Genomic DNA, 72,089 nt, shown 5'->3' on the forward strand with positions numbered 1-72,089 from the left:
CATTTTAAATGCAGCTTTGTGTCTTTTTCCACTTAGAGACAATTTTGAAATATTTTACTAAATTTTTATGCCAAGAGACAACACTTTTTAAAGGAACATTCAATTTTCCATTAAATCTCATCTCCTAAGATTGTATGCTACTAAGAACAAAGAAATAAGGAAATAGTAAGAAGCAAACATTTTAAAATAGAGTTCTAAATCAGATGTGTAGGTAGGAGACTGATATTTTGCATTTTCTGTATATTTTCAGAATTATAAAAATCGTAATTGTTAAAAAAATAACCTTTATCTGAAAAGATATCACATTTCCAGGAACAATTTCTCAGTGTTAAGTGACACTATTTGGTTTATGCCTTATTCTTGGGCATAGAGCTGACATCAGGCTGTACATCTGAGAACTACATTAATGGTATGCTTTCACCAATGGAATCAGAAATACAGATATGCTGGCTATTAAACCATTAATTTATCATGTTTTTCTCTTTTTAGGACTGTTCCATTTGTAATCAACAAACGAACAATTAACTCGGTATTCAAAGCATATCAGTACTTCTGGGCTTTGTCTTGTTTTCAATTCCTGTGTGAAAGGCAGTTGATAGAATTAAATCTGAAGCCTGACTCTGAGGTTTTAATTTGGGAGGTTACATTTTGTTGTTGTTTTTTGCTTGCTTGGTTTGGTTTTTGGTTTTGTTTCTGTTTTTGTTTTAATACACATAAACTTCCTTTTATATTCATTTTTAATAATATTTTTTCATAATCTCTTTGATTTCCTGTTCATTTTCATTAAATATGTCATTATAATGTACTTAATTTTGTTAAATGGTTTAAAGGAAGTTTATGAAGAACTGGTTAGACACATGCATATCTCTTTGCACAGCAAAATTGTCACATTAAAATAAAGTTCTTCCCGGTTTCACAGGCCATTTATGAACTCTCATTAAAGTAACCTGAAACTGTGTTGTTTAATGTGAAGAATTTATGATATTCCATGGATGTAAAGATGTAAACTGTAACTTTCTTGACCACCTAAAATCCTGTTGAATATTAGTTCAAACATTTTGTATATATATATATATATATATACATATATACATATGTACATATATATATATATATATGACAGTTGCCTACTAATCAAACTAATTATCACACTGAAAAGTCAAAACATGTATTTGGCTTCCACTGATTTAAGCTTATGAATATGTTTCAAATTTGGATTGTATTTTTGATGTTTCCACCCCACACATCAAGTTTTGAGGGGGGAGGGGAGGGGGAGAGGTGGAAGGGAATATGAAAAATTCTGAGAAAAAGCAGATTTTTTTAAAAAGCGATATTTTGAAGATGGAATAAATGATATAATTTCCTTAAGGTTCTCAAACATGTTTCCTGGTTCGCTAGGATCTCACAGTTAGCAAGAACTATTCTGTCTTCCCTTGTGAAACCTCTGGGCAGATCTTTACCAAGAAAGATAGTTTGGCACTCAGCACAGCAACCTGTGAAATATTGGTACAGCATCAGTTAATAAAAAATGTAACTCTGAGCCACCACCATTTGTCCTTTTCTATATGAAAAATTCCACTGGAAATGGTTCCCTGGAATTACAGTTATTGTTGGAAATGTTCTTTTATCCAAACAGGGGTAGTAAGAAGACCATACAGTTAGTCTGTCATTCTATTTCACCTTCAGAATTTGTCCTCATTTTGTTAAACAACAAAGCCAGAATTTTCTTCTGTAATGTGGTGAAAATAACCCCATTTTTTATGTGCAAAAGAGATATATTCACAAGATGGGGAAGTCACCTTTTTAAAAGGCATTCTTGATAACAATTTACACACATGCTTGTCTTACTTTTTATTCATCATCATTATTGTTTTCTCTCATATGACCATATATAAAAAGCAGCTAAAGGGTTTTTTTTTAATGTTTAGATATCAAAACTAAAATGCAAAAATCTCCTTTCATTTGAGTTTTAAAAGGGTCTGCTTTGTAAAACATAATTATTGCTAACCCCCTACCACAATGAGTACACAGGTAAAATTACTGAAGCCAAAATTAAATGGTTTGACCTCTGTCTGCTCACTAACACTCCTTACTAGTATTTCTTTCTGTCAGGGTGAATATGTAAAGCTTAAGGCTACCTCTTGCAAGCAAAAACAGGCCTGTCCCATCCATTTAGCACTGTTTTAAGGTAGGCTGCAATATAAGATGTTGGGAAACCAATTTGATTTGACTGAAATGTAAATGGAAAAAGAATTCATCTAAGCCACGTGGCTTGAACAAAGTTCTTCTTATCAATATTTTCTCGTCCAATCTACCATTTGTTAGGAATTGGACTCTCTTCATAGACAGGAAATAGGGCTTTAGTCTCTTGGTGTCCAGTTGGCTGCTCAGGTGTTTGCTTTGATTTCCATTCATCAGCTTTTCAGGTTTTTTAATTTGTACACAGAGATTAATGTCCAGGGACTCCGAAAACTCTTTCTATAGGTGGTCCAGAAGGAACTGAACTTCAGTTCTGTTTAATGTTTCTACACTGTAAGACAAGACAATTTAGGATAAGAAATTATATCATTTAATGTGTCCAGACAAGCTATGAAATTTATACACCTTTGGTGTGAAGAATTTCAGGTTAATATCCACTGTGCTTAGGTTAGGCAGTCATAAAACTGTGTCAAAACCATACCCTGGAGTGTTACAAAAATGGTGGAACATCAGAATTTCTTTCACTATGTAATTATCATAAGACTATTATCTGAAAAGACATTGTGGGCAAGTATTAAAATAAAATCCAGGTTTGTTAATGGGTACACTTAGTAGTATATTAGTTAACTCAAAACTGAAAAGTCTGACTTCATATTTCACCAAAGCAACTGAACAGTCAAATTTTTTACTAATACAGCTTAATTCTTCTGAAAGCTAAAATTAAGTAATGGCTCAAGAATTGTCAAGTGGTACAAGTAGGAAGAATTTAGGCAGTATTTGTTAAGAGTGATGCAGTTTTCCAGTAAGAAAGAACATAAAGCTGTCAATACATGAAGTAAGAGATTCAGCAGAACAGTGTTATTTGGAAAAAGTTAACACTTGATATTTTAAAATAGAGAATTTTCAGGAATAAATACATTTTAGGGTTGTTTTCATATGACGGAGATCTACAGAATTAAATTTAAAATGGTAATAATGCTAATAACTAAAAATACTATTAGATATTAACTCGTATAATTATGGACAAAACAAGAGTTAGGTATGTATAAACATATTTGAGTCTTTGACAGTGTATCCTATATTTGTAGTGATTAAAGTGATTGAATGCACACTTAAAACTGGCATTCCAGAGGATGTAGTGCACAGTTGTTAAAGTATGAAATTTGAAAGTAATTTGAGTAATTTGCAGGAAAATGTGAAAGTAGTGTACTGCAGGTAGAAGTGCCTTTCAAGATGGGTCTTGGAGTGATATTGTATCATAGGGAATCACAGGAGTTATAACTGGTGTATTAGCAGATGGGATTCAGAGGCCTAATATCTAATTAAACTAGATACTGATTAACTGGAAGGAAAGGACAAGTCATGGGTAAAAATTAGGCTAAAAGTATTTAAAAGTATATGTTTGAATATTTAACTGTTCACCAATTTGCAAACAGTGGTCAACAAAATCTACAAAAAGTGTTTAGAGACTGTGAACACTTGAAAAGGGAAATAATCTCTTCTCCCCTTTTTCTGGATTCTTATTGAAAAAAAGGAGAGATTTAATTTTAATTTAATGTAAATATATTGTTTCACCATAGAAGAGATAGTTGTTACATGTGTATATATATATATATATCTGTGTGTAATAAATTGTAATATATTTTCCCCTCCCCCTGTACCAAGTTGTGTATGTGTGTGTCTGAAAACTTTTTCTCTTTCACATTAGGACAAATTGTAGCAAAACTTTTAAATTGGCCTTTTTGAAATTCCTGTTTTTTTCCAAACCACCACACTGCTTAACAAGTGTGAGATGTGTAAATAAGAGTATTTTGTCTGCGGGCAGTGGTTTTCAGTTGCTGATGCACTGAAGGATAATTATCTGTAAGAAAGGGCAGGAATCATCATATTGGTCATGTATCTCCTGTATGACCTATCCTGTCTCACACAGCGTGATTTCACATGACAAATATCAGATGCAATGACCTGAAAAGGTTGCTTTCTGTCTACCAGTGCCAGTAACTTTTCCCTGCAAGATGTTTTAATTGTCCTAATAATCAAAATGACAAGGATACGTGGTTATATGTACAGTATATTAACATAATTTGATGTCATCTCTTATGAATTGCCAGTAATTTCCAGGCCTCTGCCAGATCATGTGCACAACTCCCAAGGATGCCACATCCTTCATCCTTCAGCTACTTCTTTCCTAGGCTGGAAGTTTCGAGCAGGAAGAGTAGTCTAGGAACCATTACCAGAAGAAGTTTAGACAATACCCTGCCAAGTTTGATTTTCTTCCCCTTGAGTTCTATGCAGTCATTCAACAGTATCCCAGTCTGGACATAAACAGTATTTGACTGAGTTATTTAAATTACACTTACTTCTATGTAAAAATAAAAAAAAAATTATTAAAATATAGTTATTTACAATACTTAACATTGTGTTGTATATTATATATTATAAAATATTATGCTCTAAGCTAATAATTATATCATCGATTAAAATTAATATATTATCTAGAATTTTGTTTACACTACTATATTTGTTATATTTAAATTATATATTGGTGAAAGGGAGAAATACAGGGTGGAGAGATTTACCCAACAGGATGAAAGAAGAGTCATCTTCATACTGCTGAAAAAAAAAACTAACTGCAGAGTAGAGTTGAATTTCTGAAGGAAACTGTGCTTGTCAGATTTTTCAGAGAAAAGGTGTAGAAAAGGAGAAGAGGCAGAAACATGGAGGACTGTATTTTACTCCCAGTTGTTATAGAGCAACATTCAGACAATATGCAAAGAATTGCCCAGAAATTTAGTTCTTCTCCTCCCTCATCTACTTTATTCTAGTTTGTCACGTGAAAGAATGATCCAGCCTCTGAGGTGTAGAATCACAGAATCATAGAATCACAGAATTGCAGAATGGTTTGTGTTGGGAGTGACCTTAAAGATCGTCTTGTTCCAGCCCTCCCACCATGGGCAGGGATGTCATTCACAGGAGCAGATTGTTCAGGGCCCCATCCAGTCTGGCCTTGAACACCTCTAGAAATGGGGCATCCACAGCCTCCCTGGGCAACCCAGTGCTTTACCACTGGCACAATATAGAATTTCTTCATGATATATAATCTATACCTACCCTCCTTCAGTTTAAGGTCATTTCCACTTGTCCTATCCCTCTCCAGCCTCTTGATAATCCCCTTTTAGGTACTCTAAGGTCTCCTCAGAACCTTCTATTCTCGGTGAGGAATAACTCCATTTCTTATTACCTGCCTTCATAGCAGAGATGCTCCAGCCCTCTGATTATCTTTGTGGCTCTCCCCTGCACTCACTCTGACAGGTTCATGTCTTTCCTGTGTTGGAGTGAAACAGGAGCCAGGCCTAAAAGAGTTAACTGATAAAAAACCCCAAGACCTGTGTTGCTGGAAGAACATTTTAGGAGCACTGCTTAATATCATGTTCTGTTCTGCTCACTGCACCAAAGACCTTATTATAGACAGAATAGAAGTAGTACACACACAGGAATAAATTAGGGAAACTAGAGGTTTGAATAAGATCTAGAAGGCCCAGAGCCAGGATTTTGCAAGCTGGAAGAATTCAGGTCACCTCATTGAAGAGGTCAAATTGAGGAAGATGTCCATGGTGACCAGCAGAGGGATGAAGGCTGGAGGAGAAGACCCCCAGAGTAGAAGACTGTGCATGTCTGGAAAGACTCCATCCAGAGACCAGCCTGCTTATTAATATGTATAATAAATGATGTAACCATGTACCTGAAGTGTATAAAATGGCTTAGTTTTGCACTTGCGAGTCGAGCAAGTTTGTCCAGCGCGAGCCGGCTTGCTCCCAGCGTTGAATAAACAAATACCTTGCTGCTTAAAGATAAAAAAAATGTCTCTGACCAGTCTTTCGGGCTGATTTTTTGGATTCAGGAGACAGCAGAGCTAGTCTTGATCCAGTCTCCACCCAACCTGCACTTGTCCTTTGCATTGCCCCAACTAATATACGGCAACACACACTTGGCCTTGTTGAACTTCATGAGGTTAAGTACTTGTATTGAATCCTATAATTTCTTAGCTTCAGTCAAAAACTCACAATTTTTTTTAGTAAGAACTATTTTTTTTTTGGTTTTTGCTTGTTTTTATAATGAAATAATTCCATACAAATTCCCATACAAAACTCAGGTTCATTTGCTGTCATAACCCCCCATCCTGATGATTCCTCTGTGTTGGCTGAGAGTGTCACTTTGTTTCAAAACACTGTATAATAAATACATGTCAAATTTACTACATTAAAATGCAGTTTTATTATTTTAAAGAAATATTTATCTAGATTTTTTTCACTAAATAATTTTTCTGTTAAATATTCAGCACCAATCTGAAAGATTCACTCACTATATTTTGCCGTTCTCAGACTCTCCTTTATTGCCCTTTTTCTTCCAAAACCTGTTTATTCAACACTTTCCCCTTGTAAATAAGTTGAAATCTACCAAACAGTAGCAATTCATTAGATTAATTAGAAGAAAAATAAATTCTAGAGAGAAAAAGCTTCAATTTGGGACAGAAATATAAGCCATTTGCTTTATTAGTGTCATTTCTTTGTCACTTTTAGCTTGAAGAAGGTCTTCTCTCAAGACAGGAGGCCAGTAAAAGAAGAAAAAATAATGTTTTATAAAAAATAAATACTCCAAATTCAGGTATGAGAAGGTAACTAAGAAGTATGGATCCCAATTTTCTATTTAGTCTTTGAAGCATTTTCTGTCACTGAAACTGCAGTTGAAACAGCCTTTTATTAAGCTTATTAAGCTGGCTCTAAATAAAAATACTCTTTTTTTCTGAAGAGCAGTTTGTATTAGCAAAATGAAAGTCTGTTTTCTCCACAGAACTGTAAAACCTTATTATCTATTAAATAGCTCAAAATAAAGTAGGCTTTTTGACGCATATTTTGTTGTTTACTGGTTTATTTATATGCATGCACATTTAATTCATCTTCACAAAACCCTCATTCAATTCCTGTTTAACCAGAACACAGGGAAGCAACCCAGGAGAAAATAATTACTTAACAAAGACATATAAATTATGTGAATCTTATACAGCCCTTGATGGCAACCTTTTTAATTTACTTTTCTTTGCATGTGATCAAAGACTGGTAAAAAAATCCCAGATGGTGTTAGTGGCTTTATTTGAGAGTTCTGTATTTGCAAATGGTATCTCCATTCAGGATACTTAAAGCAACATGTGACACAATCTACATTTCACCTCCACTTCTTTGTTAATGTAACAATGTAAAAGTTAGAATTAAAAAACGAAACAAAACAAAACAAAACAAAACAAAACCAACCAAACAAAAAACAACCAAACAAAAAAACCCAAGGAAAATTATGATCCTCGGCTTAAACGTAAAAAAAAACATTTTTCTTGGTAGCTTTAAATGCACAGAAAATCAAAACCCTTTCTTTTTTCCTGCTAATTAGAGACTTCACATACTTGCTAGCACTTGTTGGTATGAAAAGCTGCATTATCTTCTTACAGAATTTCAAGTTCACCATGTGAATGTGAAATTTTGTGAAGCTGAAGCTTCGGTTAAACCACAGAGTTACAAGGAAAAAAACGCTGGTTTTGCTTTTTAGATGTATGGGCCATAGATTTAATTGACTGAACTATCCTGCACAAAATGTTATTTACCACTACAAAGCATGTACATGGTGGAAATCTTGAAAAGAGAAAGTCAATATCATGGCTTTGTAGCTGTAAAAAAAACTCTGGAAAGCTATAGAGTTGATGCCTTCATCATTTAAAAATCACTGCAGCAGTAAAAAAAAATCATACAGCAATATCAAATCTGGAGTCTGATGACTTCTGTTGCCCCAATCTTTGTCTCTTGTTTCAAACAACAATGACAATCATTGCAATTACTCCCTCCAACAGCAATGTGTTAATGAAGCTGAAACAGTCAGACCTGAAAACTGGTTTGCCTGTTAATCACCCTCTAAAACATGCAGTAGCTTCAGAGAAGGCAGTCCATGCAGTGAAGATGGAAAAAAAAGCAGAATATGGGCCATAACATGTAGGGTTCATTTAATTAGATTATCTTTATTTGAGAACAAGCACAAATATAATGGAAACTTTAATTCATGGTCTATTTTCTGCTACCACTATAAAAATGTATTCTAAGATGTATTCTAAGAAACCAAATTGTGTGTTGAGTTGTGTCACTTCCACTATGGATAATCCTGTGTTTCTTGAAGGCTTCTTTAGCCAGCATGAATTTATTTTAATGGATTTGGGAGTAAAGGCCACTTTCTCCAGGTTTGAGCATTGAAAACTATTGCATATTCCTTTAGTATTGTCCCAGACTGTCTATTCCATCATTCCTAGCATCTTTCTTTCCCAAAGATTGGAGCAGACATACCAGAATAAATATTTTTGTAGATGATGTTAGCATTTAAATAGTCAAACAGTCTTTTTTTGAGATAGAGGCATCCTTCTGCCTATTGCTGAACTTAATTTATCAAATTCCATACTCAAGCAAAGGTCAGTGCCAAGCCTTTCCAACAATGAAACACGGGACTGAAAGATCTGTAAAATTATTGTCAAAAACTGCCCTAGTAAGTAGCAAATCTAGGGCTAATCATTTGGAAGATATCAAGGACAAACCTTAGAGATGATTAACCAGTTACACCAAATTGACTATTCTAAGCCTTGAAACAGAGAACTGATATCACAGGTCTGGAGCAGCATTTAGGTAATCATGGGCTTAATTCTGGTGAATTTTATCCTCCCTGTTGCTTCATATCTCACGAAGAAATAATCTAAATATACCTCACCTGGTCATTTCTTGGGACTATTTTTGTGCTGAGCTATTGGGAGTTTGCTCCAGAAACATTATTTTTAGTAGGATCTTGGTGCACACAGAAAATTTACAGGAGTATCACCTTATGCATTCTGTTGCTTATCAAGTAAGTTACTATCAGGCACAGAGCTGACTTCTTGATACTTCTTGATAATTCACTGTCTTTTGATCTTTCTTGTTCCGGTCTCTGCATGACAAAGCAGGTGGTTAAAATAGTTCTTGGATAAATGCCCCAACTGCTTTCATACTATCCTGTTCTGGTTAGTTTATTTTACTTGAGAAGTGAAATCTGAAAAAAAAAGTAATCATATAGTCTCTACCACACCACTGTCCCCACGTCTGTAATACAGTCACAACCTTAGAAGTGTTGGCTCAAATTTAGTTATTGTATTTGCAGGAAATAAAGGATATATTTTGGAATTCTCATCCCCAGTTTGAACCCTTCCCTTGCTCAAATTTTGCTTTTTGAACTCTTCTCTTGTTTCCTCTGAGTTTCTTTTCAACTTGTTTCTGTACACCATTTCCTACATTGCTACTTTCTACTTTTACTGCAGCTTTATCCATGCAGTATTAATGTCTTTCATACTCCTTTATCCTCCTGAAGAACTCTGCTTTTTTTTCTAGCTCTCTCACCTTCTTGGTCTCTAATTGTTAAACATACATCACATAGAAAATTCTAATTTCCCTGTTGTTCACAAACGAATACACAATGTAAATCTGACAGGCCACCTTGTTTAAGAGAACATTGCACGGAAAGGTCATAAAAAAACCAGATCTTGATGACATAACTGGAACAAGAATTACTTCTACTGTACTGCATACTGTTCCTTAAGGTTGTAAAATATTAAGGGTTACAAAATACTGCTATTTGTGCAGCGTGCAGTTGATTGTGAGCACTTTTCAAACTCTGTAAGATACAAAGGGCCCCTGAGGTAGCAGTGTGCAGAAGGACAGACAGTTCATGAGATGTCTCTCTTTGGAGAAAGGAATCCATACTTTGATATTTTTAGCTGATTTTATCCCCCACAAAGTTATAGTTTCCTGATTCTGCAGTTGTTTTCCGGAGTATATTCTTTAATTTAGAAATTGAATTAATTGATTTTGAGGTCAAAAACGTGCCTCTGTCCTTCATGACATGTGATGGTTGTTTAAAGAACACAGTAATAATTTCAGCATTCTTTCCTTTCTGCGGGGCAGTTTGGGAGTATGCAAGATAAAATAAATATTTAATTTATGAATGTAAATTAGACCTTCCAGTTCAATAAAATCAACAATCAGCACTTTTAACGATTCTAGCAGATACATTCTGACCTCTCATATTTCTGTTAACATTCCTTCCCCAAAGCAAAAGAGGAAAGCAAAATGTAAATTGCAGGGAAGACAGCAAAGGTCCTTGCACTTAATTGAGAGAAAAATATTCAAAACATCACATAGAAAGGAAATCTGAGCAGTTATCAAACAAGCCAATCTAAACATTTTGCAGGACAAACTCCTCGCAATTAGATGTAAAACTGTTCAAAAAGGTTTGACAGTTTCCAGGTTTCAGTAGATCTCGCATTATTTCATTTTTCATACCAATGAAGCAAATAAATGTGCTCCTACCTCACACTTTTCTCTCACCAAAACATTGCTGTGTGCAGTATATGTAGAATCATAGTTAAATAATTTTAAGGTCAGAGATGTATTATTCTTTTAAACTTAGATTAGCCAGAAACAGCCTTCATTTCTACCCCAGGGTCAAACAAACAACAACCCACCCCAACTGTGAACTATACAACATGCATCCCTTTCTTTTACCCAGTTCCTAAATCCATTTTTCTGTTCTTAAGATCAATCAACACTGTGTTATTTTTAGTGAAATTGGATGTTTCTAAAAAAACAAGAAGAAAAACAAGGCAACAGATGCAGAATAATTGGTTTCTGCCACTTCCACTCTTAAAAATTACTAAAAAAGACACCTGTTAGTTTTATAAAATTAAATTAGTGTTGAGATACGTATAAATATGTAATAAAATATTATTCAAAAAAATCATTAAAGTCATGTGACACTTTTTTGTGAGCTGAAAATTGGCACTGTTGGGTGGTCAGTGAGAACCCAGGATTTGAAGTTCAGTACAGAAAAAAATAGAATAAGGCATATTTTGAAAAGATAACCGGCAAAAGAGGAAGAGAGAAGGGATATGGAAATTTCTCTGTGAAGCCGCTGATATTATGGAACAAGTTTTGTGTAACATATATACAGTTCCATTTGAAGCAAAAAGTGCATAACAATAAAAAGTTTTAGATCTTTACAGATCTAGGCTACAAAAGTCTGCTGGTGATACAAATTGCAGTTATAAAGGGTTCACTGTAAATAGGCTTAAGTGTTTTAGTTTACTTGATGCTTCAAAAATAATCACCATTCTCTTGGATCATTTTGTGTAAAGAAAAATTCATGTATTATTTACCGTATTGTTAAATTCAAAATCCTGAAGAAGCTGCATGAGAGATGTTGCAGCTTGGTAATCTTACTTTTATTATCAGGTCAAATATTATGATATTGTAACAAGCTTATAGGAGCCAAAACAAAGAAAATATAAGAAAATTGTGGTACTTTATAGTGCCATAGACCATAATAACAGGCATCAGAGACAAGCAATACTTAACCTACATCAAAGGCTGTATTTAACACTAAGAATCAAAGATGGTAGTGGGTAGGGACCAGTTTGTAACTCTCACATAATATAAGAGAAGACATTCTCTAGAAACACAGTCAAATTATTTTCAGAAAGCATTTCAGCAAGATGTTAAAGGATCTGCTTTAGCATCCTTGTCAAGAATGGCTTCTTTTCCACAAACTTTTTTAATCTACTAAGGGGGCAGTAGTAGAGGAACCATGATTTTGAGAATGAAAACCCAATGCCAGTGCAAAAAACCAGAAGTGGATGCAACAGAAAGTCTTAAAGACAGAATTAAATTGATTTATAGAGACGAGTATAACTCTCACTGTCTCTTGATGGTGGTTATGTTCACCATCAGTTCACCTATCATAATAGTTTGGTGTGCTGATCCATAATTTTTCAGTAAATTACTATTTACTTTTATTATCTTGTGATGCATCCCAAGAAGCCTCTGTTTTCTATTATACTAGAATATTTTCTTTCAGTCTCTCAGATCTGCAACTCACATCGTGATTTCACCAGTGTGTTAAATGTTCTGACCCATTTGTCAATTCAAATGGTGCTGATATTTCCAAAGTTCCTAAATTGGTTGGCTAGGTCTTTTACCTTTGTATTGAATAGCATTAAATAACCCTTTTTTGTGTAAATAAAGCTGAGTTTCAGATAGACCTCTCACAGTTTCGTGTTTCTGGGTCTGTCTTAAGCTAAGTAGCTTGAGATGGTGCCTTTAGTCCAGGTACCAGATGGTAACAGCAAAGGTAAAGTGTATTCCCATGTACAGAAGAAAGAGAAAGACAGCATTTGTTTCACTTAAATCATCCCAATCACATCAAGGTTCTTTTTCTTAGGGAAGAATAAACCTCACTCTTAAATTTCAGCACAAATTATGAACAGATGGGACTTATCTTGGACTATCTGTGTTACTTTTAACTATGCACAGGAAAATGTTTCTTAGTGGGAATTAAAACTGACAAGTAATCTCATCAAGAAATTTCATATATTAATGGAACAGGATGGAGTTCATTAAAAAAAGGGGACAAAGATCAAGGAAAAGAATTAAAGTTTCTAAGTAAACTCTTGCAAGAAAAGGTAAAAAAAAATATCCAATGCATCTAGAGGTAAGAAAAGAGAGGCTGCTGAAAATAACCTTGACAAAAGCAAGAGGTGTGGGCAAAACGGAAGTGGTAAAATTAATAGAAAGCATGAATTTTGAATATAAGTGCAGCTCTGTTAGCACTTCCTTGTCACTCCCCACAAAAGAAACTAGAACTGGTAAAGGCCAAACAGCCACTGCAAAAGTCATTGTGAGAAATCTAGCCGAATATTTGTAATTATTGGTTTGTAAGGTAGAGAATATATTGTTAAATTGATGTGACATTCAATGAATTGTGTCTAAATTTTAGAAAGGATGAAAGTGTCAAGTACATTATATTGTAGAACTTTACAAATCTTATTAATTTTTAAAAATTATTATAAACAAATAAACAAATAAAAGTAAATTAAATTTTACGACAGAATGTAGAACCTGAAAAAATATATCGAGTTTTTCAACACAAATCTGATGCAGGTACTTTTATCTTCATCTTAAAACAAGAAAAAAAGTCATCCTCAGAAATGTTGCATTAGTTGATTAAAATCACCTGTGTTAAAAAAATCTCTAAAATACTACAAAATAAGAGAAGTGCACTTTTAGCTTAGTACTGTTTGCTAACTTTTCCTGATAAGGAGTTAATTTTTTGCATTTGTTTATTTATTTAGAGAAACAGTTGTTGATTGCCAACAAATAACTAAAATTTTAGTTGCATTTCTACAACTTCCATAAGTAGATTACATAGTATATATGATAGATAAGATGTGGATTATTTATAGCAAACAAAAAAATTGTACCGTTCATAAGATGTGTCTAAAAATAGTTCTTAGGGAATCGTCTTTTATGTGCATGTATTACAAATGCATCAGTTGTGAGAACCTTGAAAAATAAACTAACCAATCTTTTAAATCTTCAGTGATGAAAGACATAAGGTGTGAAACAGAGGCAGATTTTAGGGGTTTACGTTTAAATTCATATGTTGAAAGCTTACCTTGCATGTTGGGAAAAAAATCACAGATGACCCAAAAAAACCTCATGATGCAAAATCCAAATAAAAATAACCACAACACATACATATAAAAGCAATCTTCAGCTACAGAGGCTAATATTCTTACTATTATTTTACAATTAGTGTAATGACAAAAATATTTTAGAAACAGAATCTAATTTAATTGAAAAATCACTGTCCAGAATACTGTTCTTCCTTTATTGAGAAGACCCAGGCAGCTTTAAATTCTGAAAGTTGAAGTTCACTTTTTACTCTTTTTGCATGAGTGAAGGAGCACTGATTTAATTTCAGTTAACTGAAATTAAAACAATGACATGTCTGTTTTCCCTCATTATTTCCAATTCCTTCCCCACTAAGGGATGATCAGTCTATGTCTTAGGCCATTCGTGATTCTTCATTCTTTCATTAAATCCAAATTCTTGCATAATAAGATGGGGACCTGTGAAGTGGAACCCCACTGCCTAAACCCACAATTCTAAATCTTCGTATTTTCTTTGGCACATAATTTTGGTTTTGTGTGTTTTGAAATGAAAAATACTCTGATTTGGGATCATGCTCTTGTAAGATTTTGGGGTTTTTTCAATTGTCTTTTTCTAAGGCTTGGACTTGCCTCAGCTGACAATCCCCTGTACTAAAGGAGGGCTTATTTTAATTCATTAGGTCTTATTGAGTTCTAAGACACTGCCCACTTTTAATGAATTCATACAGAAATCATACAAATTAACTTAAGGTAATAGAAGGCCACAGTTCTCGTGAGACATTAACTGTAGACACAGTTTTCAGGAAACTGCTAATAAAAAAAATAATAACACCCCCCCCCAAAAAAAAAAGACAACCAAAAAACCCATCCTCATAGTGTATTCAGGAAATATATTCCTGAAATATTCAGGAATTTCAAGAAACAGCCAAATAAAGAAGCTCATAGAGTAGTGACTACAGAATTACTATTCTCCAGATGTACTTTTACCAGATATACAACCATTCAAAATTAAAGAAAGGTGTATACTGCTGGCTGTAATTGCATTGCCACTGAATTAGAACACAAATTTCAACTCCTTCAGAAGTCAGTATAAATTTTTTAAAAACTCAAATATGAAATACATTTAAGAAATGAAATAAATGGAAAAAACTTTTAAAATGATCAGTGACAGACTAACAGAGAAAACAGTCAAAGCATCAATTCATTAAAGTTCAGGAAATAAAGACATGAATGTCATAGACATAGAAGTATAGCTGAAATAAGGAGATGATCAGATAAGATCTCAGTGTCGTCCACTCTGCCTCCATTTTGATTTTACAACACACAAAGTGTTGCATTAAAATTTTATTTAAAGTAGGAACAAAAAAAAAAAAAATAATTTCATGGGAGAATAGTTCTGGTTTAATTCTGAGACATTCTTCTTAACAGGCTTTAACTGCTGTAGGGTTGGTAGACAAGACAGGTTATTTCTCATTAAAATTTGTCTTGCATTATTTATTACCCCTAAACACGGTGAAATCTGTGACAGCTCAGACAGGGTATTTGGAATTGTTAAAGGGAAAATACACAGTCCACATTCCCTTAGTGTAGTCTCCAGATCTAGGTTTTATCTCCTGATCATTGGCCAAGCTGATCTCGGGATTACCATCACTGTGTTACTAAACTAGTAAAATGTAAATATAAACTAAAAAAAAAGAAAAAATTAAACTGCAAAACTAAGCTGTTTTTAAATCTGAAAACTTCTGGCAGAGTGAGGCATAATATTCTTCATTTCCCAAATTTAATATGCTAGATTTTTGTAAAATATCTCTTTTTTCCTTAAAGAAGTTTCTTATGCGTTTGCTAAAGGTTGAGTTCAGGTTTCTATTCTCTTCAAATATGGGCTTATTACTACAAAAAATAATTAATTGCAAACTCTGAAAAATACCTTTTTTAGAGGTACCAGTAAGCTGGAAGAAAGAAAGATTTGGAGGGCAATTTATTTTCTTTTTTTAAAAAATTTTTCTGTGGCTAAACAGATGGAAATCAATTTTCTGACAATGTTACAGTAGCTAATGAAAAGTAATGTAAAATCTTGTACTTTTTTCATCTGAGAATTGATATGAACAATTTGGCAGGTGTTGGTAGCTACTATAAACTGTTAAGCAAATTAAATTACTGGAGGAATATCTCTCCCAGTAGAATTAAGAACTGCAAAAAACATCTGTATTAAAACACTTTATTTGGTCACTGTAAAAGCTTTATGCTTACTCTAGTTTTTTTCTGAATAATAAAAAGAAAAGCACAACCTAAGTGCATCTCTAATTCTTTTAGCACTGACAATGTCAAAGCAAAATTGACATTTTGACTTTTTCTTCTAAACACAGACGAATTCGATGGAGTGCTTTTTCAGACAAAGAGCATGATGAATTCTGTAATGCATTCATGAACAGCTTTAGCTGAAAAAGTCTGATTTTACTTTTCTGTGGATAAAAAACCACAGAAGAAGAAAACACTCCATCTTGACTCCTGGTTAAGATTTCTGCTAGTGTTTGTTTAAAGATTTTGCTTTTTCAATCTGTATGTGAATTAGATAGTTATGTATATTAATATTATACATATATATTAAAGAGTTTAATGTATCACAGTGTATATTCTGCAGTTCACTGTGTCACACTGTTAATGTCCTCCCATTTGTGGGAAGCTAAAGGGAGTGTTTAACAAGCAGCAAGAAAGCACATCAACAAAATACTTCAAGAATATAAAGGATCAATGTCAAAATGACACCAAAGACATAATTCAGAGCAAGATCTCCATCCCAATCTTTGGAAGCCAATAACAGAGAAAGAGTTATTTTGTTTGGGGGGAAATAAAATGTGCAAACCCTTCAAGGAAGGCAAAGAAAAAAATTACATTGAATGGATTCAAACTATTTGGTATATCTTCAGTTAAGAGACAAACTACAGGCAACTAGGCTAAAAACTGGATTTTCCAGGACTTGCAAAACCCATAAAAGTGAGCCAGAAAGGAAATGTTTATGCAGGCATTTTTCTTTTCTTGCTTGTTTCTTCTGTTATGAACCCTTGGGGTGCATAAATAATACTTTGTTTGAAGAAGTTATGTTTGAAATCACTTTAATCAGTCTCTGTCCCAGACCCCCATAGGAAAAAGTGTCTCTCAGGTTTACAGAGTAAACAGGAGATTAGAGCCCTAATATTCAGTCTGAGGGGTAAAATCATGTAGTTTCTCCTTAATGAAAAGTTAACATAAACTATCCCTGGCAAAAGTTAATGCAAGGAGTATAATAAAGTACCTAAATTTGAAGCAGTCAGAAGTAGAGCAAAGAAAAAAATGAAATAAACACAATGAGATGAAAAATCCCTTGCTCCATAAGTGGCTATATTTACTGATGAAATAAATCAATACTCGCCACAACATATGAGAACAATAAACTAGACACAAAGCAATTTCCTTGCAGATTTAGATAATGCTGAAGAACAATAATTGGGACAACAGATAACTTTGCTCATCACCTAGTTACAGAAACAACGCTTGCAATGGAGAACACTGCAAAATTTTTTTGAAAAGCCATTAGGAAGGAACGAAACAATTTTCGATCAGAATGCATAAAGCCCCACGTATTAAATAGATTCAGCTTCCACCATATTTCATAAACAAAAGAGATTGTCTAAATATCTGAATGACAGGATTTATGCTGGACTGGGAGCACAGACAACCATATCCTGGGCTACACCAAAAGACCAGCAGGCCAAGGGAGGTGGTTCTTTCCCTCTACTCTGCATTGGTGAAACCCCATCTGGAGTAACTGCATCCAGCTCTGGGGATGCACAGAAAATATGTGACCCAACACAGGAAATATGTGGACCTGTTATAAAGGGTTCAGGAGAGGGTCATGAAGATGATCCAAAGCTTAGGGCACCTCTGCTGTAAAGACGCGCTGGGGGAATTGGGGTTGTTCAGCCTGGAGAACCCGACAGCAGCATTCCAGTGCCTAAATGGGGCCTACAAGGAGGCTGGAGCAGGACTTTTCACACTGGCATGTAGTGACTGCACAGTGGGGAACAGCTTCAAACTGAAAGAGAGCAGGTTTTGGTCAGATATTGGGAAGAAATTCTTCACTGTGAGGGCAGTGAGGCTCTGGAACAGGTTGCACAGAGAAGCTGTGGATGTCCCATCCACGGGAGTGTTCAAGGCCAGTTTGGATGGAGCTCTGAGCAACCTGGTCTAGTGGAAAGTGTCCCTTCCCATTGCAGGGAGGTTAAATAAGGTCTTGAAGGCCTCCTCCAGCCCAAACCATTCTGTGATTCTATGAATGAATTCATAAAGAGTTTGTCTGTCATCTCTCCTTGGTGTTATAGATGAAGGTAAACATCTTTCATTATCAGATGTTAGTAAGAAAAATTACTTTTTGTCCCATTTGCAGACTTAGACATCTCACAGGATTTGTCTTTGAATGACTTATGAATGTATTCACTCTGTTTTTAGAATAGAATAGAATAGAATGGAATATTATTTCGTTGCCAGGGATCTACAAGGATCATGTAATCTAACTGCCTGACCACTTCAGAGCTGACAAAAAGTTAAAGCATGTTATAAAGGCCATTGTCCAAATGCCTTTTAAGGCACTGTCAGAAATGGGGCACCAACCACTTCTCTAGGAGACCTGTGCCAGTGTTCGACCACCCTTTCAGTAAAAAAATGGTTCAAAATGTCAAGTCTGAGCCGTCTCCAGCACAGCTTTAAACCATTTCTGTACATCCTGTCACTGGATTCCAGGAAGAAGAGGTCAGCATCTCCCTCTCCACATACTCTCCTCAGGAAGCTGTAGAGAGCAAAGAAGTCACTGCTCAGCCTCCTTTTTTTCCCTCTTGGAATAACCCTGAGTTATCAGCTGCTCTTCACAGGACATTCCTCCCAGTCCTTCCACAGCTTTGCTGCCCTTCCCTGGATGCACTCCAGTCCATTAACATCCTTCTCAAATTTTGGGGCCCAAAACTGCAGACAGTACTCAAGGTGATGCCACACTAATGCCAAACACAGAAGTGTATTCGTTTTTTTCAATTGTCTGGTCAAAAAGCAACAAATGACAGCTTGAAAAAGAATCATCATTCCCACAGAGGTGCATAAACCTATGCCAAGGTTTGAGTTTACTTAACTTCAACAGGGTATAAATTGCAATGCCATGTGACACAGCAGTTTCTGCAGTCTGCTCCAAAAGTCTATCCTTTTCTTTAGGACACAACAGGAAAAAAAATAAAGATAAGTGCTCTAAATAATAGAGCGAAGTAGCTCATAATTTTTTTACACTGTGAACCAGTGCATTTGGATTATCTAACTTGTCAGGTGTAAAAAACACAGGAGTTGTAAAAAAATTAAAAGGGATGTCAAAAATCAATGATGTCTGATTTCCATAGAACGAGTAAGGATAAAAATGTATACGCATTTTTCTAACTAAAACACTGAATAAAGTAGTTAGGAATTAAATAGAAGTGAGGGGATTTCAATGATGCAGATGAAGAAAAATGAGGAAGAAAGGGACGACATAGAACACCATCCTCTCTGTTAACTCCAGGAAAAGCCCTCCAGTATCAAAGAGCTTTTGAGAACCGTGGTGGGTTGACCCTGGCTGGGCACCAGGTGCCCACCAAAGCCACCCTGTCACTCCCCTCATCAGCTCAACAGGGGAGAGAAAACATAACAAAAGGCTTGTGGTTCAATATAAGGGCAGGGAGATCATTCAGCAATTATTGCCACAAGCAAAAGGGACTCAGTTTTAAATTTAATTTATTGTCAATAAAATCAGAGTTGGAAAATGAGAACTAAGAACAAATATTAAAACAAATTTTCCCCACCCATCCCTTCTTCCCAGGCTTAACTTCACACTCAACTTTTCTACCTCCTCCCTCCAGAGGCACAGAGGAATGGGGAATGGGAGTTGCAGTCAGTTCATCACACGTTGTTCCTGCTGCTCCTTCCTCCTCATGACCTTTGTCTACTCCAGCCTGTGCTGGTCCCATGTAGGATTCAAAACTATAACATCTGCAGAGAGGGATTTGAGCAGTCTCTGCAAAAAGCCATGAACTATGAAAGCTGGGGAAAAACCCTTTTCAATGACCTCATCTCTGTGGTTTCTTCCTGCCTTCTCCAAGAGAATGGAAGAGACTCCTTACATGATGTTATCACATGTCCTGCCCAGCCAGAGAATCCACATCCTAATCTCATCAGACCTCTGCATAAAACCCATTGTGTTCCCCCTTGCATGTGTATACTCTGTAACCCTTTGCATATGTATATCCAATACCTAATCCCCCCTGTAAATCCCCCGAGATAAAAGAGAGTTTTTCCCATGAGGTAATTCCTAAGACCCCAAAAATGTGTTTCCTTGTGAAACCCCCCAATTTTAATACCATGAATATGTAAACCCCCTGTTAAATATGTAAACCCTGAACCTTTTAAATATCAACTTGTGAGTCCAAATAAACTATTCCAGTTTCTGCCTCCAAACTGGGATCCTGTTAGTTTATTGACTCGCTACAGTCCCACCCATGGGAGACAGTCCCTCATGAACTTCCCTAATGTGGTGCCTTCAGGGCTGCTTCTCTCACATGTTCTCACTCCTCTCTCACAGTTGCTGCTGCATGCTGGGGTTTTCTCCCCCCTTCTTAATAATTTTATCTCAGAGGTGCTCTGGCTCACCTCTGGCCAGGGGCTGGTCTGTCGTGGAGCTGGCTGGCATTGGCTCTGCCAGACATGGGTGAAAGTTCTGGTGTCTTCTCACGAATCCAGCCCTGCTACCAAAACTTTACTATGTAAACCAAACACAAGGATGACAAACAGGATGCTGGGTGGAAGCTCAGCTCCAGCAAACAGGGGGAGAGGATGAGACAAGAGGGTGTAACACTTTCTCAGAAAATCTCCCTGTGATTTGATCTTTGGCTAAGTCTAATTTTTTTTAGAAATGTTAAATCATTAAGTGGCAAATTAACTTTTTACTACCACGGATTTTACTAAACATATGCTTTAATTGCATACTTATTGAGGGTACATATTCTCCTTTTAAAGACAGGGGAAGCTATACACTGAATGACAATTAAACTAACACCATATATCTTGGCTCTGTACCACAGAGCAATTCCATGTTTTTTCTGAATCTGTACTTAACCATGTGAAAGATACAGCAATATGTCTTTCAGAGAATATGGAAACATTGTGATTTATCTTATTTCTTCCTTTCTTCCTTACTAGACCTCCAGGAACACAACCTAAGATTGTGGTTTGCTACTGACACAGAGTGTCCTTCCTTTTCTTTCTGGTGCTCTCACATAGCATTGATAGAGGTGTTAGAGTGGATATGAAAGGTAGAAGGTTTTACAAAATTGTCTTGCCATGGGTGAAACATCTTACAACTGCTTTATTCATGAATGCTCAAGATCACAAGTCTAGAAACTAGAAAACAGCAGCAAGAAGAGACTGTTCTTGAAAAACAGGAAGATTGAGCAAAGGCAAGACTCCCTCATCACCACTGTTTATGATCAACATATTCTAAAGTGAATTTTAATAGGCCAAATTTTAAGAGTTTGAATGCACTGCTTTTGTGAATAATTTATTGGAGCAGTTGTCAGCCTGCTTAGCAAAAATGCCTTTCTCTCTAAAGGCTCAGAAAGAAACATTTTCAGAGGTGTTCTGTGCTAATGCTTGAGACTGATATGGTCGTGGGAAGAACAGATTATTGGTGAGGAATGCTCAGCTAGTAAAAAAGTTGCAAGGTTTGTATAACAGTATTAATCTTTGACACAAGATTCAGAAATATAAAATATCTACAGGTGACAATTAAGACCAGAAAAGAATGAAACATTAACACAAAAGTTGCCCTACAGTCTGTCCCTGATGATCACTTATTTTGCTCTGCAGCTGCAGTAACAAAACTGAAGAGGGCTACATCCATAAACTAGGCACCGGTTGTAAATTATTTTCCTGACTAAGTTTTCACATGTCATTGTATTAAAAATGTGTTATTACAGAAGAACAAAAAGTAAAAATCTACAAATTACATTTCTAAAAAAAAAAAAATTAAAGAATTTTCAAAATGTAGTATTTTAAAGGAATTGTTTCTCAATATTATTTTACTTTAAAATTACTTCAAATACAAGACTGACAATTTTGAAAATATCAAAAGAAATGTAAATAATTGGCTTTTTCCCAACTGTTTCAGAGTATCTTTTGATTTGCCAATCTTTATTATCTCACTAACAGTTTCAACGTTAATGAACCAACACACTTCTCATTTTAAGACAAAACTAAAAACTAACTAACTAACAATTGGATTTTGTGTCCTAAAAGGACTTTTAGAGCTTCAAGAAATATATGAAAAGAATCTCTGTTTCAGAATATTTAACAAAATATATTCTTATTTTTAAATTTCAGGGAGTAAAGTGGAGACAAGAAAAGTGAATTTGTTTTCTTACACAAAGCAATCATAGTATTATTTCTCCACTGTGTCCTCCTCGGTGCACCTAATTTCATCACCTGCAGCTAGCTCAAACACCTAACATTCAGATATAGAAAAATCAGTGAAGCTGTAGATATTCCTTGTAGGTTGTTAGTTTTCCAATTAGATTCTCCCATTGGCTTTTTAAGCTTTTCAGATTGTAATTAATATGAGAATTGGTAAGTTAATTTCCAATTACTTGTTCTGTTTATGTTGTTTTCTCGAACCGAGTAAAAGAATTTTCGGTAGCAACTTCCATTGCAATTAAACATTTATCTGTAGAAAAAGGGGTTGAACCACAGCAGAAAACTACAAACACACACCTCCCTTCAGGTCCAGTAACCTCCTGACACCGTATTATTTCTCCTTTTTCTTGGTGAGTTTTAGAAGTGGGTGTACATAACTTACATCAAAATTCTTGAATATTCCATGCTAGGTACAGAAGAGAAGCAAAGAACTCTTAAACACCTAAAACTCTCAAGCAGAAGGCCCTCTGCTTTCTCATCAGTATTTCCACTCTGTCTAAACACTTTTCAGTTGTAAAAAAAAGTGTCCCAAGTACCTTTACTCAGCAGCAAAGCTGCCTTAGGAGAACTCTAAACCAAGCCATCCATTTCCAGCTCTGTGGCACATTTTCCTTCAGTTCAGCCCATTTCTCTCTTTGAGGCTGAATTGCAAAACAGATCACTGAGGTGAGCAAAGTAGCAACTGCTCTTGGGAGAAGAAGGGAGAAACTTAGAGGCTTGCTGCTCCTTTGCTCCTGAAGAGCTGATGCCCCTCTACTGCAGGGTTCTTTGTATGGATTCCCCTAAATAGCACTGCTGCTTGCCTGACTAAAAGAAACTAAGGCACTCACTGATGTGACAGACAGCTAATTGTCAGGCAAGAGAAAAACAGAAAGAAAAGGGTAATTTTTGTCAGCTTAAAAATCAACAAGCTGATTCAGGTGTATGATAGGCAGGAGTTTTAGATGTGTCAGTTTGGGTTACCGATTTGCATTTTAGCAAGATCTAAAATAGCAAGCACAAACCTTTCTTCTTGCTCCATCCAGACCTTTCACTTTAGTGTCAGGATCCCCTCAGCAAGCCCCTCCCTGTATGTCAAGGCTCAGATATCAGGGTCATCTCCTCAGCTGCCCCTGCATTCCAAAAGCAGTCTTTTGCACCCACAGTTGAGCTACTCTTGATTAACTTCTAGAAGATAAAATGTTATGGATACAAAAAGGAAATATATTAGTTACATACTTTGTTTTACAAAATCTGTTGATACGTTTGGAAAGAAAGCTTACCCACTGGTTGCATGCAGCTTTCTACAGTTAATTAAGATGTTTCAAGTCAGTTAATGGACAGAATTCAAATGTCTGGATGCAGTTTATGCACCACCTTTTGGACACCAGAATGCATCCAGGCTTCCTCTTTACCAAGACTACTCTTATTTTCTACAAATGTTTTTTTTTCCCCTGTATTTATTTCAACTCTTCATCGTAGTTGTCTTAATTGGTAGGGAATATAAGCTGTAATTCATTTCAAACTGCCTTGAAGTTGGTAAAGTAGCCTTGTAATATTTGTGTGGGTTAGGAAAACAGTCTGATGGATACAGGGCTGTTTTCCTTTCTTCCTGTTGATTTTTTTTTTAATATTACTGTTATTTAAAAGCATTAATTTCACTTCAACTTCAATTGAGAAGACATCCAGATCTTCACAAGAACTGAAGAAAACTGTTTTGTCTGTATTGTCATATGTGAATTGTCCTGTATACTCCCTAGACAATGGGTCAGGACCACATTTTGAGTCCAAATCCCTCCTTTGAGCAGATCTTGTTCTGTATATGTAAAAAAAAAGGTAATTAAGGATTAAGCTACAAAGGCCAAAATAGCATTCAACTCTTTGATGTTTCTTAAAAAGGAATAAAAAGAATCGGCCAAACCAAAGAAAAATATTACCGGAATGTCAGTCAAAAACCTGCAGTTTATTTAATAAAAATCAATGCATTTTAAATTTATCCCAAAGGATGAATGGTCATGAATAAAGCAATACATAAAAATGGGGCGGGGGAAAAAAAAACAAGACTAAAAAATAGATGAGTAAACTTATATGCAATGCAATCTGTTTGTGCCTACATTACTGACATGAATTCTGCCATGGAACTCTTCAGACTACTGATTTGGTTTTAGGTCCCTTTTGGGAACTCAGTCTTTGAAATAAAATGCAAAAGTATAACCAACTCATGACAAGAGCCAATTTTCTTGAATTATTTTAACTTTTTCTTCAATGCATAGCCAAACACATTGCTCAAAATGCAGAAGAAATACTGATGTTAAAATCAAGCCAATAGCATTTTATTTCTTTCTCAAGTGTTAGCTTGAATTTGAGCCTTAAATGTTTATAACATACACTGCACTTTACTCTTTTTATTATCATAGTTATGACCTAGAAAATACATTACATTAAAAATTGTGGCCTTGTCAGAAAAGCCATTTCCATTTTAACTGTTTGAAGAGAGAAACAGAGGCAAAAAAATCTTCAGAGCATCTTTCTGAAATGAATGTCACAAATAAAAAGTATGTATCAGTGGGGGAAGAAAAGACGAGGAAAGGAGGAGCAACTAATTTAATTTATAGACCACAGCATTTTCTCAGACATTAATTAAAATCATGGCAAGCACTTCAGACGTAATTATGAAAAAGGCAAATACTTCAGCGCTGAGAAGATTATACATTAAAAAAATCTACACCTGGAAGGTTTGCAATATATGAGGCAATAAATGGTTTTAGAGGGTTATTACCTTACATGAAAAAGTGAAGTTTATCTAGTTTGCATTCAGTATGGAAATTAGTGATTTCCATTTATTTAAATCTGATTTGTGTCTAATTTGTTGATCAGTAAATCCTACACAAATGTCTGCAAACCAAGAGCATACACATTTGTATACACAGTTGATATAACAATTTGATTCTTCCTTTGGCTTGGTAATGCTTAAGATAAAAGAAACAGCACAGCTCTTGTATTCAATTCACATTTTATTAACTTTGGGAAGACTCACCATTGCAGGGCACCAAAGGACATGATCTGAGCAACAAACAGGGACAACTGGAGTGGTGAGGTTTGTGTATCACAGGAATCACAGAAACTTGGTAGCAGAGCTCACACAAGTGGAATGGCCACAAACTGATTCAATGAAATAGGAACTGAGTAGAAAGGGGGTTTGGAATTTATGCTACAGATGGAAGATACAGGCCCATGAGCAAACAGGGCAGGGAAACTCTTCCCTAATAGTGATGATGAGAGAGAGTTTGTCAGTGTCTTCTTTGCTTCTGTCTGTACCAGTGTTGCTGGACTCCAGACCACAGAAAGGAGCAGCTGTGATAACACGTGTATTTACCCACTGGCAGTGGAAGATGCTGAGCTGTGATCTCACAGCCTGTCTCTGTCTGTGGACCCAGAGACAATCCACCACAAGGTGTTAAAAGAAGTGGCTGACAGTGTTTCAAGGACACTGCCTGTAACATTGGAAAATCTGTAAAGTTCAAAGGTTGTCCCTCATGACTGGAAGAAGGCAAATCTCACACTCATCTACAAGAACGACGCAGGAAAAAGAGGACCCTGGAAAAGACAGACTCACAGCCTTACTTCAATACCTGGGGAAGTAGTGAAACAAGTCCTTCTGTAAACTATTAGAAAAGAAAGGAAGCAGCAAGGGGGGAAAGCCAGTGCGGGTTTACTGAAAGCAAATCATGTCAGACTAACCTGATCACCTTCTACAACAATTTAATGTAGAGAGAGCAGTGGATGTTCCTTGCCTGGACTTCAGCAAAAAAAAAACTTGCAAGATACAGCTTGGATGAGTGTTCTGTGAAGTAGATAGGAAGCTGGCTTACAGCTGCACTCAGAGAATGGTGTTCAATGGCTTTCAATGTCTGGCTCTGCCAGGGCTTGATGGAGGGCTTGACGGTTCTGTGACCTTGTCTATTTTTCTTTCAATAGCAAGATGTTTAATTTTTGTTCTGTAGGTCAACACTCCTGACAAAAAAACCCCAAACAAACCAAAACAAACAAAAAAACCAACCAACCAACCAACCAAAAAAAACCCCAAAAAGACCCCAAACCCTACAGTGAGAAGCTGTACTAAGTTAGAAAGATCTCTGCATGCACAAGATTGAGGGATATCCTTAACCAGCCTATTTTTGACATAAGATACTACGCCTTTTATATGGATGAACTGTCAGAAACATGACATAAGAGGCTGAACTCTGAGACTTGGACTTCACTGCAGTCAGGATACTGTCTAATTCATAAATCACTGAGGAAAACAGATTATTGCTATTTTCCGGTCAGGGCTTTTGTAATTTGTGATAGTATTGTATAATCCCAAAATAAAAGGATGTGAAAGAAAAGAAAAAAAAAAGGAAAATATTTTTTTAGTCAAACAAAAATAACAATGGAAAAATAAACACCCTCTTTTAAGGTAAATACACTGTTTTTCATGAACAAAACAACCCTGCTGGACCAACAGATGGTATCTAGGTTTTCTACATTTTTTCTTAAAGCCTTGCATAACAGTGGAGTATTAAAGTTATTGGTAAAGGAAACGTTGTCTTTCCAAAAAAGATTCTGCTCCCACTAATTTAGTAATGGAATTGTTATTTAGATGCTGTGATAATGTCACACCTAGACCACTAAAATTACTGTGATTCAGAAACACAGTAATAAAAGAGTATCAGATAAAGCCCCAAAGAAGGATGTTATGAACAAGAAATACCTGATCATTTCCAGTAGAGAAATTGCTAATGAAAATTTTAATGGTCTATTCATAGATGTGGGAACCTTCACCAGCAGGCAGCAGCACAGCAGGGGTTTAAAAGCTCAATTATTTGGCATTTGTATATCACAGGTGGAGTAGCAAAATGTCTGTGTTCCATCTTAGCTCCAAAGAAGACATTTTTCTTTTTGCCTTCCTATTCTGATTTATGCAGGTGTGAGCCAGCCACACATTTGCATTGACGAGTTTCTTCTGTTCCATAAAATTTCTGCACATACCATGCTAGGAAATGAACTCCCTAGGGGTACTATAGACAGCTTGAAAATCTGCCTAGGTGTCCCTGCAGTAATTTGGTATATGCCCACTGAACAGCTATTTATCTATTTTATCTGCCTAATTATTAAACCTTATAATCAAAGCAACAAAAAATATCCATGTTTCTTTATGCTCACTCCGACAACATGTTAGAATTATAGTTCTAAATAACAGGAAGAATAAACATTCCTTGTCTTAGAAGGACCCTCTTTAATTTTATAGCAATTGTGGTGAGCAAGCAAATCAGCACAAACAGGTAACTCACCACGTGCATCTCACACAAACCTAACATTGTTAAGGAGATGAAAAGACAGATAATTTTGATTTCCAAAATAAAACCTCAACAATGAAACATCTGTACAGAAAGCTTAAGCCATGCTTGAACTTGTTTCTATTTAACAGAACAAGTGTTTATACCCAATGTCTTTCTCATTACTTAGATGGGATTTAAGTAGTCGTTGAATTGCTATGATAACTGAATACAGATTGATTACTAGTGCCTATATATATAACATTGACTTTAGCTTTGAAAGAACAGTGTGCTGGGTGTTTTACATAAGAGTTCAGGGTTCAAAGAGACCCTTCTACAATATGGTGCCAAAAAACCATCAACAATAAGAAACCCACAGAATCAAATGTTTTATTTGGAAACAAAATTACAAAATTCACATTCAAATGAGGGAACTTGCAGGTTTTTTCCCTATAGAGGTTTTAACAGACAGGCCAAGTCAAGAAGCAAAAAGAAAGCAAAAAAATTGGGATTCTGCCTCCCAGTGTCTGAAGACATAGATTTATAAGGATGGGTATATTAACCAAAAAGTTACTTGTTGGCATTTGCATTTCTTCACAGTCTTGCTAGGAAATGTTCCAAAGGAGTGGTGCTGCGAGAGATTTTCACAGGTGACCCCTTCTTATTTTTCTGGTTAGCAGAGAATTTATGCACATGCATGAAGAATGCAATTTTTTTCTGCAAGTACACATAGCATGTATTGAATTCACTAAGAAATTAATCACACGAAAATTAAGTGTTGGGCTGCTTCCAGAAGCCTAGTATTTAAAATACTGAGTGTTTGCCTTCACAGAGTCTTTTATTCTTCATCCCCAGTTGAGGTTCATGACTTTCACAGAAGGATTTTTACTGTATACCTAAACAGAAATAGTTTGGTGACGCTAGAGAGTATTGTCTGCCTTATTATTCAGTAGCTCAGAGCAGCTGTATGATAAAGCAGACTAGGTGACAACACGTCAAAAATGTGACATCAGTATAAAATACATTTCAAGTTATTATGACTTAATCATTCACAGCAAATACAAAAAACAAATACCACACCAGCATGCTAGTAATGCCCCTAATCCTTGTTTTCACCTGTTTCGTTTGGTTGTAATTTCATACGTAATTAAAATGGAATAGAATTTAAAATTACATATGGGGCTGAAGCAGACATTTAGTGAGCCTTTGTCAACATCAATTATTAGTTTTTATGTATTCAAAATTTTAATGTTTCGTTGTTGTAAAGTCAATGGACAAAGTGGACTTCAAGGTAATCTTTCCAGTCCCACGGCCCAGGTAGCAGCAATTAAATACCTACTGTACAAACCAGATCCAAGGCTGAACCATTCAACCATGTGGTGGAAATGGCAATGAATCACCTGGATACTACAGTGATAAGCACTAAATATGATGAAAAACTAGCCTCACTCAGCCTTTACTCTTTCTTCAAAAAGCACGGGTGGAGTGCAGCAAATATGTTTATAAGACAATATCACAACATTTGCCAAGATGGTGGTATTAACACTGCAACCCACCCTCTGGCTTTGCAGCCAAAGAAGGACAAAAAATATTTTCCCTTCTTTTGTAAACCAAGATAATATCCTATTATTATCATCATCATCATCGTCACCATCATCGTCATTTGCAGTGGAATTGTTTCACAGGAGAAAAATCTCAAAATCCTGGTGTTGCTCAATGATGAGCAAGGAGCTTTCTCCAAACTCTGCCACCAACATGGTGTGTTTTACCATAACCTCACAACTCAAGTTGAGCCAGTGCCATGGGTTTACCCTGGCCCAATTTTCAAACCCTCACAAAATCGCTAAAAAGGTGAGAGAGGTTTCACAACAGTGGATGTGAGGAATATTATTAAAATTATATGCATCATATCATTATAACAAACTGTGAGAGTTTGTTTGAACATCCAGAACAGTATCTCAGACATGCTTTGATCTTCTGCCTTCTACTACACAGTTTCACACCAGTAGTTTGGTGACTGCAAACTGTACTAGTAAGTACAGGATGGCCTTTCCCACTGGGTCACATTTGCAGTCCTCCCTTCCAAGAGGAAGGTGTTATACAGAGATTTTGAATGCAGACCTGAGAAAGTTCAACTCAGCCTGGTGTGGCTACCTAGGTCAAATTGTTGATTCAGTAGTGGAAAAATAATGGAGTTAATATTAAAGTAAAAATGAAGCCTGAGTGGTGTGGTCAGTCATGAGATCCAACCATTCTTGTGGTTAGTTCTGCATATTACAATTATAAAAAAAATTCCTCTTAATATATTCTATTTATCATAGCACAGCTGGTTTTTTTTGTTTGTTTTAGCATTTTTGTAATCAAACACCATGCAGGCATATCAGGATTTTTTTTTAACTTTTCCTGAGAGTAGGAATGATAAAAGACACTCCTTAATTTTGTAAAGCTAGAAATAAACCTTTTTTCAAAGAATACATTTCATCATTTCTTTAACCTGTGGTCCTGTCAGCATCAGTTTTTAGGATATGAGAGGTATACATTTACACCCAATAGGATGTTCACGTTAGACTAAGAACAGAGGGAATATCCATTGAGAGAAAATATCAACAACCCAAATTGTGAAGACAGTCATGGGAAAAGGAATGTGAAGGTCCTAATTATTTCAGATTCACTGTGATAATACAAGTGAACACCTAAAAATCTATATTTTCTTTTTAATTTTTTTCAGAATTAAAAGGTGAACATCATCCTTAAACCCTCAGCTTCAGCTCGTGTAGTGGGAATTACAGCTATAGCAATCTCAAAGTGTTAATGACAATACAGAATTTTCTGTACAAAAAGAAAAACTATTTTTGTTTCGAGAGTGTGAGAAAGCACCAAAGGCAGAGGGTTGCCTCTAACTCTGCCCAAAATTTTTGAAGAAAGGGGACCTGTAGCATCCCACCTATTTGTAGCCTGAGATATTCAAGATACTACAATCCCATTCCAAAACCAAGAGGATATTCAAATATACAAACAGTTTTGTCATAGAAGGAACAGACACAAAATAACCTCAGGACAGCAAGTCAATGATTTAGTTGTGTGCCAAACCTATTAATTAATGTTTAAAGTGACAGAGGTGATGAGCACATATCTTTTTAGGTGGGTCAAAAAAAACATTATTTCCAGCTAAGATCTGCACGTGGAATCATACCGGTGATAATCCCAAAACTCTGCTTTTTTACTGAAAATGAAAAAAATTAATAAAAAAGAACCACTGCCTACGGTGATCAGTCAGGTAATTTATTACTACTTGGTAAACTAGATTTCTTTTTTTTGTGTTAGCTTGATTTGTTATGGTTCACATGGATGAATACAGAGGGGTTTCTTTTAAAAAAAACCTGTTCCAATACTGTGGAAAGAGAAAGTTTTGCCCAGGTTACAGGACATCTCTGAGCAAAGCCATGTCTGGTTTACCTGCAAGCAGTCTCACTGTGCAGAGTTCAGTATGTGGGCTACAAATTTAATCCCACTAAGTGAATATAACTCTCAAAAAGGTGACTGATCCATGATGTGTGTCATCCACAAATAAATTCCTATGGTTCTTCAGCAGTGTTTCTGAGCAGATTCCTGGCTTCCCTGCAACTTTGGTACCACTTTTACTGTGGTTGTGTAAGAGTTCCTCCTTCAAAAACTCCTTCTGCCATGCAGAAACGTCTGCAAGAATGGAAAGTGTTTCATACAAAAGCTCTTCTCACCAAAATAGTGAAAGGACAACAAGTACCCTTCAGCATCACTCGAAATGAAAATAATAACTTATCCATTTAATCTTACCCAGGTTCTACTGCAAAGGCATTGATAGGAATTTTGTAATTTAATTTTCTTATTTTCTCTTTTCTCTCCGTATTTTTCAAGGTAATTTTAAATATAAATGAATGATCATGAAAGCCGTGTGCCCTTCCTACAGAAATCTTGACACAAACCTTGTGACCTTAGATATGCAATTAACTCATAAACAAACTAATATTTCCACTTTAGGAGGCTGTTTGTCTCATTATTTTAGAGTAGATAATATTCTAGTGAGTTCAAATGTATTTTCTTCCATTGTAGAATACACGGCAATAGTCTTAAGTTTCTTATCTATTTTAGAATGTTTCTTCAGATTAAGAATCTAAAAGAGAAAGGCAGTGATGCAAAGTTGGTGCTGTGATTTCTTTCATATTTATTCCCAAAATATGACTAAAAGAACATGATGAAGAATCTTCCTGCACTCACCTAACAAACACAATTAACACACCTTGAGTGGATAAAAAAAAAAAAAAGAAAAAAGGAACTTATCAGAACTAAGTTCATAGTTCAAACAATGCATGTGATGTGTTCAAAGTAAAGAAAAGTTATAGAGTATATGCAGATATTTTAAGAAAATGTTTAGGTTTTTTTCAATGAGCTCTTGGCATGCTCCAATAAGATTGTATGGCATTTCCATGGGCTTTCTTCTCACCTTCTGAAAAATTATTTTAAGCATCTCATCATTCTTAAACTACAATAGAAACTAAAATATTCCTGCAACTTATTACCTAACAGTTACTTCTTGAATTTACAGGAATGTTCTGCAGCAGAACTGCCTCTGCTCCATACTGGATACTCATTCACCTACAGTGCAGTAGGTCCCAAATGTCCAATGTTTTTCATTAAACATAATGAAGTGTAGTGTACCCTGCCTTCAGGCAAGTATTCTGTGTAACCACCAGTACTTTTAAACTTCAGGCGCCAGTTCAGCTAAAAAATCCACAATGATTATAATATATTACAGACTACTACAATATTTCTATTGATTTTATCCGTAAGGAACTTCCACCTGAAAAGCAGAGACCTGATTTCAAAAACACAGAATGCAGAAAACAGGGGCCCTCCTTGTCCTTGATCTAATTCACTTATCAAGCATCACATATGAAATCAATACCAGTAAATATGTGCAGCTGAAATCCATATCGCCAGGCCAATCCTCCTCTTTCTTCAACAACTTCCAGTGCACACAACTAGAAATACAGTCTTCTTTCTCAGTAGGTACTTTCTGAAAAACTCCTTCCACATCCTTATCTTTATTATGCATCTGTTAGAGCATTAACCTTGCATTTACTCCTTTTCTCACAAAACAGAGAATGTACTATCTTGTCCCTGAAGGAACAGGGAGATAACATTATTTTTGTTTTATTGTAAAGAGGTAAAAAGCAAAGTGATCCTTTCATTCCTGATTTTCAGAGCACTGAAGGGATAGGAGAAAAAAATAACTCAAAGTAGTTCACTAGACTTTTATCAGAAGAAAAAAGACAGTGGGTTTGAAGGCTACGATTTTGACATATCAGTTTAAGAAGTCAGCTGTAGCTTCTTTCTCTAGTGGAGGTAAATCGGGTCAGAAAGGACAAGAAATCTCCAAAAGAAATAGAAGATCAGATACGAACACATTCATTTTCCTTGTCTTTATATTGCATAATACTGGTCATGCTTATAAACATGTACAGAAATACATTTGCAGTGTGATCGTGTGTCTTCTCCCAGGCAGCTGCAGTAAATCTGACAAAGTGCAAAGACCATTGAAATTAGCTGTATGTTTTAAATTAGCTGTATGTTTTAAATGGCAACACACATACACATGTAGGAAACCTATGCTCTTTATCAAGCTGGAGTATATACAGTTTTGAAGGCGTATGTAATTCGCTGCCTGGAGTTCAAAGTGACTATGAAATCTGCAATTTTAAATTATGCTATACAATCACTAATACCCAGGCAATTCTTACTAGTTTTACACATAAACTTTTCTGTCCCTTCTCCAATTTTCAACTTTCACACTTCTGGTAGTGGGAACTAAATCATAGAATCAGGGAATGTTTTGGGTTGGAAGGGACCTTAAAGGTTACCTCGTATCAACACCTCTGCCAGGGTCTGGGACACCTTTCACTAGACCAGGTTGCTCAGAGCTCCACCCAAACTGGCCTTGAACACTTCCACAGACGGGATATTCATTTGGGCAACTCGTTCCTGTGCCTCAGCACCTCATCCTCTACCACCGAGGGTTTTAGATAACAATTTATACTCTTGGGAGAAGTGGAGATGCAACTGTAGTCAAATATTCTGTTAGTGCCGTCATAGAAGAGGGCAGGCAGCCAATTTATACATAGAAGAGGGGTACAGAGGGCAGCAAGCAGAGAGATTAACAAAGAATGTGGGCCTTGTGCAAGGACTGAACGGGACCACCACAGCTTGGCATCACTCCCTCCTCCACCTGGTTGATTGCAGTGACAAGGGTCATTCAGTCTCCCATTGCCTCCTCATCATGACGTCATGACCAGGGTAATCCCTCAGCCACATGTTTTGTCACATATCTCATGGCTGTAGGACTCATTTCCTACAGCTATCTACTGAAATATCATTATCACATCTGGGGCTACAGTTGCCCCTTGATCTAATACCCTCCCTTTGACATTTTGGGTGCAAAGACTTCAGTACCACAAAGGGATTTGAAGTTCACCCAGGTGTGCTGCACTAGTCCATTTAATTTTACACAGTTCAGCTGTTTATTTCTGATGTTGAGCATGAAAGGTTACAAAATATTAATTGAAATAGCAAAAGAATGTAAAAAAATTATCAACACAGGGCAACCCACTGCGTGCATCCTATACTTGAATACCTAGTAATTGTAATTTTTGTCCTCTTTTTCAGTATGAAAATGTGTATGACCTATTTCACCTTCTAAAAATTGTATCAATCTTCCACTATTTTGTATCTTGAATAGTTTTTAAAGTTGCATTAAGGATATACAAAAATCAATATTCCAGACGTTCATTAACTTCCATTCAAATTAAAAAATTGAATTTGAATTTCAGATGTCAGCCCTAACATTCAGGTACAGCAGGTATCAATAAGCACAGAGCTACCAAATTGCCAGCATTACCCAACTTGGCATATTTTTGCATAATGAAAAGCCTCCCTCATTTTTTCGATGGGTTCTGAAGACAGAAATCCTTTTTCAATTTCAATAAGTGCTTTCTTTTTTGGCAAGCATCTTTTCAAATGAAATAGACCATAAAGACACGGTTTTCTCAAAGATCACTTTCACAGTTGAAGAAGTTTTAAGAAGGCTGCCTATAATTGACAGCCCAGTCATTGCTATTTTCACCAATATGATTCTATCCATTCCAATTATACCAGCTTATAACTGAAGTGGCAAATTGCACCCTGTGGAAAACTACAGGACAAACTGAAAAATGTTTTGGTTCCCTTGTTATAAAAAGCTATGTTCTTATTTCTGCTTCACCTACACTGCAGTGACTCATATTTTTTAGTAACTTCAGCTTTCTCATCTGTCAATGAGAGGTTCAAGACCTAAGGCAAGAGGACTCAACTCATACTTCTTTTCCTTCTTTTTTTCTTTTTAAAGGGATAGTGAAATCTATAACTTCATTATTGTCTGTTTCTCTCAAGCACCACTCAAAACCCCCATGTTACTAAGAGAGAATTATTTGAAAGATTTGGCACTGATTTGTTTCTTTTTTTTTTCCATTAAGGACAATTCCTGCCAAGAATTTCTGGACAAGTATTGTTGAAGGTATCTAGTATTATGGATATATGCACTGAATAAATAGTCTTTGCCAGGCTATTTTATCATTAGATACAAATATCAACACTATCTGATCCTATACAGACACACCTAATTTTCTCATTCACAGTATAAGCCTCCCTAACATACTTATCAATGATAAATGCAAGCATGAAAAACTTATATTCATCTCGAAAATGTCCTTAGGCACTTCTGGTTAAGCATACACATTTTGAATAAAAGGAATCTGAACTATGTGTGACAATTAATTATCTGGAAACAAGAGCCATGAATAGTTCAGAAAACCTACTAATTGCTTATTTAAATTAAGTTCAGAAAAAAATAAGCATCTAAGTTACATGTTCCCATCTTGAATTATTTGAGAAATAAAGATTTGTAAAAGTAAATATCATGACATTAGAGTTGTTTTCTTTCATATTGGTTGTCTTGTCTTCTTTTGTGTTAGTCATCTCAGTGGAAGACAAGTATGTTTTCACTCTATTCAGAAAATAAATCCCCAAAAATATACCAAACACAAAATTTAGCAAAATGGAGCAAATTTTCTCACACTCACCTTTTTTTTTTTTTTTTCCTCTGTCAAAAAAGTGCATAAAGTTAATCATGGAAATCACATGATGTGGTGAAGAAAATAAATTAGTGAATTCCTTGACACCGGCAGAAACAACTTCATTTCCTTATTGGTTATTTTGGTTCTTGGAAGAGTATCATGGATGGTATCTAAATAGATTGCAAAAAATAGTATCAGCCTTCAGATATAAAAAGAATATAAAACAACTTTATTTTTTACCTTCAACATCACCCCCCCCAACATCTCAAGGGTTTTTAATACTGCAGAGGAAGTTGTTAAATCTATTGTGTTGGTTTCAACTGTATATGTCACTGTACCCTAGGGAAAACAGAATCAATCATGAGATATTGTAGAGTCATAGAATTGCCTTTGGGCAAGGGACTGTAAAGATCATCTAGTTCCAGTCCTCCTGCCATGGGGAGGGACACCTTCCACCAGACCAGATTGCTCAGAGCTCCATTCAACCTGGCCTTGAACATTTCCAGGGATGAAGCATCCCAAACTTCTCCAGGCATCCCGTTCCAGTGCCTTACCACACTCACATCAAATATTTTTCCCTAATATTTGATGTAAACCTACACTCTTTCAGTTTAAAGCCATTCCTCCTGGTCCTGTCACTACATGCTCTTGCAAAATGTCCCTCTTCATCTTTCTTGTAGGCTCCCTTCAGGTACCAGGGGCTGCAGTTAGAACACCCCAAAACCCTGTCCTTTACCATCTCAACAATCCCAATTGTCCCAGACTTTTCTCATTACAGAGGTGCTCCATCTCCCTAATCAACTTGGTAGCCCCCCTCTGGGCTCGCCTATAAAGTCACATTCTCCACAAAGTCCAGATTATTTTTATTTTCTCATCATTCTCTTTTATTATTCTACATGAAGGAGTGAATTTGATGTATATAAACAGCTGAGGCAAGACCCAGGAAGATTACAACTTGCTGTTCTTGCCTTATTCCAGGCTTCCCTTTCATTCTGCCCGCACAGTCTTGACCACAATGTCATGTGGGAGGTATCTTAGATGCTCTGTTCAAAGACTCAGGACTGGAGATTAGATACCCATAGTTGCAGTAGGTCCCACAATGTGTTCATAAACAGTGCAGAGTTTACACCCAATGTTTGTGGTTAAGTGCCAGATCTAGTTTTAGATGTTATCCATTCTCACACAACTGTGAGATCCACCTGAGTCGTCCACAAAAAATACAAATTTCACTACTCAAAAGCAAAACATCAGTACAGGCAAACAATAAAATTTGACGCATTTCAAACTTTTTAGGGCCTCTGTACATGTTCTTTGAGGATGATTGTGCATGAAGAGGGAAGAGACCCAAAGATTTTTAGAGTGCTTGGAGCCCCTGTTGTGGCTTGGCTCTGAGAATCTGAAATCTTGGACAAAATCCACTGCTCTCAAAGAAATTAGGTCTGGAGGAAACAGAGGTATGGTAACCCACTGAATGATGAAAAGGACGCAAAATAAATCCTGAAACAAAAATAAACCTTTTCAGAATTCAAACCCCTACATTTTTGTTAAAACTGGGACTCAGTCAAACAGAACTTTGCATTTCTGTGATTGCCATCAGCTTCTTTAAACACATGGGTAAATTGACATGCAAAGGCCAACATTTTAGGTGAATCTCAGTTCTGAGTGTCTTCAATGTTGAGTATTCATATGCAATAAACTCTACTGACAAAAACCTGTCCCCTGTAGAATGCTCTAGATTACACAAAAAGTTTAAGGCAGAGCTGGGAATAAATCTCTGTCTACCAAGCCAATCCTGAGCTACAGGTTGATCCTCCTTCTGGGAGGCTTTAAACTATATCATAATGACACTTCTGTTTTCTTATTTGCACTCCTATAACTGTTCTCAGAGACTGCAATCCGAAATCCAGGCTAAAACTGATGCATTTTATTAAGTATCAACTCCTTAAAATTCTTTTGAGAAGTCAGTGTAGAGTTCTCCTTTCTTTTTGATTCACTTACAAATTTCCCTTGCTATTGTGCCTGGCTCTTCTGAAAGAGCTTGTTCAGACCCATTTTTAACCTGTGAGTATCAACAAAATAAGTCAAAAGGTATCTCTTCAACAACATTCTTCCCAGAATAAAGTACAGAATAAAGTCTTCTTTACACACAACTCCATGCAGACAGCTTCTGCTGCTCTCAGCATGGGTAGCTTGTATTAACAGTCTCGTTATTGTTGCTTATAATACCATATAAATAATTAAAATCAACCATAAGAGGCCTTCATTTCATATGACAAATTTATTTGCAGATAATTTACTCTTCCGCTTTGTAAAATTTATATTGGATTCATGTAACACCTAAGAATTGCTCCATGGTACTTCTGACTTAAGAAACTGAGAAAAATAAATTAATATATCATATGAAAAATATAAAAATTATTTCAGTGTATAGAATGCTTTTATATTTTACTTTATATTAAATATATATTATAAATTTTAGTATATAGCAAAACAGTATGTACTATATACAGTATAAGTTGAAACAGTATATGGCAAAACGTGAAAATATATAACAAAGTATTTCAGTATACAGTTTTCCTGTATAATTTTACCCCTATTGAAGGGTATATCAGAGTCCATCTTCTGACTTTGACCTCCCTAAGAGACTAACTCAAAGATTTTTAGTTGTTTTCTTGTGCTATGCTGTCTGCAAAACAAAAGTAAAATCTGGTTCATCCTGAATCTTCAGTATATTGATTTTACTTTACATTAACTGGCAACTGATCAGGGCTCACGATCTTAGTAAATGGTGTAACACAGCTGCAGAGCACTAAGTCATAGATATACTCAGATTTAAAGTTTAAACAACTTGAAATAATCTGAGGAATCCATACCCTTCAGAGAAGTGTTGCCAAAAACCTGACTGCAGCCACAACCTGGCCAGGCACTGATCCGGCCCGAGTTTCAGTGCAACAAGAAAAGGATAACATAGAAAAGAAATATTTGCAGCTGGGTGTGGGGGATGGAGACAAGACAAATTTTATTATGCTCAGAAAGTTCCCCGAGCTCAGCTTCTGGCCAAAATCTGCAAGGCAGAGCTGAGGGCAGAGATTGTTTGAACACAGTGAAGTGAAATGACCTTTCCAAATTGCTCAAGTATGTCTTGAACATCAGCATCTCAGAACATACATGTTAATTGTTTTAATTGCAATTGTGAGGTCCGAGGGGACTAGGGGTCACAAATGTTTGCAAAAACTCCTAAAAACAGCAACATCCCGCTCCTGTTGTTGAAGGAGAGAGAGTCACCTGCACCGAGTCTTTAATTTTGTCCTTACTGTGCTGATGAGCAGGTCATCTAATTGAGCAGTTCAATATATCGATCTGAAAACAACTTAAAATACCCATCTGGCTTCAGGCAGCATTAGCAGTTCTGTAGCAATGCAAGAGGTCTGGACTGTCTCTATCATCTCTCTCACATCAGAAGAAACTCTGTGATAACACTTTCTCTATGGAACATTAATGTTCTTGCAGCATTATTTTAGTGTGCTTTTACCTGCACAATAAGTTTTAATCACTACTTTTGTGGCATTTTTTTCTAGTTGATAAGGAAATTCCAGTGACATACAGATAATATAGGAGATAGAGCAAGCTATGAAGCAGTTCTGTTGTCAGCAAAAAAACACTTTTTGTGAAACTCTCATGCTTGTTTTAACCCTTTATGTAATGGTAGAAAGGAAAAACCAACCCACCAAACAGCAAAGTGCAAATATTTCTTGAGAGTCCCATTGCTGCTAGAAAATGTTCCACACCAAAGATACAGATGGATGTAAACTACAAGATTTCCTCCTGAAAATCAGTGCACAAGTCCAGTGCAAGCAATGTGTCAAGTGAACTGCAAGGTAATGTCTTGTCAGGATCCAAAGCAGGTGTCAAGTTCATTCAGGGGTCTGAAGAGACTGTAAGTTGGCCAGAATTCCCGACTACGCTGTTCTTAGGATTGTTCTGGCAATAAATCAGTCAGCCTAGGAGGACTGAGGGGATGGTATTAAGGACACAGCTCAAGGAAATAATGTAATTTAAAAACTTTTGTTCATGTAAGTATATATATGTGTGCATTAATTTCTCAGTTGCCTCCACTTCTTTATTTTATTCATCATATAACAAGCCTGAGTATTTTCAGAAGCTGTTCTTTTACTAGCCTGCAGAAAAGCAATTAAACCAGTATTTTTTATTATGCTAAGGCCTTTTGGGTTTATTTTGCATAGCCTTTTTTTTATTACTACATTTAAAAAGATCTTTTAAAAAAGCACAAGACAGTTCCATTCAATCTGTTCTCAACTATCAATTAATCTTTGAGTACTTTGAGAAGAGTAACACAAATTCCAACATTTAAAACTGAGGTAATTTTGATAACTATAAGATTTACTTCATTTGGACACTTGGCAAAATACTTGGTGACAGATGACTTTGCCAGCTTCACAACAAGAGCACAAGGTAATTTATCATCACTATCTTACAGGCTTTTTTTAGAACAAGCATATATAAGCAAACACTGGCACACACATATTTTATTGTCTCCTGTATTATGACTTAAACCAAAATCAGCAACATAGGATTGTGGCCAGTAGGAAAATGAAGGGGAGATGGAGAGACACAGCTTGTGGAATTACCAGAAGTATCTATTAATTCATTGTAAAGAAAATCATGTTCTTGACTTAAAGTGATCATTGAGCCAATGAATCTTAAAAATCATATGGAGTTCCCTTGCCCTTGGGATAATTAGAAACCAACATATCAGAAAACAGCTTTAATTTAAACTGCAGAGAGACTTTTCATCTTTCAATGGTATTTTCTTCTTTAATTAATTTACAACCAAAGCTGTTTTCCTAACTTCTGGGTATTCTGAACCAGCATGGCATTGGATAAAATATCCTGTGGATTTTAATACCACGGAGATGAGCAGTCACATGAAAAGTTGCTATTCTTTATTCAGTGACCTAGTATCTGCCTAAGTACTTCCCAGAACTGATTAGACAAGAGAATGCATAGAGTACAAACACTGAAAAAAAAATTAAATAAATAAATTTCCAAGACAAATGTTCAAATTTCCAAGACCCCGTTCCTTCAGTCCTCTTTGCTTTGGTCAGCATAGTGATCTAGAAATGGAGTTGCTATGTGGACAACTGTTTCACTTGTAAATCTCTTCCCTGTTCCACAGGAGGTGCACACATACTAAGTATTGTCCTCCATAAAAGCTTAGAATTAATCAAACAGATAATTATTTAGAAAGGATGGATTGAACATAAGCCCATGGTCTTTTCAAATACCTAAAGCTGTCCTACAAAAGCAAAGGGTACCTCTTAATTTGGCTTCTGGCAGACTAATACATTGAGATGCAGAGGACAATACATAACAATACAACAGAAAAACACACTATCTTTCACACATATTTTATGTGATAGAACAATTTACATTCTTGTTTGTGTCACAGCATGTGTCAAAAATTTTGGCTGATTATCACCTTTGTAAGCTATGAAGAGCAATTGATCTCTTTCCATCCAATCACTAATCTAAATATTTCCCTCTCTTCACAAATCCTTCGCTCCATAATGCTTATCCCTTAGTGTTAAGAATATGGAATAGGCTCAGGATTAGGAAAAAGATTTTTTCAAAGGTGTTTGGTTTAATTTGATCTTGCTGGGAGTTAAGTCCTTAAATACAATAAAACCTAATCTGACTTAGATCAGGAGGTCCAGAACAGAACAGAAGCACTGTTCCTTACCTAAGACTTCCACCTTTTTAAATCTTCTGAATGTAACAATTTCTATTATCTAGTTTTAAAGAAAAGTGATTGAGACATAGTATCAGCAACAACATGCAACACCTTTCCTTTTACCTTTCACAAGTGATCCATAAGGATATGATCAAAATGAGATAGAATACTGATCAAATAATAAAATTTGACAGTTTCTATTCCCACTGTTTATTAAATACACCCACATAGTAATCAGACATCTCAAAAAACTGTTTTCTTAATAGAATCAGCAGCTCTGAGCTGAAGAAAACCTCCTATGAGTTCTGTTTGAGAAACAAGTGAGTGCCTTGTTCTGTGGGGAAGGTGGCAGGGACTCAGTTTAGAAACACCTGATGTTCTTAAACCTCTCATCATTAAGAAAAAAATATTTGTACATCTATGGACACTGGTCAGTCCCGATCTGAATGTGCAAGAAGGATAGAAAGAGAGATTAAATCCCCTGAATTCAACCTTGTTAACCTCTGTTTCTGACATTACCTGCCATAGCAAGGGTTCAGCCAAGTTCATTATAGAATGAACTTTCCAAACATTCACTGTGCACTCAGTAACTTTCAGACAAACACTCTACTCTTTTTTCTTACTTTTTTTTTTTGGTCCTTTCACCTATTCCTCTCCACAGCAAGGACTGTATTCTATGCATACATGAGAGGTCCATTTTTATTTATTTATTTTTTTTTTATTTCTATAAATTTTGTCTTTTATCCTTTGCTCAAGGTTCTCTTCCAGGAATTGCGAGAAATTAAATGTTCCAAGTTACTTAACAATTTCAAAGGAATAAAACATTTGCTTTGGTAATGAAATCTTGTTTCATCCTTTTTCAATGAAAATTTCCTCCAAAAGCTTCACTATAGAGAAAGAGGTTACAAAAGCATCTGGTTACCTGAAGGATTATGGCATTGAAAAAGATCCTGACAATCACCTAGATCCTTTCCTTCTTCTCTTTTCTTGCAATATTCTAGCACAACAAGCCCCTTGTTATAGATCCTACCAGTTAAGAAGCAGCTTTCCACCACGTCAGCTGAGCAGGTTCTCACACTCAGTTAAGGATAAGTTGGTTTTTTTTCTCAAGCCTCAAGAATTCCCACAAACAACGAAAATAAAGCTGAGATTTAAAGTTCAGTGGAAAAAAAAATGTGTGTAACATATATATTAAATATTACATGGTTTTAATACTTTGCTACAGTTGGGTTCAGGCTGCTGCCCTAATTACAACCCAGTTTGTCAGTTATGTCTTTGACATTAGGCACAATCTAGAGATTTTCACTCAACTCCAGACTTCCAGAGGAAAATTAAGATGTAGAGGGAATGATCAGTCTTCTTCAGAGCTCTGCCTGCAATTTCAGCAATTTAAAAATGATAAGAGCAAAATATGTTGCCCTGTAAAAAATCAGTTATTTCCAGCTCTTGCCTGGAAGGTTTCAAACCCATATGATGGGCACAAAGGGAAATTATATGAAGTCAGTGCCATTGACAGCCTACAGTTGATATAAGAGTTAAATTTAACAGAGAAAAGATAAAGACAAGGTAATCTGATGTGATCTTCCAAAAACGTAGTAGCAAACTTATGGAAAACCAAAGTTCAGCAGCCACTACTGGTTTAAATCAAAAAGACTTCTTTGGTATTTTCAGCTACTAGAATTATCCATGGAGTACAAAATGGGAATTGCACAGTAAAAGTTTAAGTCCACAAAAAATAAAAATAAAACCAAATACTTAGAATCCAATACCCTTCTATCTATTGTCCGCAGTGGTTGAGCATTTTGATATTACTTTTTTGTTTCTCCTGTTATGAAGCTATAGATTAACGCTTGAGTTCAAATATGAAATTTGGAGTAAATATTAAGACTAAGAGCTTTTCCTATTCAGATTAAGACAAATATGCATGTCAAAAATTCCTAGACTACACTAATACATTTAGTACACCTATGCCTTTCCACTGATTTTTCTTTTTTTTGTGAGTTCTACAGTTCTCTTGGGAATTCTAAAAATATCTTTATTTTAAGTGAAACATTTGAAATAAAGTTCTTAACTTTATCTAGGCACACCATGCAGAAAAAGTGAGAGTCATCCCAGTTTGGAGACCAGATAGAAAATTACTGACAATTTCAATAAGCTGTTCTATAGAGTTTCTCTTATTTTTCACACAGTCTCTGAAGTTTATGATTAGCATGAAAAAGCCAACAAAAAAAAAAAACAAACAAACAAAAAAAACACAAAAAAAAAAAAAAAAAAAAGAAAAAGTCTAATTATTAAGCCCAGTGCTACCATACTGGATATTATTCAAGAAAGCTTTATTTTTTCATAGTCAGTTTTTGCTATCCCTTTTATCCAAGAATTTCAGCAGTTCCTATTTTCTGAAGATAAAAGAGCAAGATAAGTAAATTCACACTGGATTCGAATAAATAATTATTTTTTTAATATAAATAATAATGTATCTTCACCTGTTCACCCTAAAAAAAAAATGAAGAATTGTACCTTTCCTGTTACTTTCTGTTCTTCTGCTGGAGTTTCATCCCCTGTATGTGCACTCTGATTAATACACTCTTTGACTTGCATGGACAACCAGCAAATTCTGAACAGCACAGTCTCACTACATGAAGCCTTGGCAGATTTCACATTTCAAAAAGCAAGGAGTATTTACTTTCCTATCAAAGCTTGGAAATAATCCATTGAAGCTGAGAGGACTCCTATTCTGCACTGACTGATGAACAGACAACATGAAAGAAATGGAGATGTTTACAAAAGGAAGAAATCTTTTTGTTTGTAAAGATCTTTCCTAAAGAGAGCTAACACCCAAAACGTGTATCGATATTATAATGCTTACATTAGCTTGTCACACAAAGGACTCTGCCCATGTGCATGCTTGATATATTCCTACCTGTAGTGACAGGCTTGTCAAAAAGTAATTACAGACAAAGAACACTGAGGAAAAAAAGATATATAGAAATAACCCAACTACAGTGACAGATCGTGTATGAGGGAAAAACTGACAAACAAAATAAACCTTAAAACATGAGAATGTGTTAATTCAAACAATTGGTGTCTGTATCTCTGTAGATAGTGTCTTATCATCATGCAATATTACCTATGCAGACAGAGATTATATGTTTTCAGCTTCAGTTCTTACATTTAGAGTCTGCAAATACAACAACAGGTTTTCTTTTTGACTTGCAAATAGAACAGCTTTTTTTCAGGTATACAGTGCCTTTTACTTCTGAAGGCAGTCATACAGATTTCAGCAGTCACCTCATTAGAATTTTGCAACATATCCGACTTTTTTCCACCTGAATCTCACAAACTCCTTTTACTCCCATTTGACACCACACTCTGTTAGGTAGCACAGGTACTTTCACAGCAATGTATCAAACCACTTCAAAGTAATAGGCCTGAAAAACATCATGGAAAATCCATTTTTTTCCTGAACTTCTAACTCAGATCAATTTATCGGTCTGACTTTCCACAGGGCCCCACAAAAACCTAGGTTGGCACAGACCTGGAGAAAGAACAACCAACTTCCCTAGGGAGCAGCAATGACCTTGTCAATAATTTTGTCCATTTTTGTCAGAAAGAACTTGTAATGGCAGGTTTCCTATTAGTGAGGTAAAACTGTCTAATGATAACAAATATTTCTGATCCGAGGAGAACTGCAGGTAATTAATTACTTATAACAAAAAATGGTAGTTTTTGATTCCATTCTCAACAAAGCATTTCCGAATATTCTGTGGGATTTTCCCCTATCCAAAAGAAAAACACAAACCTAACAGCAAGAACTGATGCTTAGAGGCATAAGAGGTTGTGGGTTTGTTAGGTGGGTTTTTTGCTTTTTTTTCTTTTTGAGTGACACCACACAAGCTACAAACACAAACATGTTGCAACACCACGGTGTTAAAACCCAAAGTTCAGTAATTCTGTACTTGGAGCAAACCAGACAGGAACTGAGAAGAAAATCAAGCAGTTTTCAGTCCACAGCATTCAGAATGTACTGCATGAACAGTTTCTGAGCTTAATCTGTCAGCTGAAGACTAGATCCAAGTTTTGATCATCTCATTTTTATCTCAAGCCAGAGATCATTGGTCTTATTCATGATAATAATCCAGTTTTCCTCTGTCACTTGAGGAAATTGCTTCATTTGGCTTGTAGGACAGAAAACATGTTTCTGCATTCCTGTTGAACACAATCTGTGTCTAAAAGGGGACTTTACAAATAGTCATGTATGAAATGCAAACACTTGTAAATGTAGACAGATCATATGACACTTTTGATTAGGAACGTGCAGGGATATATTAGTATCCATGGTAACTCATTGCTTCAGAGATTGCAAGTCTGCTAAAAAGGCTGCCAGGAGCAAAAAAACCACTGTATTTCACCTGCCTAAAACAAGGAGATAATGTGAAAAAAATTCTATCCTCAAGTATTAAGCAAAACACAGTTAACCTTGTTTATTCAGTGATCACTAACACTTTGAGGTTTCTCCACATGATTTATTCCTTGTGTTGAAGTTCAGCCATTACAGCCCTGGCTCATAACAGGCATAAAACTGAAGTTCTGGCCATGCTGAAAAGGCTTAGGCAGTGTCTGTCTTACATAATTAAATTTAATGCTAAATTACCGTCTGAGTGTTAACTGACATGTAAGTACATAGTTTCAACATATCAGAAAAAGGAACTCCTGAGTTTAAACAGAAACCTCGAGTCACAGTAGCTGGGAAAAACCCTCTTCATTGACCTCATCTCTGTGGAGTTTTCCTGCCTTCTCCAGCAGGATGTGAAGAGACTTTTTACATAATGTCATCACATGTCCTATTGGATGTGCTCCTCCCTGCATAATCCTGTCTCAAGAGATGTGAATGTCTTCCCCCCATGTAATTCCCCTGAGATAAAGTGGGTTTTCCCCTATAATGTATGTGTTAAGACCCCAAATTTGTTAACCTGGATTTTCCCCTTTTACCTCATCTCTTTAAAGCCTCTAATTGTAATAAGCTGACCCTCTGATGAATATGCAACCCGCCCCCCACGAATATGTAATACCCCAGACCTATAAAACACCAGTTTTCCTACGAATAAAGGATTCCAGTTTCTTGCCCCCAAACTGGGATCATGTTAGTTTATTGACCTCCACAATTTCTTTACTGAAAGGTTGTCCAGGGTTAGAACAGGGAGGTGGTAGAGTCACCATCCCTGGAAGTGTTCAAGAAACGACTGAACTTAGTGCTGTGGATGAGTTGATGTGGTTGTGTTTGGTCAAAGGTTGGACTTGACGATTTTGGAGGCCTTTTAAAACCCTCATGAGTCTGTGATTCTAAGATACACTTGTCAGTTCTGCTGTTATGATTTTGTATTGACAGTCCAGTTCTAAATTAAAATTTTATTTTTTTATTGTTTTTTTACTTCAGAGGAGGTATTCATCAACCTCAGTGCCATGAACCCTAAAAGACCATAAAAAGCCCTAAAAGTCCACCAAGATTATAAGTAGTATCACACTATAAGCAGATACAAAACATTAGTGTCTACTCACCTTCCAGCAAATTAAAATGACACGGATAGCAAAACAGTTGTGCAATCATTCTCATGGTGCAACCTTCCATTGACCTCAAAGGAAGTTTTGTTCAATAAAACACTATGTCTATTCAAAGAGTAGGGAAGAAAAAAGGAAAGGAACCCCAGAGAGTGAATATAGTAAACCAGAAGTAAGTTATAAGTGCTTGTTTATAGCTATTTTGCTGAGTTGTCTGTTCCAATTAAAGGATTTTTTTAAAATTTAATTAAGTTCAGCTAAAGATTGTTGTTTCCCCTCCTCAGCTCTTACTTACACAGTCAGATGAAAGAACAATTTAAGCAACACACCACATGGGTACATGCTACCCAAATACATGATCCTAAGGTATTGTTTGTACACAGACACACATATATGAATACACACCCATACATGTATAAATACTTATGTACAATACTACATACACATGCTGCTTTACCAACACACTATTGCATCACAGCAATTCCATAATGCTGACTTTCTCATTGTCTCTAAGCATAAATTATTTCCATTTAAAGCAGTGTCATTGGCAACCAACATCAACCATCAGTTGACACACAGGGATATGGCTTTTGCTGATTATCAAGTGGTTTTTTTCAGTTTACAAATATGTGGGAACACTGACTGACTTTTGACACTGAAAATGAGTGACATACTAATTGTATGTGTGTAACTGCTGTGATGTGGTGCATACTGCTTTAACAGAAAAATCTCAGCAAAAAGAAAATGCAGAGTTTTTACTCAAGAAAATAAAGACATTTCCTGCTCCAAAATAGACATTTTACACTCTATCTAGTGAGAGATACAGGCCAGTGGCAGTTATTTGTCTGTCTTTTATTACAACCTTTACTGTTAAAGAACTATTGGCTAGAAAATAAGCTGTAAGCTGAGTGCAGCTAGGAATTTCTCCATCTTCTTGTTTATGTGTATCCACTTATACTCAGAGGTTTTTGTAAACATTGCTCATTATAAGCGATTTCCCTGAAGAAATGTCATTTTCAAATGAATATTTAAATGCAGCTTTACTTTTTGTTCCCTTTTCACAGAAGACTTTTTCAGTAAGAATTGGAATGCAAAGGACATATAGGCAGATGCAAACAGGTCACTAGAAAATGTAAAAAGAAAAAGAAAAACAGAAATAGAAACTATTTTGCTGTATGAATTGGTGAATTAACAGACTAATCTAACACTACTACATCTCACATTGTCAGCATTGCTGTTTCAGGGTTTTATACCTAGGTTATTTATAAATGGATCAAATTAACCCTTAGTCACCCCAGGCATGATTATTTCTTTTGGCAACCTCAACATCAATAAAATCAAACTCAGCAAATATGTCACGTGTGCTACCCACCCTTTAACAAAAGATGGCTTTCAAAAACTTCAGGTATGTAGTGTGTTTTTTAAACTCAGATACCACCACAGCTGTCTATGTAAGAAAGAAAAGTTTCTTCACATTCTTCATAATGCAAAATAGAGCACACTCTGTGTAGGGGTATGTCTTTATCACTCAGTCCCCACTTTCTGTAACATTTTTGGGTTTTTTTCTTGAAATTCAGGAGACTAAACCAACAACTTTCCTTAACTGGCTGTGTTCAGGCACCATAGACTATCACAAATATTGCTGAGGTACAGATAGATTTTTGTGCTATTCGTAATCATGTTAGAAGTCTTTGGATGGAAACTCTGGAGAAGTTCCAAATTAGTCATATTTGCAGGTCACCTTGTCACATGTCCAAAGCACTTGTAAGGAACACTTTTGAAGGGACTGATTCATAACTATTATGAGTCTTATATTGTGGTCAATATCATCTGGAGGGTTACCAAAGCCTGTTCAAGTAAAGTACAAATGTACAAATTGTTCAAGTATTTTGACATTTGCTTTGGCTCTAGTTCGGAATCTCTGTCCTGTCAGAGGGTTTTCTGGCTACCTCTGTTCGTAATGCTACTGCATTATGTGGCCTTTTCAGGTTGCTCTGATCTTTTATTTCCTTTTGCCAGGTACAAATATAGAAACAAAAAAGGAGGTAAAACTGACCACGGTAAAATTTTGACCACGATGAGCAAAAACACAGCATCACAGTTCAAACCCAGACAGGAACATTTTGCTAAGAACATGAACTGAAGAAGACTCCAGACTACCAGTAGAGTATTGTCTAAAATAAATTTTTTGCAGTATGATGAAAGATATAGATGACGAAAGCTTAAAAAAGTCAGATTGATATCCAAGGTCATGGTGATGCACTGTTGGCAATTTATCCAAAGAGGCATCATAAGAAAATGTGTGGAAAGGCAAATTGCTGAACAAAACATAAAGGTGGCTGATGCAGAGCAGCACTGGGGAGACACACCTGAAGACCACAGAAGACAATTGAACAAATTTACAATTTGGAAAATAAGAAATCACCATATATTATCTTCACTACTTTATCTTCACAGCTACCTTATTGAGATTTTGACATTACAAAATATAATTTCAGCACTATAATGTGCTCTAAGATGATATGCTTTGGTATATTCAATATGTTCTGAAGAATAACTACAACTGAAGAACTCAGACAAATCATTCACAAAGTAGATAAAGCTACTTGAATAAAAACAAGAAGGCCATGGGGACAGACAAAGGTTATATATGGTACATATACATGTATAAAATGTGTATCTATATCTATATCTGTCTATTGATATATCTAATGTGTATATGTGTGTATGTATACATATATATGTTATATGTGTATACACATATACAAAATATATGTACATACATATATGCATATACATTGTTCACTCAAAGGCACCATATATATGTATGTGTGTCTATATATATATATAATATATGCATATATTATATATATAATTAGGTCTATAAATTTGAGACTTAGTGGATAGCAGTTAGAAAGCAGACTACAGTGGAGATATATTTTGCACTATTCAGAGGTATTTTTAAGAACTGAAATGCTCTGTATTTTTAAGAACTGATGGTGGCTGCCCCATCCTACTTCTGTAAAACTCTGGAGTAGAGCTCAGGAGCTGTGCTTTTGGGGATTGACCATCTTCTGTTGTCAGCTCCCCAAAGTGTGAGATTGGACCATATCTAAAGCATACATAGCACGTCTGAGCTCATCCAAGGCAAATTAAGATGGATACCGTCAAATTTAGAACAAGACAAAATAATTATAACTTTTATTAAAAGAAATTAATCAGGCTGAAAGACTGTTTGAGGTTGTAAAAGACAGCAAGAAGATCCTGATTCACTGCCCTTTCCAACCAGCAGCTTAAATCATGAACTGTCACCACCCTCTGATTAGAAAGCTGCCAGTTTTTGTTAAAGCTCATTTACTGCTTCAAGATGCAGATACTGAGATGGAGAGCAAGAGTGATCTTGCCTTATTAGTCTGGAACAATCTTAGAGGATTGTATGGCCAAGCAAAAAGTATTTTTAAACTTAATGGAAGAGGTATTTTTGCAGTTTTGTTCTGATCTTCTCTTTATTTAAGAATGAAAAGACATAAAAACAGCAGTGAATTTTGATGACTTTACCAAAATCACCTCAAATCCTCAATGAAAAGAGATAGACTATTTTGTTCTGTAAATTGACTGCATATAAAATTACATCGACCCTGTCCTCGTTAAGGTTAATTGTTGATAATGGTGTTTCACTGACAATATCAAAGATAAATCAGAGAGGAAAGAGTAAACGAGAGATAAATTAAAATGCCAGGCCAGAATGCTGCATTGCAGGAAACTCACTAAAAAGGATTTGAAACTGCTGTGTTTTATTTTGAAGGATCACTCCAGACAGTTCCTTTAATCCTCATAACATGAGGATAATATTGTTGGTTCATTTTCCTCTTCATTATTATGTCTAGTTGAGGATATTTTACTTTTAAAAGTGACTAAATGTTTTCAAAGTAATCTAAATAAAAATTGGTTGAGATATTTAGATAGTCTTTCCTGCTATGGACCTAGCTTGTACACTGTACCCTAAAATTCTAAATTACTTCCCAATTTCCTCATGACTGACGGAGAAAACTCATTTAGTTGATGACTACTGAGACCTTCAACAGTTCAGAACATAAAGGTAAGCTTATCCTCCTGCCCCAGGATTTGGAAGAGGTTTTTGTCCTACGAAATATTTGGGGACAACCAGGTCCAAATTCCATTACATCAACAAAAAGTACTGTTTTTTCACTTGCAGGCACTAGAGACATCCAAAATTTTGTGCTGTTCACATGAAGGACATGGTGGACTGTGTTAATTTCCCTGACCTAACAACCAAATATCCCCACACATCACAATTCCCAATTGCACGAGCACTCCCAGGGTGCCAGTGATGTCTACTGTTCTTTTATGCCCTCCTCTGCCCTGTTTGCACATCACCAGGTAACCCTGATGCCCAAAAAGACGCAATGGAACTGTTTAGAGACAGAATTTAGCCTTTAAACAGCAAGGTATTTATTCAGGCAACGCTCGAGAGCAGCTAGCTTGTGCTGGACAGACTTGCTCTCCCTTCTCAGTGAAAAGACATGATTATATACCATTTCTACGGGGATTACAACATTTTCACAGGCATATTCATATAATTGCAACATTTGGTTATAATATTTATAATAGGCAGAGTCTGGGCGTAGTCTGGGGTGGAGTCATCTTTTTGGGGTGATGTTCAGTGGTTGTTCCTGTTTCTTCAGCCTCATGGGGTCGTATTTTCACTCTTCTTCCTCAGCTGAACTCTTCAACTTTCTTGATTTTCACTGACTCCATGGTGAATTTTGCAAGATTTTGGACTCAAGCCCCTATTTCACCCCTTATCTATTCATGTTCTTACTCTATCTTTATTTATGTAGGTGTGTGAGCATTCTTTTGGCATACGGTACCATCTAATCTGTCTCTGAGCAGGAGACATCCTTCTGAGCAGGAGGGTCCCCAGATCAGTATTCAGAGTTAACTCTTTAGGCCCTAGCTCCGTTTCAACCCCACATTTGGTGCAAGGGGAAATCTGTGTTATATCCCCTTGTATAACATGCAGTGCACCATTAGATGCTGAAATCCGAAAGAGCTCTGCACACTTGATACACGGGATCAAAACTGTCAAGCCACCTTACTTTCCTGCATTAAAGTTCCTTAAATAAGTGAAGTTGAGCCTTTATGTATATCAGGAGCTTTGCAGTTCTTAAGGTCGAATAGCACCTGGATCACACAGAAGCCAAGTGGGATCAGGAGAAGTTGACCTTTACCAGGTAGGGCCTTTGTCTGGCACTTACTCGTAGCACTACAGCAGCAACCAAACTCAGAAACACCAGCAAAATTAGGTTTGCAGTTCTATCTCCCTCTGTAGTGGGCTGTGATTTTGAGAGTGTACTGTTTGTTTCAACTGGGACTCGTGAGACTACATTAAGATGTCACAGAAGCTCCATTACTTCTCCTGATTTCCGCCTTCTAGGCCTCAGACTGTTAAAATTAAATTTCAGGCGAGGAGGTTGGTGGAGGGGAAGGAGGGGAAGGTTGAGGAGCATTCAGAAAAATTATCCTCTGGAGGGAGGAGAGGCAAGATGATTAAATAGCTTCCCTTCAGCTTTTGTTGCTACGATTCTATACTCTGGAGAGTGAATAATTTGAAAAAGAAAATCTCTGTATCCCAGAGGGAGAACATCCTCCTCAGACTCAAAGTTCATGACCAACTCAATTCTCTCCACCTTATAGATTTTTGAACATACTTCCTAAACATTTAATTTCACCATTTGTTAAGATCATTAACATCAGGTTCTGTCACCTGAATTCTTATGAAATATCTAGAAAAAAAGCTGTACCACAAATGGTTCTGTGGTCTGGACAGAAGTTAAATTTTACTGCTTCGTGTTCAGCTTGAGGAGTCAGTTAGGAATCATTTCCTATTTAAGGAGACTAATGAATGATTTTCACTCTGAACAGCCAAAAAAAAAAAGAAAAAAAAAGTTAGGGTGGGAATATTTTTCTTTTCATTCTTACAGTAGAATATCTTGATCTGGTAATGCTTTTCCTCAAAATACATTGAAAAATGAATGGGGTTTTTTTTTAGGTTTTTTGGGTATGTATGATCAGAGAGATATCTAACAAAAAACCGAAATGGACAAGAAGGTTTTGAATTCAAAATTATGCTCTGCTTGTCACCTTGAATGATTCTGTAATTCTGCCTTTTCACTCAGTTTCTTCTTCAGAGGGAATGTGGAAATGTGTTGTATGTTATAGACACTGAAAGGGATTGATCATTTAGAACAGCTCATAACTTACTTTCCCATCTGTGCTTTGTTGGCACTTTCATATACGAACAACAGAACTCAGCTTCTAGGAAAAAAGTTTCTTTAAGGAAGAAAATATTCCACACAGTTTTGTATTAAAAAGTATTTGCCTTGGTCACTGTCATGAGAAAAATTTCTACTTCCCCAAAATGAGCTCAAGTTTTCATATTCTTTTTATAAAGGTTTTCCCGTCAAAGACACTGTAGAAGCATTTATTTTTTGCTTCCTGCCAGTCAATATATTGATTTCTTTGCATTTACAGTATGTTTCACACGGACAAGCAAGCCTAAATATTCAAATTATTGAAAAAGAAAATGTATATTGTAGGTTTTGAAGAGTTACTTGTAGCATGAGGGAGACGAGTCAATAAAATTCATTGCAACACCAACGCTGTGTTTGATGTGACAGCTGTTCCCTTTGCTGCCTCAAGAACTTTGTTTTGACTAGAGCTTAGTAGCAGGTGTTTATGAGCAATAAGGGTGTTGGTAAATTTACTACCTGTTTCTATGGGTAACATAAGTCTCTAAACTTGATTTTTCTTCAGAACTCCTTACTTAGACCATGAAGCGAATACCAAACTGATAGTTTAAAGTATATTTAATAAGTTTTTAAAAGTAATTTTGTGCCTTCTATGATCTAATTAATTTATCTAAATCTCTAGGAAATTATTGACACTAAAGAACAGCATTTGCTGCTGTCTGCACCTGTAAGGTCACTTCCTCGAAGGCAGAAGGAACAGGATTTTTCAGACATACTTGAAGGTGGGTTTGTAATAATACATGTGGGAAAGAGAGCAGTCTGTTGTCTTGTAACACAATTCATCTCTGCTCAAACCTGCTGAGTTTGACTTCTTCAGTCACAGAATTCAGAACAGAATTTCTACAGCACAGCTTGAAAATGTTGCCCTCATTTCGATCAGCTAAGCTACAGGGCAAGGAGAGAGAGATGGAGACCTATAATTGAAAGAGATTTTCATAAAGGTTTGAAGGGCTTGGATGGACCTCTTGGCCTCTGGGATGATGAATGTCACCTTTGTTAATGATCTGAACACCTCCTCAAAGGAGGAAAAGTTCAGCTTGACCTCTACACTCCAGAGAGAGACAAAATCCATCAATGTGAAGCATGAAGGACTGGAGGGACAGAAATTAAAAATCCAGTTGGAATCAAAGCATGTTACTAGTCCCATTTCTCTAAACCACCTTGATTTCCCCCACTGAATGAAATCATCATCTAGGTAACGAAATTTAGTGAGCAATGGAACTCAAAGTTCTTGCAAACCTACAAACAAGTAACAATGTAAAGAGGAGCTGATATTACTCAGAGGAAGAGATTTTTGGGTGAAGGATTAGACATACCATTGATTTGACTGCATATTTTAACTTTTTTTTTCCTCTGTGACCTCTACCTAGCATTATCCTGTGTCAACTAATTGCCTGTAATTGCCAAGATGTTCCAATCATCCTTTCCTTTTTTTGAAGAATGACAAATGTGATGTATCAAGAATGCTGAATAAAGAAAAATATTATAGTTTAGCACTGCTGATTTCCTCCTACAGTTAGGGTGTACTATTCCAGCAAACTAGTGACAGCTTTGACAACACTGTACAGGTGAAGGACTAAATTTCCAAAGGTTGTTCTTTAGACCTGTATTTGGAACAAACAGGATTCGAGGTAGCATTTGCTTGCATCTGATCATGACAATGCACTTCTGAGTATTCAGGACACATAAGTATGGAAAACTTCAACAATATATTAAAAGAAATATGCATGGATTAATGGACAGATTTTCCATTAGTATCAAGCATGAAGAATAAGCAAGAACTACTTTGTACATGTTTCTGTGTCCTGTTTAGGCGACGTGACACCAGCAAGAGCAAAGTCAAATCTACCCTTTTTGTCAAAACTGCTTTTTGAGGGTCTTTTGACTTGAGGCATTGTAGTAACAAGTCAGTTTAATATTTGCCTTCTAGGATTAGCATTCCTTCCAAAAGAAGGTATAGTATAATATGTGACATGATGACATAAATAAATATTTTGTAACTGTAGATATATTTATTATGGTATTACAAGGCTCAGAGTGAACTGGTAACACGTAAAGACTGATGACTTTTATACTTCTGTGCAAGAATGATGATGATCTCTCCTTGTATCCTTTGATGCCTTCTTCACCCTTAAAGATCTCTGAAGTAAGGATAGTGAGGAATTTCACTGGTGATAGTATATAAACCTAATTGAGCAGAGAAAACTGAAGCCAGGTAATATGTCTCACTGTCTTTTAAGTATCATTTTTTTGTTTAGAGGTTAATTGTTTTACCCTAAAACCTAAAGCAAAAGCTAAACATCAAAATGAGGAAGACAGAGAGGGAAGGTTTTTATTTCAGACTTTCCCCGTAGGCAGCTTTTAATCACCAAGTACTGACATTTTAATTTAAACAAAATAATTACAAGCAAGAGGTGAGTGAACCTTTTTGCATGCAGTAGAGTCACACTTTCCTTAGTTCTAAAGAAGAGAAATTTCAGCTATTTATAATTGATCAAGTCCATAAATACTGCTATATTTCCTTTTCTTTAGGAAAACTAAAGGAGTTTCATTTTTAAAGAATGAACCCCTACATTCACTAATAAAAAAGGTGAATTAACAAACCCCACCCAGTGCTGGCTATCACCTTCAAAACACGACCCAGCTTCACGAGGCTCAGCCTGGGGCTTCCTGAGCCCATTTTCATCAAGGCAAAAAAAAAAAAAACCTTTTGAAGGGCTAATACCATTACCTTGTGAAAGACACAGACAATGTCACTTACACAGGCAACACAGACTGAAACTATGCCAGTTAAGAAAGTCGAAACAAGAAACAAAACTGAAATTTTTAAAGCAGCAATATTAAATCAAGAGAAAATCACCAGGTATCAGGGATATAAGAGCTGGAAGACTACTACTGCCAGGGGAAGGACCATCCCACCTCAAGGAACAAAAGATCATCATTTACCTGCCTCACTGCCAAGTGTAGAGCCCTCAAAAAACATAGTTATTATGAACCTGGCAGAACTTACTGAAGTGCCACATTGCATGATCCTTGTTGCAAGTGCAAGTGTGCACTCAGGAAAATGGAAAAAAGTTCAAATCACAGCTAGGAGTTGCAAATATGGTTTCAGAGTACATAGTTCCCAAATAAGTCCACTGAAACACCTTGATGTTTCTCAGCGTGGTGGGAAATCAGGTAAGGAAAGTAAAATTGTAAATTCCCCTCTTTGGACTTGTCAAGCATCCTAAACATGACAGGCCACAATTTATATGCTACCAGCATGAACCATCACAACACTGAGTACACTGTCATACCTCACTGACTGCAAGTAATATCCAAATACACATGAAAAAAGAGAGAAGAAAAAGAAGAAACGGATGGTAAAAGCAGCAAAATTATTTCGTTTTCCTCTGGAAGGGATTTTCTTATTGAAATTAAAGACAGAGCCAATTTTGCATGACAGTGCTAGGAGAAATGCCCAGATATCACATAACATTAAATTAGGGGAAAACTGGCCAGAATTCATAGACAAATTGAAGAAGTGCTAGAGACCTTCTCAGGAGCAGAGACTTGCCAGGCCAACAACATCCCAGTAACCACATCAGTCACATCAAATTTAGACATAGATGAAGTAAAACTGGGGCTAGTGGTGAAAAAAATTATTAGGAATAGGGTGGCTTTTGAGTAGAGAAGAGAAAAGAATCAAAGTTGACGGGAGAAGAGTAAGCACAGGAAATAGGATATAAAGGGACTTGAAAGGTGTTAGTCACCCATAATCAGGATGCTGGTCAGTATTGCTTGTTTGGCTGACACCTTTGACTGACCAACACAGTCTGTTCTATCCTCTTATTAGATTATTTCATAGAATCATAGAATCAGGGATGGTGACTCAACCACTCAACCTCTTCCCTGGGGAGCCTGGTGCAATGCTTGACAGCCCTCTCAGTAAAGAATTTTTTCCTAATATTCAATCTAAACCTACTCTGGAGCATTTTGAGAGTTTTCCCACTTATCCTGTCTCTTGTTACTTGGGAGAAGAGACTGTCTCCTTTCAAGCAGCTGTAAAGTGCAATGACTCTTTCCCTGAGCCTCCTTTTCTCTGGGCTAAACAACCGCAGCTCCCTCAGCCTCTCCTCACAAGACTTGTGCTCCAGACTCTTCAGCAGCTTCATTGCCCTTCTCTGGACACACTCCAGCACTTCTATGTCCTTCTTGCAGTGAATGAACTAAAAAAATGATCACAGCATTCAAGGTGCATCCTCACGAGTGTTGAGTACAGGGGGATGATTGCTAATTTAATCCTGCTGGACACACTATTTCTGGTACAAGCCAGGATTGCTTTGGCTTTCTTGGCCACCTGGGCACACTGCTGGCTCATGTTCAGCCTCTGTTGACCAGCACCACCAGGTTCTTTTCTGCTGGGCTTCTTTCTATCCACTCTTTCCCAAGCCTGATGTTGTTGTGACCCAAGGGCAGGACCCCGCACTTCGCCTCATTGAACCTCACACAATTTGTAATGACTTTCCTAATTGTGGTCTCAATTCTTTGTGTAAATGTGCAAGATACTGGTGTACTTCAAAGTGACCTACCCAGCAAACCAGACAATAGTTCTGGGCCAGCTGCCAGGGAGTCCCACCAGGGTTTGGGTGCAAGACATTAATAAACTTTAAGCTGGACTTGCCAGCAAGGATAACAAGAGGTGTGAGGACTGTATGCTGGAAAGAGTAGGGACCCAAGGGCTGTGTGCCTGAGGAAAACCACATAAGAGATTGTAGATACATTTCAGTACAGATCTACCAGGCAAATTAATGGTGAGGATGATCTCTTCTGGGAACTTTGTGTTTATGTTAACTGCTATCTGTGTGTACGTGATGCCTGTAAAATAACTATTCTGTCTTGGTCTTAGTGGTAAACTGAGTCTGCATAATTTACATGTGCCTAGTGGGAGTACGGCCCCAGACTCACTGTTGTCTGGACCCAGGGCTAGGGATCCACAGCATCTCCCCATCAGTGAAGGACTGGGAGGACTGACATCTGTGATCTAATTGTCCCAGAATGCAGCAACTTTTCATCTGCATGACTGGGGAGGAAAACTCCCCCCCTGGGTGCACTGAATTCAACCTAAACTTAACAATAACAGATTTTAAAAGATGCTAAGCAATGATTCCACGCAGATCTGCTCTGCAGGTTCAAATTTGTTATAAAACTTCTGAGGGTGGGACACCTGGACACTGATATACTGGCAGTCATAATTCACCCTATCACAGTAAGCATGGATTTTACCTCATGTAAACTGGCTAATTTATGAATTTATGAAACAGATTTTTTTTGTTTCGATTCATGGTTCATCAGATTTGTTCTATAAGCATGCACTATCAAATTTGCAAAAGAATTGCAGCTTAGGACAACAGCACTTTATACATACCAAGATTTCACAATATGTTATGATTAACAAATGAAACAAAAGAAAAGGGGAGGGGACAAGATTGACTGTTAGTTTACCTTTGCTGATTGAGAAATCCCTACATGTCCCTAGGTAAGCAAAGTAGCAAAAGTAGACAACCATTTCTGGTAGCAAATCTACTGACACTGAGGCAGAGCTTTCCAGCTGGTCCCTTCTCAGCCTCTGAACAACCACAGGTATTTTAAACTTCAGTTTGTTCTTTAATTGCCAGTCATAAGAAATATAGTAAAATGGAAATGATCAACTGAAAACAGAAAGCAGCTAACCCATTAAATGCAAATGAATGAGATACCCATGGCACATTAAGTAGCATTAATATTGGTAATTTTTTTTTCCACCTTATCCTGAAGAGGCCCATATCTCAGATAACAGCTGACAAAAGACAGAAAAAGGGCAGCATGTTCTTGTGTCAATAGACAATCACTAGATGGCATTTGCAGAGTTCATACTAGGTCACTGTCAAATTATTACATTACATTTTCTTTCCAAATTTGCCCTTCCATAGAAGTGTCACTACTACCTGATATGACAGCTCTCTGCTAACAAATACACCCCTCATTCATAGTCTAAGAATAAAATGAAAACTTCTGTTGCTAGGGTATGGATAAGAAAGCATTGTGGCTTCTGCTCACTGCACATTTTTGTTAAGTTACTTGGTCTGTCACGTGCCAGGGTACCGAAAGGATCCCATACTAAGCATCTTAGTATGGATCATAATGGGTTTTTTATTATTTTTTTATGATCTAGATTTTTCATATATCCTTATTCTTCAGTTCTTGATTATCTTCCTCAGCCTAAAATAAGTTTTTCTTCCTGGGCAGCCTTGCTTCCAACAGATGTGACACATCATGAATAGTAAGAGATTCCTTCCTATTCCTCTATGTGATGCTACCACTGCCTTTTTTTTAAAAAACAAAAAAAAAGGTAAACTGTAAAGATTTCGAATGAGGTCATAGACAGCGTAGAGTTACTGGCTAATAAAGTCCTGTGTGGTTGATACAATACAAAGGACTGAAAACTTCAACTCACTTCTCCTAATGCTTCATAAATAATGAACACTCTTGGTGACAGACTCATTAGTTGCACAGCAGTTTTTTAGTATCATATTCTGTTTTCCTCACTCTTAATACTCTGTCCCAAGCTAAAATGGTTTATTCCTGAACTCTATCACAGTAGCACCAGCCTGTATGCTTCTTCAGCTTAATATGAATCATCATCATGGCCGGGCTTCGCAAACAAAGATTTGGGAAGGGCTCTACCCACGTTTGTTACAAACACACTGGTGGCTAAAAAGGCCAATACAAGATAGACATGTCCAATTGCAAAAGGCACAGCAGAAAGACTCCTTAGGTGGTAAATTCTGCAAGACACGATTCTTTCTGCGTTGTCTTTTCTCCTCCAGAGTGATCCTGCGTGCGCTCTCAAAAACCGAGAAACGTATTAGAAATAAGTTAAAATTGTAAATCAGATATTCCGAAACTGTATCAGGTAAGTTGTCCAGCTTTTTTTTTCCTCAGCTGTCTGGTAAACATTATGCTCAACCAACTCTTAGATGTTCAAGAAGGACAAAAGTTAATAGAGCAGAGAAAAACCTTATTGAAGTGTCAGTATTTAAGAGGACAAATAGGATGAGCAAGGTAATTGAAGGAAGACATAAATCTCAAAATAACAAGATGGCCAGTGAGAGTTTCATTCAGACTTTGATGACTGTAGTATAGATAATGCCAATCAGCACAAGTCTGGGGGAAAGCAAACCTGGTGAAATAAGGTAGATTTTTTTCCCTGATGGGAATATAAACTCAGTTGACAAGATTACTGTGTTAATCCAATAGTTTTCTATAAAGCATTTTGACTTGGTGCTGCATGACATGGCAAGTTAGTGCTCTGAATGATATACAGTTATCACATTACATTATAAAGAGTAAACCAGCTAGTTCATGAATCTTAAGCATGCAACTGCATAACAACAACAACAACAACAAAAAAGTAATTTCAGAAGTTTCTCCAGAGACTGTTACTTGGTACTGTGCTATACAACACTTTTCTTTACTGAAAGCATCACAAGCCTTGTGACTGTGATAATGAGTTAGGACAGGTGACAGGTCTGAATCTCTCTCTACCCACATGGGGTCAAACTGTTTTTCAGCAGAACCAGAAGTAAAAACACAGTCCATGCACAAGATGGTTGACTTATTGCAAAGAACAACAGAGAAAAGTCTCAAAGGCAGTCACCTAACCATTACACCCAGATAGTACATATTTTCCTGATATATATATCTCAGGAAAAGAATTTTGCAGGCTAAAATACCCATACATTTTACACTGTTGTGCTGCAATTACACTGGCAGTTCTAACACTCATAATGTAAAAGATTTGCTTGTTTTTTAATGGAGAAAACTCAGAATAGTCACAAAAAATGACAGATATTAATGTGTTCTCTGTAGTACTGTAGTCAAGCAACCAATGGAAACATGTTAATGTTAATCAAAGAACTTTAAAAACTGGAAATGAGCCTGGAATAATCCTGACTTTCTTCTCAATAGATTTATGCTTACAGCATTCCTGGAAAATTCCTTCCTCCAAGACACAGTTCACAGGTTTTCCAGGTATATTACAAGCATTATTTTTGCTTAAAAATTTTATTGAAATATTTTCCTAGTATTTCAAGTTGTCATAGGGGTGTTTAATTCAAGACACCACTTTTTATCTACTGAAAACATTGTTCATTTTTTCTTAGGACCAACACTTCTTATGTATGAAGACAATCTCAACCTTTTTTTCTTTTAAGTCAAATATACCTTCTTTCCTCATGAATTTTAGGAAATCAACTGTCCCTACTAATTCATTGAAGTCATTTCAACGTAGGCACAAACTTATCATATGCAATATCCCAAATATTTTTTGCTGGAAGACAGGTAGGGATTACTTGTTCTGGATACTGTGTTTGTCTTGTCTGCTTTGGTACTCCCCTTTCTGAGATAGAACACCAGTTCCCCACTCACTTCTTACTTTGTCAGCACCACTTTGAGTTCTGTTGTGCTGGTGCTCCCCTCACATAGTGTTACCTTGAAATCTAATAAGCATCCATCACCTATGCCAAAAACAGACCCTGCCTACTTTGGTTTTTACATGAAAGCAGAATAGAGCCCTATAATAGTTCTGTTTTTTGATGTGTAACTGTCCATTAGTCCATTAGTCCCACATTAAAAGAGGAATTCTATTTGTGGTGTTTTAGCTTGTTCATTTAAGGAGTATCTGAAATAACTGTGTAAAGTGTTATATTGCCTTGATGTACCTAAGATCAAAGAGCAAGAAGTAAAAGCTGTGAAAACAAGTCCTTGAAACAAGGATCAAAAAATATAGACTATTAGCTGCCTAAATATATTTACCACCACCTTATTTAATAAAACAACACATGCTTTGGTAAAAAGCACTTTAAGTGAAACAATCCAAGTATAACAAACTCCTAAATATGAAGCTGCATAAGGTCATACTGATTCTAGCTTAGGAATCTGTATGAAAATCAATTTACACGCAAAGATACCCAAAGAATTATTTCCAAAAATAGTGACAAATTACTCTGAAACTAGTATGTTACCAAAGCTTTGTAATTGTTTGATAGGCATTCTTAGTCAACAAAACTACATGACTACCTTAATACTTAGCTATTCAGTCAAGTTTTGGCAACACTTCAAAGTGATGGTTGAACAATGAATATATAAATACTATAGAAATTAATCATTATGATACATTTTCATTTATTAGAAAGCCTTAAAAACTATTTCTAGAACTATTTTATAGAGACTGTGTAGAACACTGAAACCCACTCCATGGGATATGGAATAAAAAAAAGGATTTAGAAGATGAAACAAAAAATTCCCCGAGTCATGCTTTAGAGTAATTCATGGCATTATGTATAGCTGACATTTCTCACAGTCACATTTTCATACCATTCTGAGACAACTTAGAATCTTATTTAAAACACTTTTTAAAAATTATTTAAAAGAAAATCATAATCATCCTACACATTCCAATAGTCAAAGAACTAGAGCAGTGTAATGTTTAGGAAAAAAAAATGCTCACTAATACTCATGTCAAGTGAAGTTTTATTACAAGTTACTCTTATCCAGGTGAGTTTACCTGTCTAATGAGATACAGGGTAGCAAATATGTCATATGAAATCAAAGCCACATACATGGAAACAGAGCTGAGCAGTTCCAAAAGGCAATCAGTGGGGGAAGAACTAGTAAAAAAAAAGTAATTTCTTCCATTCCCTTTTCACATTCTGCGGTGCTTTCTCAGACTCTTCTAATTCCACTTGAAGAGTGAAGATATCTCCCATATGTCATTGTGTCTTCTCTGAGACCCTGAAGGCGTCTCTGTACCGAATAACTGCCAGAATAACCTCGGGGCTTTTTTTTTTCTTAAAATCTTTCTTAACTCATCTGCTGAATAACAGCAAAAATATATCAGGTGTGACTTCATCTTTCCAGAGAGAGGTGCTCTCAGGCCCCTAAATATCATCTCTACCATTATGTCAACAGCCCTGAACCAAAGAGCAGTGAGTGATTGCTGCAGACAGAGTTCAGTAGTTCACGAAGAAGAGGGTTTGCTGAAGAAGGTCTATGGTGTCAGTTAAACAACCCTCAATTTACAATATCTCCCTCTCTATCTCCCTTCTGAAACATTTCCACTTGAAAAAATGAAACTGTTAAAAATAAAAAAAAAGTTTTTAGCCTGGTGTGTGCGCTGGGAGGAAAGTGATACCTTTCAAGTAACAAACATTCCATCACACTACCTCAAGAAATTCCTTTAATAGCATAGACCTGAAACCTCTAATCACAAAAATCATTATCCACACTGTGTTTAATGAAAAGGAAAGAGTTTTTTTTTTAGCTAACGCCTTCTAAAGGATTGCATACATAAACTCAAACATGTTTTTTCAAAGAAACAAGTACAGTAAGTTGTAGCACAATTTCTTTCCTCAGCAGAAAAATCTGTTAAGAAGGAAATAAATAATTTACAAACACAAGTCTCTTGTACTATTGTATCTTGGAAGCCATATGGGGATTCACTTGAAAGCAGACTCCAGGGGACTAAATATTTTCACAATGTGTTCTTTATTCTGCATACAGAACAAAGGAAATCATTACCAGAGACAAAAATAAGACAAGAATTGTCATGATCTCTACTAAAAGTTTTCCAAAGTCCAATATTCCCACAGCTCTCATGCCCTAGTGTCATAGAATAGAATCACAGAATATCTTGAATTAGAAGGGACCCACAAGGATCATCAAAGTCTCTCTGTTCTTTACAGACACCTGGAGAACTGCGATCTGGATAAACTGTTGTATCATGCTGTTAGGAGGAAAGCAGGACAGAGTGAGGCAACATAGCATAATGAAATATAGAAACCAAATTACCACTCTTTGTAGTGACACCATCTCCATGACTGGAAGGGAGCAGAAAGGAAGAAAAATATCACTTAACCAGGATGGTGAGCGATGACAAATTTAAGAAATATGCTCCATCAGCCTGCCTGCTGACACCTGTATTTCACAGGCAGAACTGAACTTGACCAAGACTTTTTCTAGAAAAACTTTTGACAACATTACTGCCTAAAAAGGCTGAGTGTCAGTTTTCATGTCATAGCACATGTAGATCATAAAACCTAGGTTTCAACTAGTTTTAAAGCTTGATTGTAGATTTAGCATTAAAAGCAGAGCTTTACTCAGTCAAACAAAGTAATAATGTCTCACCCATTCTCTAATAGTTCCAGCAAAGCCAGACAACAGCAGCCCTACAGAATTGATGATAACAATTGTGGAGAGGTTAGAAACATGTTCAGTCTCTGAAACCTTTACTGAGACCTTGAAGGCCAATGTTTCTCAGAGTCCAAAAATGAGAAGATAACCTACCCTGACCTGTAAACTGCCTTTGCAGTGTCTCAGCATTTCCCATTAATTCTCTCATGAGAAGTTTTGCAAGCAGCAATAGTGAATGTTTTAGCTATGGAATAGTGTAAGGTCATCATGTAGTTTAATCCCACACGCCAACTAAGTATCACACAGCTGCTCTCTCTCACTCCTGCCCCACCCTCAGCAGGACAGGGGAAAGAGAACTGGAAGCGGAAAAGTGATAAAATTTATGGTGCAGATAAGAACTGTTTAATAATAGAAATATAGTGATAATAATAATCATAATAGCAATAATAATAATAGTAGTTTTATTATTTTTATTATTGTTATCATATACTATATACACATATACTATATACACACACTGTAATGAAAAGGAAATTTAAAAAATAAGAGAAATAAAGCCCAAGAAAGACAAATGATGCAAATGAAAACAACTGCTCAGCAGGTAGTCTGCAGTATGGTCTTCAGTTGCACCTAAATGGAAGTGGAAAAAACCAGTCAAGATGGAAAACTGTTTAGTGCAGAGTGTCCATTGCTTTTAGCAGTTCTAATAGCAGAAGCAGCATAAAATACAGGTATGTACTTGTCTGAGAATGTTTTCTCAATATACAATGTATATGTAACTTTGAGGGTTAGTTCCCAGTTCACCTAAAGAGGTTAGCAGAGGTAAAAGTGTTGAATTACACAACATATTACTGTGTGAATTCCTACTGGCTAAATGAATAAATGTGGCTTCATTTTCCAGTATGTCTAATAAGTCACAGAATTCTGATCTTTCCATGCCCCTCTCAAAAATAAGATAATTTAGAAAAAAAATACAAGGCAGAGAGCAACATGAGATCTAAATATAGAATTCCTTGTGCAGGAATATGATTCTGGTTGATTCAAATAACCAGTCTGGGAAAGGTTTTGGAAGAAGGTCAGAGGGAGTGACAGTGTCCTACACAATCAAAATAGCACACAAGTGCCTTCAGGGTTTTTCTTGGTAGGATTAGAGCCCCTGTGAGTATGACCTAGACACACATAACCATTGGTATTTATATTAATTACAGTTTCACATTTGTATATCTAGATCTAATTACAACACGCTAATTAATGAGTCTTTTTCAATGAGAGCTAAATTGTATTGTTTTCCACAAAAGAAAATGATGGTGCATAAGTGTTTTTCAACCAGGAATTATGACACATAATCCTTCACAATATTCACCCAAAGTCTAGGGAACTATTGGCTGAAAGTATGTAGGCATAGAAACAGTCTTAAAATATATGTGTGAAAATATTTCATTTGGGTTCAAACTTCTCACAGAATATATTCTGTGTTTCTGAGGTTTGAGATTCATGCTAGAATTACCTGTAGAAAAACTTCAAAAGAAACAATAGTTGTCAAACATGACATTAAAGGTCTCTAACTGACACAATGGGTACCAAACTGAGCAGTTTTTAAAGATTTTGTCTGCTTCAGTAATAAACCAAGTGATACAGTTCATCCAAACTAACTAGATATTCTCACTTTCATTCTGATATTCCTTATGTATTACTCAAAGATACTACTCAAGTTATTTTCCATGACAAGCACAGCACAGTGCTTTTCCCCATAACTTGACGCGTTGCACTGGATATGTTACTTATCAAGATATTGCTAAAGTGTAAATAAACTGTGCAAATTAGATAAACTGTTAGAATTAATAATAATTACCTAGCAACATGTTCCTGCTGTCATTTTTTGCAGAAAATATGACACAACATAAAACAAGGACACAGAATAAGTAATGGAACCCACGCTATTAATTTCAAGCAAATATCATTACATGAATATTAGTGGTTCAGTAATGGCAAAATGACTGTTGCTATGAGACCACACACAAAAGAAATTAGATTGATCCCCAGGTATCTATTCTTGAATTGCATGGGAGGTGATTTTGAACTATGGAAGTTTTGAGTGGAGAGTTCAATAAATCACAGGTCTTCATAGGACTTCAGTGAGCCTAGAGCAGAGAAAGCTGATGTTCTCTATTAGGTGTCTTCCTACCTCTGCCAACTATTTCACCTTTGTCAGACACTACCTGGAGTACTACATTCAGCTCTGGGGCCCCCAGCATAAAAAGGATGAGAACCTGTTGAAGCAGGCCCAGGGAAGGACCACAAAGATGATCTGAGGGCTGGAGCATCTCTCCTACTAAAAGTCAGGGTGAGAGAGTTGTGACTGTTCAGAGAAGAGAAGGCTCCAGGGAGACCTTACAGCAGCCTTCCAGTACCTAAAGGGGACCTGCAAGAAGGTTGGAGAGGGACTTTTTACAAAGGCTTGGAGTGACAGGACAAGAGAGAATAGCTTCAAACTGAAAGAGGGAAGGTTTAGTTTAGATACTAATAAATTCTTTGCTATAAGGATGGTGAGGAACACATTGCCCAGAGAAGTTGTGGATGCCCCATTCTTGAATATGTTCAAGGCCACTGAAACTTTGAGCAACCTGGTCTAGTAGGTGTCATCCCTGCCTATGGCATGGGGGTTGGATTAGGTGATACTTAAGTTCCCTTCCATTCCCTTCCAACACAAACCAGTCTGTGGCTCTGTGAATGCAGAAGGGGTTATGAGCAGTTAACCATGAAGGAAAGAAAAATGCAAACCTGGCAGAGATATTGGCTTTGCAGTCACAGAGGAACATCAAAAGCAGGCAATTAGGACACTACAAAGCATCAGCACCTATAACAGCTGAGACAGAACAGTAGCAACACTAGCACTGGAGTTAGTTTTCCCTACTCCAATCTCAGTGTAGCCATTAAAAAAGATTCTTTATGATTGCCAAGGTTTAACACCCACATCACAGTTAAACACTTGCCTGCTTTGGCAAACTGTAGCTGTAACAGTTAAATTTATAGCTGTAACAGCTAATTTATAAAGCTTTCTTCTTCTGCCTGTAGCAGCTAGAGAGTTTCAAGAGCAGGATCCTTTTCAGTAGTATTATCATCTAACACTAGAAGAGCAGTTCTGTAAGCAGAATAAATATCCCAATGTTCATTGTCTGCTAGGAATGCTTTCCAAGCACTGTTCACACCAAAAGGGAATCACATTTGATATCCCTTTTAATGAAGCAAGCACATGATACTGAACATATGAAAATATTCATGAATGAGACAGTCTTTTGGCAGTCAGCCTGAGCTACCATCTGTTCTTATAACAGCGGTGGAATAAAGTTTATATTGTACTCTACTCAATAAAATTTAAGCAGGGATAGATAGTATTCTACTAGTGTTGTTTATTGGAAAGATCTGAAATCTGCACGTAACTGAAGAATATTCATGTGTTTTTCTACTTTCCTAAAGCTTGAGTATATGCATTTTAACTACAAAGGAGCCAATCATTTGAGCAAGGATAATCTAGTTTTGAAAACTAGACTATAAACAATGTCACATGATTATAGAGTGTTCATTTCTGAAAATATCTCTTTGTCATTACTAAGATATTTTTCTATGAAGCTCATTGCTGGTATCAGTACTGTAAGGCTATCAGTTGACATATCCAAGAAGAACAGTGATACTCCATGAAGTATTGAACACATGATATTAAATTAACCACTCATGAAATTATGTGAACTCTGAGCTTCTATTTCTTTAGAAAGAAACAGAAATGATAGATCACAAATCTTCCTCCTATTTGTCTCCTTCTGCATGCAATAACAGGCTGAACTGTTGTGTAATCACATATTGTTTAACTCATTATTTGTAGTCACTATACCAAATCTGAGAGCTGCATAATCAGAATAACCTGGAAATATTATAGGCCAGCTGAAGCGTTTCTTAAATATGTCCTCCAATTTGTTTTAAACTCTCATATCACAACAACAGTGGGATATCCTAAAGCAAGAGGTTTTATTTCAAAGCAGTTACATCTTAGTCTTCCTTACCAGCAAAAAAGTAAGCATTAGCTTGAACTACAATAATTCACAAAAGGCTAAAGAACTCACTAAAACTAGCAAAAGGAATACCTATTAGACCTGAATATGTACTTTACACTGACATTGTTTTGATTAGGAGGAGAGACTTTTAGGAGACATATATCCAGGGTGACCCAGTTGCATTCCCATCCCAGAATTTTACCTCCAAGCCAGTATCCTGCCTTGTGCAGAAGTGTTGGGCACAAGCCCAAAACAGAGAGGATCTTGTTCTCTTCTCCCACTCTAAGAGAGACAGGGACAGCATTCTTTAAGCACTTTGCTACCCCAGGACTCCAGCATTGCTATGTCTAATTCAAAGACACATACACAACACTGACTCTGCAGTATAAGTTTGTCTGTAAACCCCATAGCTTCCACTGAAGTTTGATACATCTCCCAGTATTTTCATGGCACACAGATTTCAGTGAAATCTCCTTTGTCCTACAGCATGGAAACCTATTATTTAGTCTGAAGCCTGCCCTAGACAAAGATTCACAGCCCAATTGCACCTCCAGCTCCCTCTTTCAGCTCTTATCCCAGCTGACAGAGTGGACAATCTTTTCTGCATCTATGTCCACAAGCTAGAACATAACTCCTCCTTAATGGTCTCTTCCATTCTACCTCTTTTTTCTTTTTTTAACACATAACAAGTGCTTCCTTAAGCCTTTCCAGCAACATCCAAGTGAAAATATTCAGGTTGAACTCAGCCCCGACATACCCGAATATGAGTTTTCATGACTTGGAGTCTCCTGATTCTCCCTTGTTTCAGGACATCAATCCACCACACCCATTTTCTGAGGCCACCTGCTTGGTAAGTTTGGCCCAGTGCTCCTTTTCATTTGGCTGTTTCAGCAGTGTGATGGTTTCTCTTTCTCCTCTGTTGCATGTGCACTCAATGCATTACCTGCCTGTCCCCCCGTGTAGCCACAGAAAACTGCCTGAGCACCATTAATCCCTTCAGTCCCAAACTAATGTTTCCACCCTTCTCATCATGGCCAGGTTTCATGAACAAAGATTTGGGAAGGGCTCTACCCACGTTTGTTACAAACACGCTGGTGGCTAAAAAGGCCAATACGAGACAGGCACATCCAATTGCAAAAGGCACAGCAGAAAGACTCCTTAGGTGGTAAATTCTGCAAGACACGATTCTTTCTGCCTTGTCTTTTCTCCTCAAGGGTGATCCTGGTGCGTTCTCAAAGGCATCAGCAGCGTTATAGATGGTGTGTCTCCAGAGCTCCCCATTGGAGGCCAGAGTAGACCAGTTCTGGTGATCAATATGGCCAAGGCTGAGATGTTGTTTCAGGGAGTCCTTGTATCTCCTCTTCGGGGCTCCTCTCTTGCGGCAGCCGGTGGCAAGTTCACCATAAAGCAGGATCTTAGGGAGGGGGTGGTTGGTCCTTCATCCTGGAGACGTGCCCTGCCCAGCACAGCTGTGTTCTCAGCAACATGGCCTCAATCCTTGTGACTGCTGCTTGTTCCAGAACAGATGTATTGGTCACAAAATCTGCCCAGTGGATGTTTAGGATTGTACGGAGGCAGCGTTGATGGAAGCGTTCCAGGAGTCGCAGGTGGTGGCAGTAGATGACATGAGATGACAGTCTCTTGGGGCAGCACCCTGAATGTCCAAGCACATGTTTCAAGGACAGCACTGCTTGCTCCACTCGGAGAGGGGCCTAGAAAAGGTGGCCTAACCAAAGCTCATCTCCCCCTTCACCCGGTTGGTTAACCGCAGACCAACGGGCATCTTCTTCCAATGCGGTCACACAAAGATCAAGAGACAAAGGCACACACCTGCCTCCAAAGGTGTACCTAAATTGACTCTCGCATGCTGGAACATCAGAACCATGCTTGATACTGTGGATAGTGGATGTCCTGAGCGTCGCTCTGCTCTAATTGCCCATGAACTACCACATTCCACCCTTCTATTACCTGAGGAAAAAACAATGTCTGTCTGCAAGGATGTGGTCCAAGTGGCTGGAGCAAAACAGTCGTTACTGGACAGTGTTAAATGAAAAGGTGAGAAAGTCCTGCTGCACCAGACACCTAGAATAGGGATACAACTCTTAGTACGGCTCACCAGTCAATTTAAACCAAATAAAGTGAGCCTGCCTTAGTTTTTAGTGTCACCAGGAAGGCAGTTAAGAATAAAAATGACCAAGAACCGGGGGTCACTTAAAAACATACTAAGCACTTTGGCTGACAATAGCACTTAAAGCAGTCACATTTAGTGTTTACTGCCCTGTTATATTGAATTTCTTGACTTTTCTGTTCTGTTTACATTTACACTTATAAAATGCTATTTTCTAAAGTCTTAAATATATAAATATATATGTATATGAAGGTGCTTATTTACATTGTTTAAAAAAAGTTGAAAAAGGAAAACAAATATGGCAGTATCACATACTTTTACAGCTATATAAACTTCTAAAATATATATATACTTCTAAAATATACTCTTATTAAACATGAAAATACTTCTTTTTTTTCTCAGTAAGAAAAATATACTGCACTCTGATTTACAAAGAAAAACAGATGCATTTTTGCACACATAAAAAAAAGAAAAATTCAGCATTCTTTTATGGCTACATAAATTAGACAAGGCTGAAAGTTTCCTCTTGAAGTTAGCATAAAAAATTAATTTCTGTGAATGACATCCCCTACTTGTTCTATTCTCCTTTTTTTGTTATGCATTGTTATTAGAAATGTAATGCATATACTACTGAGATTGTTGCATTCAATAATTCCGGTTCAGAACACATAAGGTTTTTGCACTTTTTGCTGCAAAATTATGAACAGGAGAATTTAAAAATTAAAATAGGTGTATACAGCACACATAAATAAAAGTATGCCCAGCAGAGTCTTAATTATCTACTGAAATTATTGGTTTTATTACTGCATACCACTGCATGTCAAATGAATATAGTTTATCAATATACACTAGGTTATGTAAAAAAGTTCATAGGCTATTGTAATTTAGAGACCTTTTTTGGTCTCTAAAGAAGCAGCACATTTTTACTGCTTTAAAGACAGACTATCTTTGCTAAATGATGTTCTGTGACAGTCTCACAGACAGGTTATATTTAAAAGTACCAGTTTAAAGTTCATACACACACATGCACAAATGGACCCACACATATCTAGCATGTATGTAAGCACACAGATTATTGCCATATTAGCCATGGTTCAAAAAGAACTCCTTTGAACTAAAGGATAAGTTGATCTGAACTCTTCTTTCCACAGTGGTTGTATTGGGTCTGGCTGGAAGGATTTAACCTTCCCCACAGGAGCTGTGGCAGTGATGGAGATCTGATGTGCTGCTCACGCTGTGACTGTTCTATAGGTTCAGCACCTTTTACCAATCTTTAATTCACTTTGCAGAACATAAAAAGTTATTCGAAGTACTTTACAGAGTTTTAAAGTGTTGGAAAGTAATTAG

This window comes from Neopelma chrysocephalum, unplaced genomic scaffold, assembly GCF_003984885.1.
Source record: "Neopelma chrysocephalum unplaced genomic scaffold, ASM398488v2 Primary Assembly neopelma1_97017, whole genome shotgun sequence".
NCBI classification, from domain to species: domain Eukaryota; kingdom Metazoa; phylum Chordata; class Aves; order Passeriformes; family Pipridae; genus Neopelma; species Neopelma chrysocephalum.